A 68,879-nucleotide genomic window follows, 5' to 3' on the forward strand; every position below is an offset into this window, starting at 1 on the left:
CAGGGTTGCCATTGGCATGGCCCTCTCTGGTGATCCCCCACTTCTCTGCCCTGAAGTCCTCCCCGTCACAGTGCCAGGCACTGCTCATAGGAAAGACACAGGCAGCAGAGGCTGGGGTTGCTGAGACAGAGAAGAAAGTGGGAAATCTTCTTTTCCGTTTCCCCCTCCTCTATCTCTGAGTCCTCATCAAACTTTTCCCATGGGGCTGGACTCTTACCTGCTGCAAATCTGGCTGGAGGAGGGCTGTGCCAATCCACACTGCCTGGATCCAGACCCCTTTCTGCTGCTCAGCCCCTGCACTGCCACATCTATATATTTAATCCTGCCTCATAAACCCTATAGTGCTTTTGCAGACAACACAATTCTGAAGGGCTGAGTGCTACAACCCCTTGAAAAGAGGTTTGTTCATTTTCCAGAGAAAAGGCTGAGAGGTGCTTAAGCTTGAATTTGGGATAAACAGTTGCCTGTAAGACCAATTTTGTGCTGTTCATGTTGGGAGCAGTGAGGGGGGGGAGCTGGGGGGTGGGGGGTGGGAGGGAGGGCAGTGGGCCAGTGGGCAAAGGATTGTACTTTGCTCTTTGGGTAGGGCCACAGAGACCCCTGGGGCTCTTCTGTCAGCACTCCTGCTCGGGGCCTGGGGGCTGGGATGCTGCTGCCCATGCTGCTCCTTGGTCTGTCCTTCGGAGTCAGCTTGGAGCTTTGCCTTTGCCCTGGAGCCAGGAGAACTTGCAGCACCAGGAGGGACAGAAGCGTCAGGTGGGCACGGGTTTGTGGTGGGCTTTAAGCAGTCTGCTCCAGCTCCCCTCCAGCAGGCTTGGGGGGCTCCGGAGGGGGTTTGATAGCAGCTCAGAGACAGCTCCTATTTCTGGGGCGTTTTGCATGCTCTGCATCTCGCAGCCGCAGCCCCAGATCCAGTGAGGGGCTGGCCCATGGGCCACCCTCATGCCAAAGACAGGATGAAGACTCCTTGATTAATCGGGGCAGAGGGAGATGCTCTAGGAGACTGCTTATTTTAATTAGAGAGCACCACACAGCAGGCACTGTCTCCCAATTCCCTCCTGCCTTCCTTCTCCTCTCCCAAGACTCCCAGCCAAGCCAACTTGCTCTGGACATCCTCCTCTCTCTTTTGCCCTAGGACTGGGATTTTTTTTTCAGAAAGCAAGGTGTAAACCAGAGCTCTCGGCGTAGTGCAGAGAGCTCTGCCAGCCAGCTGGCACGCAAGCACTGCTGTGTGCTTCTGCTCTGTACCAACTGCTTAAATGCTTAGTAGGAGCTGGTGAGCAAAGCGCTCCTTGTGAAAGATTCAAGGATCTGTGCCTTCGGTAGGTTGGCAGCTCCCCTTTCCAGTTTTTAATCCTCCGACCAGTGAAAGCAAGGGAAAGCAGACACAGTCTAATCACTGTTTCTAAGGAAAACAGCAAAACAAATAGGAAAACCCTGCCTGCCTGCCTTCGGGGAGAGGCCAGCCCCTCCGCCCCAGGGTGGGTATGGTGGCAGGCTCCCCTGAAGCAAACATTTTGAGGTGTCTAACTGTGCGTGAAATAAGTGCCAGGGAAAACTCATTCTCGAGGGTGGCTGGGCACTGCTGCCAGCCTGCAGCTCTGCCTGGCCACCCAGCGTGTGCCCAGCTTGGGCGTTTAATCCCATTTAATGGCACATTTGTCTGGTTCTGCAGTGTCGTGCTGGTCCCTGTCTTTCTCTGGAGAAGCTGTATAACGGGCTGCGGATGCTTTCCTTTCTCAGCAGGAGCAAGAATCATCTCAGGGGAATAAATGCACGGTTAAGGGATGAATAACTGCAGTGGTGCTTTGGTGGGGAGAGTAGGGTCCCAGTGGCACAAGAGCACAGGCAGAGAGCCCAAACGCTCACCACACCTCAGCAGGGCAAGCAGGCACAGGGTTCGAGGGTAGCCACCGGTGGGATGGGGCTGGACGTCCCTCCAGTGGCCTGGGAAGGTCATGGGGTGCCGGGGGAATATGAGGCTGCTCCTAGGGGAAGGTGGCACCATGGCATGGGAGGAGGGGACAGGATGGCAGTGGTGCTGGGGAGTCCAGTGGGTGCTTGGTGCTCATGTGGGGCTGCCGGCAGGACCCAGTGCCTCACCAAGCTGGGCAGAGTGACCTGGAAGAGATTGCAAGGTGAACCGAGACATTGGTCCCAACTCCAGCTAATGTTGCTCTATGATTTTGTGGCGCTTTTCCAAGCTAAAAATACCCATGCTGTTGGTATGGTGTGGAGTGGGCGCTGCGTGTGGTGACTGTGGAGGGATGCTCCGTGCTGTGGGACCGACCAAGGACAAACAGCGCAGAGGTCAACTCTTCCCTCCTTCTGCTCCAAGGTGACCTGGCACCTCTCTCCAGGGCTGTGCCAGATGCAGCCACTCAGCCAGCAGTCCTCAAAATACTGTATGGGGAGAGAGCATGTGAGCTGTGTTTCAGCCCAGCGCTGCATCCTTTACTGATCCCGGAGGGTCACACTGGCACATTGGGGTGCTCCACTGCTGGGGAGCTGTGGTTAGGGCATACAGGCTCCTCTGGGTCCTCCTTGGGGTGTGTCTGGCTCATGTGGGGATCAGCCTGGGGGTGGGATACTGCAACTGGGCTCATTTCCACAACGAGGGGCAAGGCCTGAGGAGCTCAGCCCATCACTGTGGCTGTGGGGCTGTTTCATGTGCTAAGGAGATGTGTTCCCGATCCCTCCATACAGCCAGAGGTGAGGGTGTCAGGCTGAGGAACCTCACCTGTCCCTGTGTGTCCAAGCTGCTGGAGAGCTGAGTTTGGGACACATGAGTGGGTGGCCAGAAGGGACAGGGTTGTCAAGCCTCTCCCAGGCTTGGAGGCAGTCTCAGCATGGCAGGACCTGGCTAGGCCAGCCCCATCCACCTTCACTACCCTCCTCACCATGGAGAGCAGCTCAGCCCTGCGCCGCTCTGCTGCTGCAAGCAGATCACTCAGAGCGGGGCAATGAGAAATGCAGGATCTGGCCCTGGGCCCATGTCTACATTCATGATGAGACTTTTCAGGGTGACCCATAGGGATTTGGTCCCCTGTGCCATCATGCAGCCTTGGGATAGGTCATGCCATCCTGGGGACTGCTGTGACAGAGGCCACGTGGGCACAGTGCGGCTGCCAACGGGGCCGGATGCTGTTCTGGATGGGAGCTGGCTGGGCAGCCAAGGAAGGGCTGGGGCATGCTCAGCAGCCATGTGCCGATGGCTGTGCAGCTCAGCCCTGCCTTGGGGAGCTCTTCTGTACTCTGTCAAGTTGGTTGTCCCTTGCACAAAGGCTGCCTGAGCCCTGCCCAGCATCCTGGAGCCCTTGGGCATCCTTCATGCAGGCTGGGGAGTATTTTGGATGTTGCTCTCCTGAAAGCTATTAAAGAACAGACAGTCCAACACCTGTTCTTCAAAACCAACACCTCATCTAACAGGCTCTTATCCACATGTGTCTAATATATTTCTGATATGTTATGGCAAGTTCTCCAGGAAATATTTCGTGTATGTCCCCCCCATCATGTAGAAGCAGAGGACTCCCTCCCTGGCCTGCACACATGGACTAGATGGTCCTTTTCCCATCTGTGCGCTGCAGACCTTGTGCCTCCTGGCACCAATGGTGCTCTGCTTTGGATAAACTATGTGGATCGCATTTGCAGATAGAGCAAGTGTGGAGGGAACTGCAGACAGAGGGAAGGCTGGAGCAATGGTACCAGCTGATCCTGTGACCTTGGCAAGCGGGGAGATTTAATTTAGATAAGTGTAGAGTGAGACTCTTGGGGCCCGCAGCAAAGCCTGGCACAGATTCCAAAACCCTCAGTGGGTGCCTTGCTCCCTCAGGGTGACCTGGCCCTTTTCCATCTTCATGTCCCTTCTCTTTTCCTATGGGTCACCCCTTTGCTGTCTGCCTTGTCTCCAAATCACCTTGCAGTGTGGGCTGGTTCCCTCTCGAGCCTGGGGATGCAGGAGGGGAATTACAGGGAGGAAGCTTGGACTGGAGCAGAGATTGCTCTTGGCTGAGGATGCTCCCATCTCTGCTCCCAGAAATGGCTCTGCTTGGCAAGGATGGTGATCGGATGGAGTTGGGGTCTGCTGACTGGCTGCAGGGAGCAGTGCTGGGGGAGACCATACTGGCCTGACCCCTGTTCCAGTTGCCTCCAGCATTTCCAGTTACACTGGGGAAAATCTACTGGATTTTGACACTGCAAGATCCCCTGGCCTCCTCTAGCCCTGCTGCCCTGCAGCATTTTGTCCTGCCTGAGTCTGGGAAGGAGAGCAGTTGCTGTGTAAAATCTATGCCTCAGCCAGTGCTGGGCTAAAGGGTGTTGTATCAGCAAAGGCAGGTGGGGGATGTGGGACAGGGTCTGCGTGGTCCCTCAATCCCCTCCCCACTTTGGGGTACCTGGCTCTGTGCATCCTTGGCCATTGTTGCCATGGCGATGTGCATTCCTTGCTACCGCAGGAGCACTTGTGGGGTTTGATGAGCTCTGTTCACTGTTCTTGCCTCTGCGGCTCTCCTGCCCTTGGCCCCAGTGGTCTCCAAGCGCGAAAGGGGAAGGAGATCACCAGGAGCAAAACACGCGATAGCGTTGCGTGGCATTAACCACAGGCTGCCTGTCTCAGCCTAATGGGACGGGATTTTTTTTTCACTGGAGACTCACAGGAGGGACAACTTTGGAAAATTAAGTGTTGCACATCTGCAGCATCAGGCAGCAAGCAGTGGGGAGGAAGGAATAAGAACCCAGCCCTGTGCCGCCCCACCACTTCCTCCCTGGCATGGCTGCTGCAGTGGAGATGAAGGATTTGTTTAATTAGACAGCAAATCCTCCCGCTGCTGCACAGATGCAAACAGCAGCAGCTCAGGCAGCAGCTGCTTCCTGGGGGAGTCTGGGCTGCGAGAGTCAGAGTGCAGGGCCACCGTGATGGCACCTGTACCCCACAGAGCTGGTGGGTGTCACAGTGCCAATGAAGCTGTGACTGAGGAGGGGACAGCATGCTGGATGCCCCTTGAGAGTGGTGGTCATGTGGCTGCAGAGGATGGTGCCGTGAGGAGCCTGGTGTGACCCCAGGTTCACTCTCCCACTCTGTCTTCTGCCTCCCACAGTGGTACGGGCTCTAGGGTGGCTGTCCTGGGGTCCTTGCTGCATGTGGTACCCTGGCAAAGGCATCTCATCCATCCCCATGTCTCATCACCTTGCCGTCCCCAGGAAGTGAGGTCAGTTCTCACTGTGCAGCTTGCTGGCACAGAGGGGCTATGCAGTGGCATCACCTAAGTGAATGTAACAACTAGAGCAGCAAATGAATCCGTCATCCCCAGAGCCACCCTGGGAGAGGAGCCTGCGTGGTGTTTGTGGGTTGTTTCAGCCTGGCTCAGCTGCTGGGAGGATGCAAGAGGGTTGTGCGGCCACTGCTCTCCAGCTCACTCTCCAAGAGCCTCCTGAGTCTGTAACTCTGGAGTGAGGCATTGTGTGTCAGGTAGGAAATGCCTGCATCTCTCACACCAATCTTTTGGTCCTACCATTGGGTTTGCTCTCCAGGAAATGCCACAGCATGCTTTCTGTTCCTTGGGCGTGTGGTGCTGTGACAGTAATGCCACCCCAGGGGCTCTCACTGCTGTCTTTTTGCTGTGCAGACCGGCCACACCTCCCCAGCGCGCACTTGCTCGTCCCTCCGGAGAGTCCTGCCGCGCCTGGCACCTGCTGGCCATTGGAAAGGTCCTGCCAGCCCCGGGACAGGGCTCAGGGCAGCCGAGTCAGACTCTGTCCCCTAGTCTCTGGGTGAGGCATCACCCCTGGCACATGTGGGCAAGCTGGGGCTGGGGCAGACAGGAGGAGAAGCATCTTCCCAGGCTCTGGAGGGAAATACAGAGAAAAGCTCCCTCTCCGGGTAGAAATCCAAGACAGAACTCCGCAGGCACAACTTCCGTCTCTCAAGGACTGTCCTGGCTAACGCAGGACCTCCTTTAGCATCGCTCCTCTGGGCTCAGGGGAAGTGTGGGACAAGTTAGCACCTCAGCTGTTTGGAGGCACACGAATTCACCCAAGTCTTTCAAAATGGGTCCCATGGGCAGCAAGAAATAAATGAAGGTGCCCCAGAGCAGAGCCTGGCCCCTGTGCTGCCTGTACTCACCCTTTACAGAGCCCACTGCAGCTTCACAGGGACAAGCAGAAACAGAGTGATTCTGGGCTGTATTTGCTCTTCTCAGACACCATCAGCTGCAAGGAGGCAGAACGACATTTGTCTTCCCCTTCCAGGATTTTCTGAGAGGTATATGAGAACAGTTCAAGAATATGACACCATGACCAGCAGAGCGAGAGAGTAATGAACAGCCCAGGGAACATCAGGGTGAGGCATCTGTTTACTCTCCTTTAGGAAGAAAATCAAGGAGAAAGGCAGTAGACGTGAAAGGCAAATCTGCTGGAAAATCAGCCAGGGAAAAAAAAAATCACCCACTCCTCAAACCTGTAATTAACCCAAGGGACTTGCTGCATTGGGCGAGGAGCTTGGTGAGAATTTGAGGGGGAGATTAGAAACTAGGATAGAAAGCAGTTTGGACCAGCATATTATCACCAATTTCTGCAGTAAATAACAGGGCTATTCTGTGGGTAAATGAGCAGGGAGCAGCCAGCAGCCTGGGCTGCCTCTCACATCAGCTGGGCCCCGGGTTGTGCTGCCAGCAGCAGTCTGCACCCCTGATACCCCCCCAGGCATGGGCAGTTATGCCCACATGACTGTGCCATGTGGCCCTTCCACCCTGGACTTCACAGCCCGCAAAAGATGTGAGTACAGCAGAGTGGCAGCAGGGCTCCTGCATGCATCATCTTTGGGATGTCAGAAGCATGGCTGGGGGGCTGGCAGCCCCCTCTGCCCCCTAGGCTCACGACTCCTCCTACACCAGCAAGCCCAGGCACAGTGTACAGGCTGGATGAGCAAACCTTCCAAATTTTAAAACTCAGTATTTTAAAATAATCAGGCTCCTGCAGGGGAAAACGTCAACCGGGCACCCCAAAAAAGGAGGTGTCGGCATCTGCTCATCTTCTCTAAAGGATGACTAGGGAGGTGAGCTCAGCTGGGGTGTAATCTCAGCTGCCTGGCACCTCTGTGGCTGCCACTGTGGTCTCAGATAAAGTCCGGCAGCTGATGCAGGCCAGAGATAGGCACTGGTGCCAGGGGAGAGGGCTATGCCCTGGGTTGTCCGGCAGGGCTTTGGTACACTGCCTGCAGCCTTGCCTGCCGGGGGATCCAAGAGCCTTGGAGCATCCCTGGGGGACTTAGGGTACAGGGTCCCAGGGCTGCCCACCCCCACGCCCAAGGCTGGCACCCACTGCCCAGTGCTCGGCTGAGCCCTGTGAGGGTTTTAGCTCACTCCTCTCCCGAACAGCCCCTGCCCTTCCTCTGTCATCCCGCAACACTGACCTATCCATCTGTCCTTCGCTGTGCCTCCCCTGTCCTCTGACAGCCTCTGACAGCATTTTTTTTGTTTAATTTAGCATGTTTTGCAGCCTTGCAGCAACCCAGGAATACATCCAGGACAGCGAGCGCAGCCAAGCCTGGGCAGCGGCGAGCGGGGCCAGCTCTGTGGGCGTCCTTGGCACTGCTGGGAGGAGGCAGCTGGACAGAAGCTGCCGGTACCACTGCGACCTTCCTGCGGTTGTCATCTCCTCCTCTCCACTTGGATGAGGCTGCCTGGGAGGGCGGGAGATTTTGCAGGGCAGTAAAATCTCTGGGCATTCCTGGCTGCTGTGGGGAGCTGCCTGGCTCTCCCTGGCTGCGGAGCTGCCCTGGGACACTCGATAGCAGGACATGTCTCAGGCTCCCCGGCCAGGGTGTTTTTGCCTTGCTAGTGGGTGAACCGAGGCAGCAAGGCAGGTGAAGGACAGTTAAAAGCAGCAGCAGATGATGAGAAATTCAGTCCGGCCAGGGAAGTGGCTGCCTAAAAATAGCAGCAAGGTTCTCAGCTGTGACAAGATACACCGGGATTTCTCCTGCTGCCCCATCTATAATGGATAAGGGCACTGCACGCACCGTTGTTGGTACACTGTTGGGTGTACTGGGGCTGTGCTTGTATTCTGGGGGTGCAGGGTGGAGAGGCTTTCTCTGTTTTGCAGGGTCAACACCCACCGAGTGTGTGATTTTGGTCACCGTGTGCCTTTGAAAACCTGGCCCCGTGCCCAGGGCAGTGCAGAAAATGAGCCCGTGGGGATGTAAGCAAAGAAGTCATGGGCGGGAGGGGGAAATCCTCCCTGAAACTGCTAGGGCTCTGGCAGCCAGGAGTGAGCAGGAAACCTTCTTCTCCCAGCTGGCCCCTGCTGTGAGTGGCCTCCCCACTGCCTCCCACCTTGCTCTGGGGACGACTGCCCATGTGCCCAGTGTGCCTGGTGTGTGCTGGGGGGCCAGGGCAAGCAGGCAGCTGTCCCATGCCATCAGCGTGATGGGGGCAGGTGTGACAGGCTGTCTGCAGCATTATGGGTGAGGTGGCTGCACATGGGGATGGGGACAGGGAGAATGCTTTGGTCTTCTGTCCTGTATGCTCCTGCTTGCTTTCCCATCTTGCTTCTTTGCCCTCATGTGGTGGAGCAGTGCAGATTGGCAGTGCCCGTGTGGCTCTCCCTTTGTCATTGCTGTCACCTGGTTGTCCCTCCAGCCCCAAACTTGCCTTCCCCATGGCCCAGAGAAAGACTGAGTATGAGCTGCAGCTGTAAAGTACGGAGGAAGAGAAAAACCCACAAACATCCCAGAGAGGCCTTACCATACAGGGGGGTGTATTAGAGGCACACATGTGTGTTTTCCTCCATATACATCATTTTGGTGCTGCAGCCCACTCCAGTATCTTAGTGCAGAACGTGGGTGGCTGGGGAAGGAAAGCCTTCTCCATGTCTAGCCCTGGCATGCCTTGCAAGGGGCAGCATGACAGTCGCAGGCTCTATCCATGACTGCAAGTAGCTAAGCCCTTAATTGCCCTGTGGGGTGGTTTTGGACATAATTGGCCACTGTCCCAGGGTCAGAGAAAACTGCAAGGTGATCCAGATTGATTTATAAGTGTGTTTATTTTTACCAACCTGGCATGGCCCTCTCCCAGCTGGCAAACAGGGATGTGTCTCCCCTTCCCTGTCTGAGAAATAGTAGCATTTGTTCTGGCAGGGATGAGCCAACAAGTAAACTTTTATGCAGGCTGGCACACTCCCTGCAGCTGCACACTGCCCTTTGGGCCTCATCCACGAATTTTAAGCCACTTTGTGCAGAAATCCCTCTTAGTTGCCCACCTTCTCCCCGATGGGGTAAACCTGCCAGTTCCTTCTCGGAGTGTTCAGAAACTGCAGAGTCAGCAAGACTGGAATTTCACACAGTCATAGAATTGTTTAGGTTGGAAAAGACCTCCAAGATCATTGAGTCCAACCATTAACCTAGCACTGCCAAGTCCACCACTAAACCACATGCCTAAGTGCCACATCTACACATCTTCTACATACCTCCAGGGATGGCGACTCAACTGCTTTCCTGGGCAGCCTGTTCCAATGCTTGACAACTCTTTCTGTGAAAACATTTTCCCTAATATCCAATCTAAAACTCCCTGGAAAGAAAAAGAAAGGCTTATATTTTTTCCCCAATGTTATATACTTTTTTTTATGTTATGTTATATCATATGTGTTATATTTATGGGGTTCTTTTTACATCATGTTTTTTCTTCCTGGTGGCCAGAGATGCAGGCTGGGCACTGGTGGTTTCCAGTGGCTGTAGGGGTCACAGATTATTTCCAAAGGGATGTCGCAAGGCTGTCACCCTCCCATGGCCACTACAAGGTGATTGTGGCCATGTGACATCTCTGCCTGGGTGCCACCTGGAGGGCTAAGGGATACGCCCAAGGACATGGCCCACAGCAGTGGCAGAGGGTCTCCCTGCTCTGTTGTCCCTCTCCAGCCCTTCCCATCCCACATCTGGCTGCAGACATCAGGCAGTCCTCTGCCACCCTGCTTCATAGTGGTAAACTGAGGCAGAGAGTGGTGCTGGGGGCCAGGAGCTGGGTGCCACCAATGCAGGGTGCAGCTGGCCACCAGGAAGCCCTGGCAGCATTTGCACAGCTGCCCAAGTGGTGTTTCGCCCCACCCAATCTGTGGGGAAGCCAAGGGGAGGATGTTTGTGTAGGCAAGGAAGGGGCCGGGGTCCCCCCAAGGTGGCCCATCCTGCTCCTGGCCTGCCACAGCCCAGGGACCACCCAAGCCCACCAGCATCCCCAGACCCAGGGACAGCCAGGCCCTGCTACCTTGCTGCCTGGCACAAAGCGAGGCATTGAGGGACACAGCAGGGCTTTGTCCACCCTGTGCCCGCCGGGAAGGGGTCGGTTGCCCTCTTCAGGCTTCCTGTGCTGGCTCTGCAGCCGCAGCACCCAGGGAGCTGAGGGCACCCATGGGAGCTGTGGCACCCATGGGACACGGGGCACCCAAGAGAGCTAGCTCCATCTGCTGCGGCCCTGGAGCCATACCCATCACTTGTATGGCTGTGCCCACCCGAGCGCCATTCTCCCACGGGCATCAAGGGGCTGGGGAAAGCGGCTGCAGGATTCCCACGAAAGGGTGAAAACTCCTAGTTTGGAGCCCTCCATGCTGAAAGCAGGTCACTGGGACCACTGCTGGTGGGTGCTGGGGGATCAAAGAGGTGACAAAGAGGCATTACTGCTGCCCTGTGGGGCCGGTCTCCCACACTGCCACAGCAGGCACGCCGGGGCAAACCCAGCCTGGCCAGGCCCGGGGGGGCTCCTCAGAGCCGCCGATGAGGGGACACCCCATGAACCTCCCCCCTGCCCCCCAAGCTGCTCTCTTTCCTTTGCAGAAGCCTTTTCCCAAAAAAAGCCCTGCACAGGGCCGTGGGGCGGCTGTGCCCACGCAGCCGCCGGGCACCCAGGAGCTGGCAGCCAAGGGGTGCCGAGGGGGCCGGGGGGAGGGGCGGGGTCCTGTCCCTTTAAGGGGGGTGGCTGTCACTCAGAGAGCCCTTTTCTTTGCTGGAGAGCGGGAGGGGCACCCAGAGCGGGAGGCAGAGGGCGAGGGACCGCCAGGCCGGCGAGCGCTTCCGCAGACAGCATCGCAGCAGCCGAACGGGCGGTCGGGGCACTTGACCAAGTCCAGCGCCATGGGTGAGTATGGGGTGCGGGTGGCAGACGCTCGCAGAGCTGTCGCTGGGGACTTGTTCCCACAGCAGAGCCCCCTGAAACTTTCCTCTGGCACCAGTCAGGTCCCGCTGGCCGTGGTGTGGCCATGCCAGCCGTGGGAGCTGCTGGGGGAGGATGCCTTGGCACGGTGGGGATGGCATGTTTTTTCCCAAAGCGGTTTTCTGTCCCTATATGCTCATGTGCTGTCTGTGGGGACAGATGCCATTCCCACAGCCAGTCCCACCCAAGCCCTCGCCACACAGGCTGGAGAGATGAGAGCTCCTGACCCTGGGCTGGCGGGAGCTGGGAGGTCCAGGCAGGGCATGAGACCTGTCACAGCTTGTGCTGCTTGTATGCCAGCAGCCTTGGGAAAATAAGGCAGTCCTCGTGCCTTAGTTTCCCTGTCGATACAGCAGAGCTAATACTTACCGGCATACTGCCCAGGGCATCGGGGTGCTCTGTTCCCAGGGGTGCCCATGGGTGCCGGCATCCTGCCTCCTCCTGTCTGCAGTGTATTGTTTGTCTCCAGCAGCAGCTGAGTCCGGGTACAAGGCCTGGGATTGTGCGGCACAAGGGCTCTTTCTCTCCTCCCTTCCCCTCCCCAGGCTTCCCCAGCACAGCTTCCCAAAGCCCAATGGGCCAGACCTGTGGCAGGGAGCCTGCCAGGTCCTGCCATGTACTGGGACCCACAGCCCCCTGGAGACAGAATCATTCACTGTGCCCCAGCCCCAGGTACCTGCCACACCCCTTCCCAAGTGACCAAAAATGAAAATAAAATAAGCATGTTTGGCCCAGCACCCCGCTGGGTGTGCAGGGCCGTCCCCATGGGTCCCAGAAAGGTTCAGGGAGCAGTGCTGGCCAGGAGGAGTGGGACCTCCCCTGGACCTGCTGCATCCAAGGCAAACAAGCAAGAGGGGTCCCAGTGATCCCCATAGTGCTGCCTTTGTTCCCTGTTTGCTCTCAGTATGGGCAGCCGCCAGCGTGGCAGTGCCAGGACAATCCCTCATTGTCCTTGGTGCCACTTCGCGACCTTGCTCCCAGCAGCGAGGGGAGGGCACTGCTGGCCAGGACCCCACAGCTTTCTTGTCCTTTGAGGGAGGAGATAAGCACTGTGGGACCTGTGGAGGGAGCGTGGGTTTGGGAACGCTTCCCACGGGTGCCTTTTTGGCATTCAAGGCACAGATGTTATGCCCAGACAGGATGTGCCCATGCCCCGGACAGTGGGGTGCCAGAGCCCGTGGCTTGGGGAAGGGGAGCAGCTTTCTTGCACAGAGGAGGATGCTGGTGGGTGCAAACCCACCTGGCTGCTTGCCCCCAAACCAGGCATGAGAGTGGCTGGCTGAGCCCCTCCAAACCCAGCCCATCGGGAACCTGAGCTAAGGATCCTGCATGTTAGAGCCCAGGCATGCAGAAGGAGCAGGTGCCCATAGCTTCACTGCTGAAAAAATCCAGCATTTAGGCAATCCAAGCAGCATGCTGGCACACGCCCTCGCTTTCCCTACCCACACAGGTACACATGCTCTCTTGACAAATAGCTGTCCTGGAGGACTAATTAATTACACAAGCGCTGATGTTTGGGGAACTAACGTGGCTCCTCTCCATAAACACATCTGCCTGTGTGATGGGGCTGCTGCAGCCCGAGCTGCCCACAGGGTGCCAGGAGAGGAGACAAGTGCATCTCAGCATGCCACCTGGAAGCTCAGGGTGCTTGGAGTGCATCCCAGCTCCTCCCATGCTCTTCCAAGGCCAGGCCATGTTGCTGGGTCTCCACTGGGGTTTGTCTCAATGGAAGTGCTGGGTTCCCCTCCATCTTCGATGGTTAAAGAAAAATGCAGGCAGCTGGCATCACTGTTGCCTGCAGCTGGGCTGTGCCAGCAGCAGGGAGCCCATTAGCAGCTTGTTGGCCAGGTCCCACTGGCATTACGCTACATCACCTTTTGTTTCCGTCTTGTTTTGCAAGGGTCTGGCACGGCTGGCTCGCCTTGTCTGCCCCTCCGTCTCATACCCAGGGGCTGCCTTGTGGCCCTGGTCCCCCACACTGCTGTCATCCCCTGTCCGTGGGCACGCTTGGATGTGAAATTGCCTGGCTGCTTAGAGAGCTCTCAGGGAAGCCGCTCTCCAGCACCACAATGAATCATTTCTGGGTTTTCCTTCAACCTGCTTCCCTCTTCCCATCAGGCACCTTGCTCACCCTGTGCTTGCCTGCTGCTGAGCTGCAGGCTCCAAGCACTCCCCATCCTGGCAGTTCCGTCCCACTTCACTTCTCTTCTCCCTAGGTTTGCTCGAGTGCTGTGCCAGATGTCTTATTGGGGCACCTTTTGCTTCGCTGGTTGCCACTGGCTTGTGCTTCTTTGGAGTAGCGCTGTTTTGTGGCTGTGGGCACGAAGCCCTCACAGGCACTGAGCAGCTCATTGAGACCTACTTCTCCAAAAACTACCAGGACTATGAGTATCTCATTGACGTGTAAGTACCCTGCTGCGGTGCATTGCCCTCGCGCTAGGGCCCCTTGTGTCTCCATCTTGCTCTGTGCTGGGAGGAGGTGTCCAGCCAGGCTGGCCAAGGCAATGCTGTCACCCGGGCACCACGGAGACCCCAGGCTGCATTTGCCATGTGCCAGTGCCGTGGCTACATGGCAGGGTCCAATGGCCACTTGCTTCCGTTTCATGCCTGTTTTTATCTGACCCTTGCTAGGTGCCCTCGCTAGTGCTGGACCTCTGCACAGGGTAGGTATGGAGGGCATGGGGGAGCTGGCAGTGGCCCACAGCGTTGCTTGCCATGGCTTTGCCCTGGCTTGTTCCTCTCGTGGCTTCACCCTCTGTTTCGGTTCCCCTGGGGTGGTGTGGGGTGGGCAAGTCATGGCTGCCCTGGCCATGCCGCACGCAGGGCTGAGCTCCGCGGCACTGCCCCAGCACCTGAACATCCCTGCCCACTCCTCTCCCTGGCAGCATCCACGCTTTTCAGTACGTCATCTATGGCACGGCCTCCTTCTTCTTCCTCTACGGAGCCCTGCTGCTGGCCGAAGGCTTCTACACCACTGGCGCCGTCCGGCAAATCTTCGGGGACTACCGGACCACCATCTGTGGCAAGGGCCTCAGCGCAACGGTAACCGGGGGCCCGAAAGGGAGGGGAGCGCGAGGCCCCCAGCGAGCTCACTCATTGCAGCGGGTGTGTCAGTGTTTGGGAAAGTGGCTAGGACATCCTGACAAGGTGATCTTAACTGGGGTTTGACACTCCTTCGCGCGCCTGCAGCGGGTTCGCCACGCTCGGCGTGGCCAAAGGGCAGGAGACTGCGGCCGTCCGGGTTTCGGGGTATTCCGAAGGGAAGCGCAGCCCAGCTGCCCTCCCCCAGGCCTGCCGTGGCTCCCGGGGACCAAAGCAGCCCAAATGGCCACACGTTTAACGAAACTGCTTCATGTTTAAGCGTTGGTGGGGAGAGCCATGAGCATCTCCGTGGTGCCGGCAGCCTGAGGCTCTCCAGCACACAGTGCCCCCAGGGTTGTCCTCTCTGCTGTGCTTGGGGACCACAACAAAGTGCTGGCAAGGGGAGACCATGGCCTGGGGAAGCAGAGGGGGATGGCTGCGGTTCCCTTGGGAGTCGGTCGGGGTGGCACCGCAGAGGGAGGGCAGGAGAGCTGCACGTGCATGCCGAGGCGGGTTTTGCAGCTGCCCTCTCGCAGAGGCCAAACCCTGCTCGGCCGTGGCTGCGGTTCCTCCCCTCCCCACCACAGGACGTGACAGCCATTCTGCTGCCGCTGCTGGTCACCCCACGCACGTGTAGGTGACCACGAACTTGGGGCTGGCACTGGCCCTGTGAGCCACTGGGACACCCAGCTTGGGCTGCTGCTCTGTGCTGGCTACTTGGGGATATGCTGGGTTTGGTGGGCGGTGTGGAACCAAATGCAGGCAGCATCTCCGTTTCCTGCCTGTCCTATGCCATCTCCTGCCTGGAGACCCTTGCGCTCCCCTGTCCCTGGCCCCTCGGTAACCATGGCTCTGCCTGGCTTGTCCTGCCCCTTGCAGTTTGTGGGCATTACCTATGTCCTGACCATCATCTGGCTCCTGGTCTTTGCCTGCTCCGCGGTGCCTGTCTACATATACTTTAACACTTGGACCACCTGCCAGTCCATCGCCAACCCCAGCAAGACCTCAGCCAGCATTGGCACCCTGTGTGTGGATGCCAGGATGTACGGTGAGTGCTGGCATCATCACCCAAAAGCCAGGGCTCAGGGCGGAGGAGAGGGGATGGAGGAGAGGGCCCAGGCAGATAAGGCTGGGATAAAGCAGGGGCAAGTGCTGAACACCCCCAAAACACTGGTTGTACGTGACACATGTGGCTGTAGGAGGCTGAGCAAGGCAGCCAGCTGGTGGCCATGCCCTGCTCACCTGGTTCTCTGCATCTCACAGGTGTCCTGCCCTGGAATGCTTTCCCTGGAAAGGTGTGCGGCTCCAACCTGCTCTCCATCTGCAAGACCAGCGAGGTGAGCACCTCCTGTCACTCCACATGCACTCCCCTCAGTGGGTGGCCTTGGCACTGGCCTCCCCATCTGGCACACAGGACCCTAGGAGCTCACCCCACCTCTTCCCTCACAGTTCCAGATGACTTTTCACCTCTTCATCGCGGCCTTCGTGGGGGCGGCTGCCACACTAGTCTCACTGGTGAGTCGATGCTCCCCCTGCCTGGCCATTCTCCTCCACCCAGTGAGGATGTGGGGGCAGAGGACAGCGGAGGTGGTGGGCATGGACATGACAGAGCCTGTGCTCGTCATTTTCTGGCACGTAAGTGCAGATGGCAAACTCAGGCCATAAGAAGGTAGAGGTGGCTGCTGGAGGGGATCTGAAGAGGCTTTAGGAGACCACTGGGGAGAGGTCCTGCTGCCAGTGCACTGTTCCTTGCCTTTCCCCGGCTCTCCTCTTGGTTTACACCTGTGGTGAGACACTGTGGTGTCCCACCAGTGCAGTGAGGCCATGGAGCTCCATGGGACAACTGCCCTATTGGGGTGCTGGGCTGAGGGATGCCACCTCAGGCACACCCCAGCGAGGAGTCCCACTCCGCTTGCCCTCCTCGCCCACAGGATCTTTGTTTCTCCTTCTCCCTTGCTCACTCTCTTCCTACCCACAGCTCACCTTCATCATCGCCGCCACCTACAACTTTGCCGTCCTCAAGCTGATGGGCCGAGGCACCAAGTTCTAGCCCGTGTGGTAGAGCCCAGCCAGACCCAATGCCCTTCTTTTCTCTAACCCCAAGGCTTTAACACTGCAGCCACCCGACACCAGGTCTCCTGCGTTAACTGCCTTCGCTGCTGACTCTCCTCCTCTTCTTCCCTCACATCCATTGTGCTGAGCATGACCAGGAAGGAGAGCTTCCCACCAATGGACACCTCTTCATGCACTTTTCTCTCTCTGCTCATCCATAACTGGCTCACTGTAGGGCCAAGTCCATCAAAACCAGCCAGAGAAGAGGAGGGACTTACTCCAGTGTCCCAATGTTGCCTAGGGATGAGCAAAGGCCTTCATGCTCCAGGGAGGAGAAAAATCCGTGTAGGTTGCTCCATGAGTAGCAAGAGTCTACCTAGAGAGAAAAGGAAGTTGGCCCACTCCTCGTACCATTGCTAGAGACTCTCCTGGAGCTGTCTGCTGTCACCACCCATGGATGGAGTATAAGAGAAGGATTTTTTTTTCCCTTAGTAAAGAAAGATGAATTTACCCCAAATTGACTGCTGCAGCTAAGGCAAAGGGAGTTCAGGGCAAGGATCTTCCCACTGCAGAGAAGAGAGTGCTGACCCCGATGCTGATAAAGCCCTAACCCAGCTGCCTCTATTAAAGCCCAAAGAAGTTTGGTGTCTGTAGACAAGGCGGACTCTTGGCTTTACCCTTCAGGCAGCAGAGAGGCAGCAGATAGGTTCGACTGAGAGGAGACATCTCTGCATTGTGCCCCAGGAGTGTAAAGCCAGAGCCATCCCTCCGTGGGCAAGGGATGACCCTCTGGACTGCGCGCCTTCGCCCGCCGTGCCCTGCAAGTGCCGCACTTGCCGCACGCTCTTGTCCTTCACAATGGTGCTCTTCTCTGGGGTGATGTCTGCTTCTCTAACCTCCGCTGTGTCGGAGAGCTTCATTTGTTTCTCATCCATGTCAAACGTAACTTTCTCTCATTCTGTCTCCCTCTTCCCCTCACTTTTTTCCCCACGTTTCCTGCAAGTCAGGACAACTGGCAGCACCTTGCTTCCAGCCAAAACCCATGAACGTCGTGAGGAGGGAAGGAAAGGCGGTGGTTTGGGGGTCACTGGGCAGAAACACAGCTGGTCCCTGCAAACCAGGTCCTTTCCGGTGTCAGTTCAGTCTTTTCCCATGGAGGGGGGCAGCGGGGCAAGGGGTTTGGTGGAGATGACCTCTCCCCTATGATCAGTCTCCATGGCAGCTGGAGGAAAGCCCTCTGGCTGGGTAGCATGGGTCCAGCCAGACCTGCCAAAATGTTGTTTCCAGCCCTCCCTGCCAACTGGTATTTTATTTTGCTCTTCCCTGCCTCTCCTTAATGCTAATCTTAGTGTTTATTTATTGGAGAAACTACTTTCAGTGGCAGACTATAGCTCCATCTTGCATGGATTTTTTTTTCTCTGTATTTTTTTTCTTTTTTAAGTGCCAGTTTCAGCAGAGGCAAGGATAAAGGAGCAGATCTGCTGAGCAGAGCATTCGAAGGATCCTTGCTGCCAGGAATGCTGAAATAGGTTGGCCAGGCTACCAACGCACACAGGCTGGGGAGGGGGGAGATGCCAGAAGGGATGGCAGGGTGGGGAGAAACCAGTCAAGATCTGGAAATTCACATCAAGGTTATCTCTCTTGGGGGTTTGCTGGGGTTTTTTTGGTATCCATTTAACAAAAAAATAACTAGATCCTCCTTCCCACCCTTGTCCCCAGACCCCAAATACACACACGTATGCACACATGTGCACACACACGCAAAAAGAGAGTTAATCAACTGAAAGTGTTTCCTTCATTTCTGATCTAGAATTTCAACTTGTTAACAAGCAATAAAAACGAGCAAGTTTTTAGAGACTTATCTTACAAGATGTATTTTATAAAAATTAAAGAAAATAAATTAAAATTAAGAACATTCTGAACAAGATATATGTCTGTCCATCCATTTGTTGCACTGTCTTTCTCACTCTCCTCTCGCCTCGGCTGAAAAAAAAAGTAGGGAAGGGGAGGCTGCAGAGGAGCAGCACTCGTCAGCCCCACATGTGGGCCAGCAGCCCCCGTGGGACTCTGCCCAGCCCTCCTTCCCACCCCAGCCATGAGGTTCACAACCCTGACTTCAAAATCTTTGTTCCTAGCTGGGGAGCCCGTAAAACTTCTGTTTCTCCTCCAGCCACCCAGAGGAAAGCTGGGGTCTTGTAGGAGCCACTTGCTCATATTTGGTGATGTGCTGCTGCCCTTTAATACTCAGGCTATGTGGTGACAGCCTCTGCCACATCTCCTAATGTAGCACCTACAGCGCAACCACCCCAAAACCAATTGGCACAGCTCAAGCGAAGCTCACCAGCTCGCATCAGGTAACGCACATGGCACGAGCACATCCATAGCCATGCAGGATGCATGATTCTCTTACTTGCCGAGAGCCCTGTGTGAAGTACAAGTCTTGTTTGGGCATGATGGTGACTCGACTATTGCAGGGCCCTGTATGTCCTGTCTGCGTGCTCCATGGGTGTCTGTGTGCTCCATATGGGTGTCCACGTCCTCCGTGGGTGTCTGCGTGCTCCATGGGTGTCCATGTTCTCTGTGGGTGTCTGCGTGCTCCGTGGGTGTCCGTGTGCTTCGTGGGTGTCCGTGTGCTCCGTGGGTGTCCACGTGCTCCAGGGGTGTCTGCATGCTCTATGGGTGTTTGCGTGCTCCATGGGTGTCTGCATGCTCCGTGGGTGTCTGCGTGCTCTGTGGGTGTTCGTGTGTTCTGTGGGTTTCTGTGTGCTCTGTGGGCGTCTGCGTGCTCTGTGGGCGTCTGCATGCTCTGTGGGCATCTGCGTGCTCCATGGGCGTCTTGTGTGCTCCGTGGGTGTCCGCGTGCTCCGTGGGTGTCTGCGTGCTCCATGGGCGTCTTGTGTGCTCCGTGGGTGTCCGCGTGCTCCGTGGGTGTCTGCGTGCTCCATGGGTGTCCATGTTCTCTGTGGGTGTCTGCGTGCTCCATGGGTGTCTGTGTGCTTCGTGGGTGTCCGTGTGCTCCGTGGGTGTCCGTGTGCTCCATGGGTGTCTGCATGCTCCATGGGTGTCTGCGTGCTCTGTGGGCATCTGCATGCTCCATGGGCGTCTTGTGTGCTCCATGGGCATCTGTGTGCTCCGTGGGCATCTGTGTGCTCTGTGGGTGTCTGTGTGCCATTTGCCACAGGGTCGTTAACAGTTTGCGCAGGGCTGGTGCATGCAGACGTCATCGGCTGGTGTCTTTGTGCCCCTGAGCAGAGGAATGCTACCCTTAGATGCATATTTCCACAGCAGCTATTCAAAAATGTGGCTTCTCTTGGAAATTCCACGAGGAACTGTGCTCAGGAACCTCTGGGGAACAAGACCATGGAGGGATGCTCCTAGCCCCATGTTCAAATCCTGGCACCACTCCCGTTTGCAGCGGATCTGCCCGAGAGATAGATTTCAGCAATGACTAGGTTCCCATGAGCAGCAGGGTGGGCTGAGAGCCAGCAGGCTGCTACTTACCCACGGCCAGGACCCTTGCTGCTCTTCCTAAACAGCTCTCTAGCCCAAAACCCACCCTCTCCTCTCTCCCCTGGCTTCACCCCATCCAGGCAGGCAGCAAGGCTTCCCATGCAGCCTGGCCAGAGGAGGTTTAGCTCATGCATTGCTGCTGCCCCAGCTCAGTGCACATCTGTGCCTGCACACTGGCCGTGCTACAGCTCACAGAAACCCATGGGGTTGCAGCCAGCATCAATGAGGCCCTTTGTTCCCTGCATTCCCAGATGCCATCACCCTCCTCTCCCCATGCTGAAAGGGCCCTGTGTGTGTACGACCAGCCGCTGGGCAGGAGCAATCCAGGGAACAAAACATCATCTCTTTCTCTTGGCAGAGACTGGTGCCCCCTGGCTGGGGTGAGGGTTGGGGACAGCAGTGCGAGGTAGAGTGTGAAAGTGGCCAGCATGACCAGGACACTGGGCAAGTCTGAGGGCCAAAGGACACATGTAGCCTCTTGTTGAGCATGCCCTTGGCTGTGTCTTGCTGCCACTCCACCTGCGGATATGGGACCTGCCCTCACAGCTCCCTCCCTAGGCACCCAATGCCCTCCAGGAATCAGCTGAGAAAAGACAGGGAATAAACATCTTTGTAAGTGGCCCATCATTAGAGCTCCAAGGAGGGAAGCCAGTGCAATAAAACACTTTCCCTCTGTCTAGTGGCTGAAATGTGGCTGCAGTTTGATCCCACAAAAGCTGGACCAGAGGAAGGGACCCTGGAGCAGGTCCCATGGACTCCCACCCTTTCATCCCATGCCATGCCGAACTGAGATACAGCCCTGTGCTGCTGCTAGCTAGGGACACTGAGCAAGCGAGGCCCTGGCACAGTGAACACAGAAACCTCCCCTGCAGGGAAAGGTGAGGGGGGGCGGATGGCGGCACCCAAGGGTGTTCGTGTAGGGACGGCCATGGGTCCCCAGCCCGCCGCTGACACGGCTTCCAGCGGCAAAGCCCCACCAGGCTCATGCTCCCCCTGGCCGTCTCCCTCGTCCGGGGCGGGATCGACTCTCCCGGTCTGCCGGCTCCTGAATCTCCGGTCCTCCGGCTCCTCCCCGCGGCCGCCGGCCGCAGCAGCAGCTGCCCGGGCCGGCGCTGCCGGGGCGCAGCGAGGCGAGGGGGCGTCGTGCCCCGGTTCTCCCCCCGGCCCTGCCTCCCGTGCGCTGCGTGCCCCCCGCCGGGGCACTGCCCTGCTTCCCTGAGGAAGCCCTCCCTGCCAAGGCACGTCTCTTGCTGAGGGTGCCCTGGGAGCCTTCAAAACACAGTCAGCCCACAGGCCATGCATCAGAAAAAATAACTACCGTTTCCCTCTAGTGCCTTCATTTATACTGGGCTGTCCTGCACGGTCCAGCAAACAAAAGCCACCCGAAACACCCAGCTGCTGCCGTTCAAAGCACAAGCAATTCCCTAACTACACGGCATATCCCTCTGAAGCCATGCAGGCAGGCGCGCTCCCCTGCCTTGCTCTCCTGAGGAAAGACTGCGCAGGACGAGCAGGAAGGCTCAGGGAGAGGAGGCAGTGCCAGAGGCAAAACCAACAGCCACCTGCTGCCCTGGCTCAGCCCTCCATCCCTCCACCATCACTCGGCAGAGCAGGCAGCGGGCACACCAGCCATGGCAGGGCACGCTCATGCTGCTCCTCACCGGCAGCTTGCCCAGCCCTGTCCTGGCTTCAGCTCGGGCAGGGAAAGGGCTGCGAGGGGCGAGCCACGCACTGGCACAGGCAGAAGCTGGTGACCAGCCCTGCCTGCCAGGGCAACGGCATGGTACTGCTGCCCATCTGCCCTAGAGGAAGGTCTCACCTGCTGCCTTCTCAGGTACCCAGTTAGTTTTTCTCCATTTCTATGCACAGTTTGGCTCTGCTAGGGAGATGCCTGGGGGCGAGGAGGGAACAGCAAGCAGGAAGTCACACAGAATCACAGAATGTTAGGGACTGGAAGAGACCTCAAAGGATCATCTAGTCCAATTCCCCTGCCGGAGCAGGACCACCTACATCAGATCACATAAGAACGCGTCCAGGCAGGTTTGGAACATCTCCAGAGAAGGAGACTCCACAACCTCTCTGGGCAGCCTGTTCCAGTGTTCTGGTACCCTTACTGGGAAGTTCTTCCTCATGTTTAAGCGGAACCTCCTATGTTCCAGCTTATATCCATTTCCCCTTGTCCTATCACTGGATGCCACTGAGAAGAGCCTGGCTCCATCCTCATGACAGTCACCCTTTACATATTTATAAACATTAATGAGGTCCCCCTTCAGTCTCCTCTTCTCCAAGCTAAAGAGACTCAGCTCCCTCAGCCTTTCCTCATAAGGGAGATGCTCCACTCCCTTCATCATCTTTGTGGCCCTGCGCTGGACTCTCTCAAGCAGTTCCTTGTCCTTCTTGAACTGAGGGGCCCAGAACTGGACACAATATTCCAGATGCGGCCTCACCAGGGCAGAGTAGAGGGGGAGGAGACCCTCTCTTGACCTACTAACCACGCCCCTTCTAATACACCCCAGGATGCCATTGGCCTTCTTGGCCACAAGGGCACATTGCTGGGTCATGGTCATCCTGCTGTCCACCAGGACCCCCAGGTCCCGTTCCTCTGTGCTGCTCCCCAACAGTTCAGTCCCCAACTTGTACTGGTACATGGGGTTGTTCTTACCCAGATGCAAGACTCTATACTTGCCCTTGTTGTAAGGACTGACAATAGCACAGGCAGACTCTACTTGGCTGCTCATGAAGACAGGAATCCTGTGTCTGCACACGGCCACATGCAACCTAAGGACCTAAAGGACCCCTTGAAGCCACCAGGAAAGAGCTACTCCACCAGCCATGCAAGCACTGGGATCAAGGGGTATCTCTGCCCACCCCCAATTGCTTTTGCCAGAGCAATTGCCTCAGCAGGTAACCCACCATTTCACTGACTGTCCCAGGCCTGGGTCTCCCAGATGAGGGACTCTGACTCAGCTGAGGCCTTCAGGCAACCACTGTCAGAGCTGCCATCACCTCCCACCTTGGCAGAGCAGGGAGTGCTCCTTACTCCACAGCAGAGCACGTCAGTGCCCCGGCACCGGAGCTGCAAAACTCTCTGTTAAGAACTGGAGCCTGAGTGGGGTTCAGAGGCTCCTGAAAGGCATTTTTCAAATGTTTCGAATGCAGGGGTCTTTTTCGAAAAGTTTTCTAGCCGGGACCAGATCTGCCACTGTTGGGGGCGGTGTAGGCGTAGGCGGGTTGCTGCGAGAGCCGGGGCGGTGCCAGCACACCCGCGGCTCACTGGGTTATAAATAGCCTCAGGGAGGGCAACGACCGGTAGTTGCCCGCCGAGTACAAGGCAAGCAAGCCTATTGTTCCTGCCTAACGGAAGGGGGGCAACTGCTGCTGCTTACAGTTCGTTGGACAGGATTTGAAGTGCTTCACCTTATCAGGGAGTCATGGTGGCTTCCCGGAGGAGGAGAATTGTGCTTTCTGCATCCACTCGAAGAGATATTGGTGTTCAGGTCACAGGCTGTGAGGAATGTCATAGCTTTTCCCTGGTAGCTGGGAGCCATCCTGAGGATGGCTGTGTGAGGTGTGAGCAGGTTGATGACCTGCTAAACCGGGTGGCGCAGCTCCAGGATGAAGTGTTGGAGCTCAGGGAGGAGGTAAATTAAGAAAAATTAGGGAAAGCGAGAGGGAAATTGACAACTTCCATAATCTGGTTGTGGCAGAGCTGAAAGAAGAAGTGAAGAGGTTAGAGGGGATCAGGGAATGTGAGGAATTAGGGGACGGGGGCAATGGCACAAGGTCCCTGCTCGGAGTGGCAAGTGTAACCCCCGCCCCCCTAGGTGTCCTTGCATAACAGGTACGGTGCTCTGCAAGGGGAACTGGATAACACTGAGGATGATGGTTCTCCCTGCTTGGAGGCGTCACCAAAGCCTAGTCAGACTGCCGTCGGCATTAAAACCTCATCAGTAAGGAATAAAAGATGGGTCATTGTCATTGGTGACTCACTACTTAAGGGAACAGAAGGCCCAATATGCAGACTGGACCCACTGCACAGGGAGGTCTGTTGCCTCCCAGGGGTCAGAGTTAAAGATGTCAGGAAGAAGCTTCCTTCCCTAGTATGGCCCTCAGATTATTACCCCCTTTTGTTGTTTCAGGTAGGCAGTGAGGAATTAGTAAGAACCACTCCAAGGACAATGAAGAAGGACTTCAGAGCCTTGGGGCACCTGGTCAAGGGATCAGGAGCACAGGTCGTGTTCTCCTCTATCCCTCCAGCTGTGGGCAATGATGAGGGATTAGGCAGGAAGTACCAGCAGATTAATACCTGGCTCCGAGCCTGGTGTGTCCAGCAGGGGTTTGGGTTTTTTTGACAGTGGCTGGATCTGCAGGAGGCCAGGTCTGTTAGAAAGGCATGGTAATAGCCTGTCCCACAGAGGGAGAAGAGTTTTGGGAAGGGAGCTGGCAGGGCTCATAGACAGAGCTTTAAACTAGGTATGAAAGGGGGTGGGGGTGAAATCAGGATCACTGGAAGGGAGCCGGAATGCAGTATGCCAGTGCTTGTGGGGGAGGAATGCACTAGCACGATCGCGCAGTCTTGTGAATTAGCAAGGGATCAAGGTGTCATGCCGGGTTGCAGACAGAGCACAGGGGTTGTTGAGGGGTTGGTTACTGTGGAAACATCTGAGCATCTTCAGGGGGCTCCAGGTACCTCATCAGGGACCCAACTCAAATGCCTCTATATGAATGCCCACAGCTTGGGCAATAAACAAGAGGAGCTGGAGATGCTTGTGAGCCTGCAGCGCTATGACCTGATCGGCATCACAGAGACATGGTGGAATGACTCCTGCGATTGGTGTGTTGGACTAGAGGGGTATAAACTGTTCAGGAAGGACAGGCAGGGGAGACGAGGAGGGGGTGTTGCCCTATATGTCAACGAACAGCTAGAATGCATGGAGCTCCACCTGGCAAGTGATGATGATAGAACCGAGTGCCTGTGGGCCAGGGTGAAAGGAAGGGTAGGAGACTTTACAGTGGGAGTCTGCTACAGACCACCCAACCAGGAGGACCAAGTGGATGAGACCCTACATAGGCAGATAGGAGTTGCTGCTCGTTCACAAGCCCTGGTCCTCATGGGGGATTTTAACCACCCTGATATCAGTTGGAAAAACAACATGGCAGGGAACGAGCAATCCAGGGGATTCCTGGAATGCATTAATGATAACTTCCTTATCCAAGTGATAGAGGAACCAATGAGGAGAGGTGCCATGTTAGACCTCGTTTTTGTCAATAGGGAAGGGCTGGTAGGTAATGTTGAACTCGTGGGTAGCCTTGGATGCAGTGACCATGAGATGGTGGAGTTTGAGATCCTAAGGGCAGCTAAGAGGGGGAAGGTCAGCAAGCTTGAAACCCTCGATTTCAGAAGAGCTGACTTTCGCCACTTCAGGAACCTCCTTGGTAGTGTGCCATGGGATAAAGCCCTGGAAGGACTGGGAGCCCAAGATTGCTGGTTGACTTTCAAGGATCATCTCCTCCAAGTTCAAAGGCATTGCATCCCTAAAAGGATGAAATCAGGCAAAAACACCAGGAGACCTATATGGATAAAGAAAGAACTCCTGGCTAAAATCAAATACAAAAGGGGAATACACAAAGTATGGAAGCAGGGACTGGTAACCTGGGATGAGTACAAGGAGGTTGCTCGTGCACTCAGAGACCAGGTTGGAAAAGCTAAGGCCCTGACAGAGTCAAATCTGGCCAGCAATATTAGAAATAACAGAAAAGAATTTTATAGGTATGTGAGAGAAAAAAGAAAAACGAGAGAGAATGTGGGGCCTCTCCAGAAGGATACAGGTGACCTGGTTACTGAGTACATGGAGAAGGCTGAAATATTCAACAACTTTTTTGCCTCAGTCTTCACTGGCAACCACTCAAACCACACCACCCAAATCACAGAGGATGCTGGCTGGGTCTGGGATAGTGAAGAACCACCTGGGGTAGGAGTAGATCAGGTCCGGGAACACCTAGAGAACCTGAAGGTGCACAAGTCCATGGGACCTGATGAGATACATCCACGGGTCCTGAAGGAACTGGCGGCTGAAGTTGCTAGGCCACTAGCCATCATATTTGAGAGGTCCTGGCAGTCTGGTGAGGTTCCTACAGATTGGAAAAGGGCAAACGTAACCCCTATCTTTAAAAAAGGGACCAAGGACAACCCGGGAAACTACAGACCAGTCAGCCTTACCTCTGTGCCAGGTAAAATCATGGAACAGATTCTCCTGGTGGCTGTACTAAGGCACATAAAAAATAACCAAGTGGTTGGTGACAGCCAACATGGCTTCACTAGGGGCAAGTCATGCCTGACTAATTTAGTGGCTTTCTATGACAAAGCTACAGCGCTGGTTGACGTGGGTAAAGCAACGGATGTAATTTTCCTGAACTCGTGCAAGGCGTTTGACACTGTCCCACATGACATCCTTGTCTCTAAAATGGAGAGACATGGATTTGACAGATGGACCACTCAGTGGATAAAGAACTGGCTGGATGGTCGCACTCAAAGAGTTGTGGTCAATGGTGCGATGTCTACATGGACACCAGTGTCAAGCGGTGTCCCTCAGGGGTCTGTTCTGCGTCCAGTGCTGTTCAACATCTTTGTCAGCGACATGGATGACGGCATTGAGTGCACTCTCAGTAAGTTTGCTGATGACACCAAGTTGTATGGTGCTGTGGACTCACTTGAGGGAAGAGATGCCATCCAGGGGGACCTTGATAGGCTTGAGAATTGGGCCAGTGCAAACTGCATGAGCTTCAACAAGTCAAAATGCAAGGTCCTTCACCTGGGTCGGGCCAATCCTAGGCACAAATACAAACTGGGCACAGAGTGGGTTGAGAGTAGCCCTGAAGAGAAGGATTTGGGGGTATTTATAGATGAGAAGCTTAACATGAGCCAGCAGTGTGCTCATGCGGCCCAGAAGGCCAACCGCATCCTGGGATGTATCAAGAGAGCGTGGTCAGCAGGTCAAAAGAGGTGATTCTCCCCCTTTACTCTGCTCTTGTAAGACCCCACCTCGAATACTGTGTCCAGTTCTGGTGTCCCCACCATAAGAGAGACATAGGTCTGTTGGAGCATGTTCAGAGGAGGGTCACAGAGATGATCCGGGGGCTGGACCACCCCTGCTACAAGGACAGGTTGCAGGAGCTGGGATTGTTCAGCCTTGAAAAGAGAAGACTTCGGGGGACCTAATAGCTGCCTTCCAATACCTGAAGGGAACCTACAGGAAGGCTGGGGAGGGACTTTTTACAAGAGTGTCCACTGATAGGACAAGGGGAAATGGGTTTAAGTTGAAGGAGAACAGATTTAGATTAGATCTTAGGAAGAAATTCTTCAGTATGAGGGTGGTAAGACTTTGAAATAAATTGCCCAGAGAAGTTGTGGATGCTCCCTCCCTGGAGGTGTTCAAGGCCAGGTTGGACAGAGCCTTGAGTAGCCTGGTCTAGTTGAGAGGCATCCCTGCCCATGACAGGGAGGTTGGATTAGATGATCTCTAAGGTCCCTTACAGCCTATGCCATTCTAGGATTCTATGATTTTTTGACTCTTTACATTTTTTTGCTCATCGTCAAATGCATGCAAGAACATGCAGTCCCCAAAGACTGTGTTCCCATAAACCTCCTTACAGCTGTACTGCTGGGGAGTCAGGCTCTGGAGCTAGGGAGTAGCTGCACTCAGGAAACACAACGTGTGAGCAGCCTCAGGCACCCAGAGAGCAACCTCAGGGCATTTGCAGCCACGTGGAGCTACTTGGCTAGCAGTTCTAGAGAAGATTTCAGTTTCCTCAGCCCACCAAGCAGCTGCACAGCCTTACTGCTGCAATACCTGGTCCAGAGTAGCAAAATCCTCAAGAGGGCTGTGGGAGAGGGATGGATGGGACCAGAGGTCTCCCCATCACTCCTCCTCCTCTGCAAGCACACAGGCATATGCTACAGTACTGGTTCCACATAGAAGCAGCTTACTGCTTTCCTTTGGAGACATTCCTTTGCCCTCCAGGGATCCATCCTTTCTCCAACCCATGACAAAACCCACTGGGCCCTCCACTATTGCTTGTGGTGGCAAAGCAGGGAATGAGCGAACAGCCTCACTATTGCTTCTGCCTCTGCTCTGCATTTCCTCACAAACTTCTCACATCAGGGGAGTCAGTAGTTCTGATCGTTTTAGACCGTCACTGACGTGTGACAGCCTCACCCAAACCCTGCGACTCCTCCAAGGCTGGGACCATCACTCCTCAGGTTACATTGGCTATGTTTTCAGCTGTGTTTTGAAACAGCTGAACTGGGGTGCTGGAGGCCTCCAGATACTCCAGCCCACATTTAAAAAGCAGGATTCTCAAGGACTTGAATGTTGCTCACCAGCCTGGACTGCGGCACCAAGGACACTGTTGCATCTTCCACAGCCAGGAGGAAATGGCCTGCCTCTTGTAGGCAGGATCTGTACCTTGAGTTAATTGGTTAATTAGTTAACTCAGTCCAGCTGGGTAATAATGATCAGATGCCATACTTGAAACCCTACACTGCCTCTGGAAGCACCGATAGGCAGGCAGACATTGGAGAAAAATAAACTAAAAGGTTCTGCCAACAGAAACAGCAGGCAGGGACTCTGCAAACACAGAGAAAGTCTCGCAAAATAAGAGACCATCCTGGCAGGACAGCGGAAAAGAACAGTCTCCATATGCTGATTTCTAACTCAGCATCCTAAGGAAATCATGCTTGATTACAACCCCCTGGAGTCTAAGGGACTGGTTCCAAGTTTGCAGGAAGAAATCAAAGGGAAGTACCTGGCTTGCTGCTGAGAGCCCAGGCTGACAATTACAATGTAGAGAGAGGGGGAAGCAACATGGAATACTTCTTTTATGAAAGTGTTTTCTGACACAGTCTTGAAAAGACAAAATGGGGCCCTGGATTCAGCTGGTAAATAAGTTATATCCCTCCTGGTCTAGCTAGGTACATTCAGGAATAACCATCCCCTTGGATCTCTTAGTGACTTCTCTCTGCTAGATGCTATAACCAGCCCAGTTCCACATCTCTCAGAACAGCTGACTTGAACTTCAACAAACCAAGAAAGCAGCCACTTACCGAGTTCACTTGAATACATCCATGTTTTATTTGCTTAAATAAAGGCGGAATCTCAATTTTACAATTCCAGTTCTGCAGTAATAGCAACAACCGCAGCAGTATGAGTGGATACAGGGAGAGGATGGCTGTTGTTACAGAACTTTGCAACAGAGAGTTCAAAATCCTGGCTCCTTTGGAAATCATTTAAAACAAATTCAACAATTTAAATATATTACACTGTACTTTTTAAATGGATTTTTAAAACACATAAGCCTAATAAAATAGCCTGTTAGGAATAAAAGATGCTGTGTAACACCCTCTGGCAATATGTACCACCTGCACAGTCTGTGCACAATGAGGCTCTTGAGCTTCAGCTATCAGGATCAACACGCACCCAGGGTACTGCACCCATGCCTCCTGCACTGTGGCTTGTTCAGGCTCTGCCCTCTCCTACAGGAGGTGCCAGTGGGATTCCACGAGAACTGTGCTGGGGAAGCAGCAGTTTCACCTGCAGGGAGATCCCTCAGCAGCCTCTCTCGCAGAGCCGGGAGCACACAAGTTCCCTGTTCTGACGCTGGGACCCTGTGCAAAGCAGCTCTGGGGGAACACATCTGTTCAGAGGATACCTCGAAGGGACCTGGTTTTCTGGAGCCCACAAGCACTCCCTATCTATCCCTGCGAACATCAGCGTCCAGCCCTGTTTAGAAAGATCCTTCGGAAGAACTTTGCATTAAAACTTCAGTCCCTTCCACACACGGCTGCTCTGCAGAGAAGGGCAGGATCACTCTGAGTTCCCCTACAGAAGACTCCTTGCATGCTCAGGGACTGCACGTGGGCAGTGATTGCCTGCTCTAAAGCACAGAGCGAGGCTGCTCGATTTGAGCTACAAAATTTACCATCCAGTCGTTCATCACAGTGGGAACTGTATTCAGCAGCTAGCGGATACACACTCAGGGGAAGCTCTCCCCACGGCAGGCTCCTGTGTTCAAAACTGTGACTTTGCCCATAAGCACAAACTCTCACGCGGGAAGTTGCAGGACATGAGGTTATAATGGTGAAGACAGCAGTCAGCAAGCACTTGTCTCTTTGCTTACAGATAGCTCGGGACTAACACCTAGCAGGGGGCAGGAGCTGGGATCAGCAAAGCCTGGTGTCCTTTTCTAGGGGGTTTCCTGCCTCCCCCCAACACCATTTTTTCTGCCTTGAACAGAGGTAGAACCAGTGCAGCTCTCTCCCCAGCGGGCTGAACACAGCAGCCATTAACAAAGGCGAGTTAACTGAGAGGATATCTTCTACCAATAAAATCTGTCATATGAAGTAGATAAAACATCCCAGATTCCTCGTTAGGCAGCAAGCGCCAGGACAATGGCAGGAGTTACCTGTGCTCAGCAGCACTGCATCTGACACAGCAGGTAACAAAGCGAACGGTTCTACGTTGCAGCACCCAGACGGGAACATCCGTGCTGCAGCAACTGAAGGCGCAATCCACCCACTAACACAGCACCGCAGTCCCAGCCCCGCACACCGAGTGATTTAACAGCTGACCATGCCTGACTCCCCCGGCCACCTGCACATCTGGAAGACATCCCACGCATCTACCATCCGGTCTGCTAGAGCATACACTGGATGCTGGACACAGCAATTACTTGGGACAGAAACTAGCTGAAGTTTCACACTCCTGAACTCCTGAGCTAACTCTAAACCCTTTGACATGACCTGGTAAGCATCCACATCAGTATTTTTCACCCAGGGCTGCAAGGTATGAGAAGTGAGATCCAGTGTTGAGCCTCCAGAAGACAGGAAACATATATTAAACAAGAAGCAGACAGTCTCTCCACAAAATAACACCCTCACAAGACAAAGGTAAGGAAAACCAGACCAGAAATAAGCAGCGACGAAGAATTGATGCTGCCACATTCAAACACAGGTCCATCTCTCCTTCAGATGTTGCTTCAGATCAGAGCTCTTAACAATTCTCAGCACAATTCAGTCTCAGGACACAATATACTTATCCCAAACAGATACACACATCTCAGCCACTCCAGTATTCAGCATTCTCACAGTCGCATGGGCTAGAGTCTCTACGGCAGGTTTAGTTCAGGACGCTAAGCAGACTTTCCTTTGACAGTAAGGTCATTAGTTTAGTGTGTCTAGTATTTTTTTTTTTTTTTTAGTTCAGGAGTAAAATACTTCAGAGAGCGTCTAGAGTGCTCTCAGCTTTGTTCTGCAGGCAGTTCTTGGTACAGATCATATCACTACTGTCTTTAGTGGATTTAAAGGACGCTAACCCAGTCCTTTAAACCTGCTAAAATAGGCAGAGATGGAAGCAGGACTATGCTGACATGCTCTTTTAACAACTCCCTCCTGCAGATACATACTCCGTGCCCGAAAACTCCAGCCAGAATTCCAGTGGTGAGGCTGCAACTCCCCAGTGAGCAAACCACCTACTGTCCTTGTGGTTATTCTCCTCAGAGTGCCCCAGAGCTGCCCATGCTTATTCCAATCCAGCCACTGGCTTGAGCAACATTCCCAAAGCAGCAGCCACTGTTAACAACAAGAAGACCCTGATTTTGAGCTGGAGTGCAGGTCGATGGTGTGGCCCAGCATGCAGTGCTCTAGCTGCTCCTCCACCGCCAGCACTTGTCGCACAGCCTCCTCAAAGGCCACTGCCACATTGGTGTCATCCTTGGCACTAGTCTCCAGGTATGGATAGTTACCGTTTTCCATGCACCAGGCCTGGGCCTCCTCTGTGCTCACTTGTCTCTCGAGTTTGTCTATCTTGTTGCCCAGGACAACGAATGGGAAGTGTTCAGGGTCCTTCACATCAGCATAATAGACAAACTCCTTCTGCCAGTTACTGAGGTTCTCAAAGCTCTGCCGGTCATCCACACTGAAAGTCAGCAGGCAGCAGTCTGCTCCCCTGTAAAAGGGGGTTCGCAGGCTCTTGAATCTCTCCTGTCCTGCAGTGTCCCAAATCTGCAGGGTCACAAAACGTCCATCCACCTCCAGGTCCCGGTTTAAGAACTCCACACCAATCGTGTGGAAAGCCTGCGAGTCGAACTTGTTGGTGACGTACCGGTTCATGAGGGAACTTTTCCCAACTCCACCATCCCCAAGGAGAATGACCTTTAAGAGCAAGGACTTCCCACTCATTGCAGCAGGACGGAAAGGAGCAGTACCAAGGCAATCTGCAGGGTTCAGAAACAGTAAAAAATAGCTATATGACTTGTGGATTCTGCAAAAAGTCGCACATGGAAGAACAAAATATGGTATTTCCATCCTCATTTTGGAATAAGCTTTGTATATAGGAGGTAAACTCTCTGGTAAGATAAGCTCTGATAAGATGGGAATAGGACAAGCTTTCAGACACACAAGTCCTCCCTCAGATCCAAAATGGAAGCAGCAGGTCACCACTGCAAGTGCAAGGTGAGAACAACTGTTGAGAGTTTAGTATCAATTATACCACTTTTGGTGAAAACTCGGTATCTGAAAGCTTGACTAGTTTTTCCAAACATACCATCACTAGTTAAACATCTCTTCTGGCCTGTGTCCTCAGGCTATCACAGAAACAGCAAAATCACCAGGGATCATCATCACCAGGCCTTCCTTTCCACTGTACAGTCACTAGCTAAATAATTTCTCCTATCTGACTCGCTCTGCTGGAAGGATGTGAAAGATGTACAGGCCTAACTCAATACAAACCAGTTGTTAATCACCCCAGGGACACTGACCTTACAAGTGGAGCTGCACTTGCTTCCTGCACGTGATCTCTATGGCTCAGAAGGGGTTTCCCAGGCACAGAGACCCAGCTTCTCTGCTGCTCTTTTCTGGCAAAGCTTTTCACAGGCCAGCTTGCTAGGGCACGGGTGCAAGTTCACATTGCAACAACTGCAACACCACAGGTTCCTTAGTCAGAAGTCACAAGAGAAAGGCCAAGTGCCAACCAGTCCTCTCCCTCTCAGGGACATTCTGCAAGCAAAGGTAAAGGCCTGGCATGGAATAAGAGATTTGTTTGGCTGCTGTCTGCACTGCACCTGGTCCAGAAATACAGCGTTTCTGCCTCCAGGCCTCTCCAGGGAATGTCTTCCTCCAGCATAACAGTCGCTAAAAACCAAATATCAGTCAATGAGGTTGCCAGAGCTGTGCTTGGCGCACTGCCTTTCAATTTGTAATGTTGACCCAGACTGGAAGAACAACAGGAGAGCTCTAGGAAGCAGAAAGTGCGGTACTGATGGCTGGAGTACAACAGGCAAGAACAAGGCACTAAGAACAGTTTCCCTTGCCCTAAGTAAAATGGAACACAGCCCATTTCTGACCAGGACAGAACCAGTACATTATGGATGCTAAACCCAAAGTAAGAAAAACATAAATTGAAAGAGCTCTGGCGTGAGTGCACAGGCTGTGTAACCCATGTCTCCCCTCAATCCAGGGGATGTGAATAGCGTTGATCTGCTTAGCCTGCCTATCCACACACTGGATCACTCTGGAATCTGATCTGAGGATTGAACATACACCTGAATCTGCTAACCAGAAAAGTGAGCTAGCTGGCAGGAGCCTGGCACAACAAGAGAGAGGATTTGGCTTGCTTACACCTGCTACCAACATTCCTGGGAAGGGTGTGGACACTTAGTGCTGCTTAGTGATGACACCACCACACCAGCCTCCAAACAAATGAAACAGGAGCACTGAGCACTGCTCAGATCAGCACTCCTATTTCCTCCAGGCCAAAACCCACTCTCTGTATTAATTGCAGGGGGCCCTGTTCAGCTTTGTTTGTTCTTTTTGCAGCTCTTTCAACCAGTGCTTACCACAAAGCCAAGATCAGAAACTTCTGTTTCAAGTTAGTTTTTGCGGAAAGTGCAGAATCTAACTAAAGCCTCACCAATTTCACTTCCCCTGCCCAGCAACACCCCAAATCAAGCATGTCTGAACTAACTTGATGGGACATTTGAGAAGCATCTGTGCAACCCAGTGGTTCTGAAGTAAAGAACAAAATGCCAATGTCATGAGACAAAGAGGAATTGCAGCATAGCTCCCTGGGGCTGATGGCTTTGGAAAATTCTGCCCTGCGCAGGCAAGCTTTTCAAAACCCATGCTCTTCCTTTTCCAAACCCTTGCTGAGAGGGTTTAAGATGGTCCCTGTCCTCTGTCCCAAAGCCCTTCCTGACACACACCATCAGCCCTGACAAGAGTTTCTGTTTAGAAACGGTTTGTCAGCGAGTGACTAGCAGGCTTTTTAAAAACGACTAACAGGTATGCCAGGCTACTGCAGAGCCTGGCAGGTCAGCAGATTGCTGACAGTCACGACACAGCCATGACACCGATGGGCACACTGCCATCCATGACATAGACAGTAGCCACGCTGTTTGCAATTCGGGTTCACTGACCAGCCCTTGGCAAGCTGCTTCGGAAGCTAACCTGCAGCAGGACGGACACCCCTCACACAAGGCGGCAGCACCTGTTTGCAGACAAAACCAGCTGCGCGCTGGGCCGTGCCCCCCGCTGCTGCCCAGGCCCCAGCTCCCAGCTCGGCGGGAGGCGAGACCCTCGGGCGGACCCTTACCTGGCCGGCCGGCCCTCGCCCGACCCACAGCGGACTCCTGGGGCGGAACGGCCGAGCACAGGCGCAGGAAGAGGGGCCGCGGCTGAGGAGCTGCGCTCCGCGAGGGGGATGCCAGCCCCCCCCCTCAGCCTCGGAGCGGGTGTCGGGGCCCCTCGGAAGGGGCCGGGGCGAAGGGGCGGCCCGCCAGCTCCGAGAGGTGTCTGGGGCCGGGGTAAGCGGTGCCGAGCCCGCCCGCCCGCCCTTACCTCCCTCCGCGCCGCCGCCACCGCCCACCGGACCCGCCGGGCGCAGTTGCCGGCTGCCCCCGCGCCTGCGCTGCGCACGCGCCCTGGCGGCAGCGGCCGCGCGCGGCAGCGAGGCGGGGCCGGCGTGAGGCGTCACCGCAGCCGTTCCCGCCGCTGGCGCGCGCGTCGCCTCCCGCCCCGCCGTGGTGCTGCGCTGCGGCGCGCCGGGCCGTGCTGCCCGGGCCCCTACTCCGCCCACTGCCGCCCGCCCCAGTCCTCGCCTGTGCCCTCGAGCTCCCTGCCGGACCCCTCGCTGCTCCCCTCGCAGTGCCCTCTTGTTGCCCTTTGTCTCTTCGCTCCCCGCTCCCGCCGCTCCCACGCTATCCGCCTGAGATGCTCCCTCATCACAAACGCCCCTTGCCTGCCCGCAGGACGCAGCCTCTTCCCCAGTGGCCCCGCTGGGCTGCGGTGGGGCCGTGTCCAAACTCGCGCACCCCCGCACCTGTTCCTGGGGGCCTGTCCCTCTCTCTGCCAGCGGGAGCCCAGCTGCTGCGCGAGGGGAATGCACAGAAATAAATGAACAAACACCGCAAACGTCTCCTCCCTGACTCCCCGTTCGGCACTGAGGCAGGCAAATGGCTGGCAGCTGCCTTGAAGGAGCGCGGCTCCCCCCACCCTCACCGTTACCTGTGGCGCCAGGAGGGAGAGTGTCTCGAAGGAGGAGGTTTCTGGGGAAAAGCAGCAAATACAAACATTTCAGATAGTTGAAAGGAAAAATAGTAGCAAGGTCACCCCAGCCTGGGGCAGACAGTGAGGGGAGAGGGGAGACCAGACACCCCGTGGCTGCAGGGGGTTTTGGGGAGCAGCAGCTGCCCACCCCCCCTGGCATTGTCAGCCCTTCTTCCTACCAGTGCCTGCTGCCCCCAGACACAGCTCCCGGACTGGGGACACCTCTTGCCAAGGGCTGCAACACAACCCAGGGGGCAAGAGCAGGGGCCCCCCCCGTGGACATCCCAGACTTTCCGACCCCCCACACTCAACGTCAGCTCCAGGGCTGAGTGGGTGCCACAAAAGTGCGTCAATTCCCTCTGCCACCCTGGAAAAACATGAGATGGCAGGAGGCTTTAAATTAAGACAGGGATTATAGTAATACCAGCCTCAGCAATATGTTGGCAGAGATGGGGAACAAGAGCAGCATAGCGGGGTGAGGAGGGGATGGCAGGGTGAGGGCACAAGGGCACAGGGTGTTGACAGTCTGGGACCAGGGGAGCTTGGGGAATACGGAGGTGCTTCTTGGGTGCATATTTGGGGCACCAATGTATGCGCCAGGGCCAAAAGCACAGGATGCTGCTGGTGCAGTTGTCAGACCCAGCCCACACTGCTGGCTGGGGCTCACTCTGAACCAGTCCAGACTCCTGCACCGCTGGAGTGAGCCTCCAAGCACAGCACACCTCCCTCTGCCAGCTCCCTTTGCCTGGCTGCCGTTTAATTCCATCATTTGTCATTACTTATTTATTAGACATCCAATTTAGCATGTAAGAATACGGAGGCCAGGAGGGGAGAGACACTTTCTGAGTGACGTAGAGCTGCCAGGACATCCTGCTAAGGCAAGAGGGGCGTGGTGCTCTGCATAAGCACCATGCTGTGCCCTAACGTCCCGGACCACTCCAGGCAGGGCTGGAAAACACCAAAGCTTCAGGGGATGCTATTTGCAGAGTTTAGGGAGGGCAGCATGTCCCTGCAGTGCGGCCAAGGACATGACAGGGCCAGTGGCCCCAGCTGACTGTCCCAGTGTTCAAGGAGCCTCCATGTTCTCCTGGGCTCAGCCGAAGGTGCTGGGAGCCGTTGGAGAGTCACCTGCCTGCCTGAGCAGGGATGTGCCTGGGCAGGTTTGGCTCCGAGTGGCCATGCAGCTTGGCAGCCTTGCTGAGATGGGCAGCAACCTGTTTGGCATCTGTAGTGGGTTGACCTTGGCTAGCCACCAGGTGGCCACCAAGCCGTTCTACCACTCCTCTCATCAGCAGGACAGGGGGGAGAAAACGAGATGGACAAGAACTTGTGGGTCAAGATAAAGGCAGTTTAATAAAGCAAAAGCAAAAGCTGCGCACGGAGGAAAGAAAAACAAAATATTTTTTCTCTACTTCCCATCAGCAGATGATATCCAGCCACTTCCCAGGAAGCACAGCTTCAGTATGCGTAGCGATTGCTCCGGAAGACAAATGTTTGGAGCTAAGAAGGCACTCTTTCAACAGCAGATATCCATACCCAGGCAAAACATCATTATTGAGCTGTTAGCATGTGACGCTGCAGCACTTTGAATCACTTTCCTCCACATGGCCTGTGTGCACAGGACATCCTCTGCATCTTTGGAGACCTCACCATTGTCTAGATCACTGTAGATGACTTTCAGCACCGCTAATTCTCTCAGGTACTGAATGCTTTTGTCTGTGGTAGTCCTCTTTCCTGAGTAGTCCACAAGCTCTTCCTTGAATGGATATCTTACCATCACACTTGAGAGGAGCTGTCTCCAGAGACTGCGAATTTCTGACTCTTTTCCAATTCCTCTCTCAGTTCCTGATTCCTAGCAAGGGATCCCAGCTGTTGGCTTTCCCTGCCTTCCAATTTCTGACTGTTGGCCCTGTTATCTCAGCATCGTGGCAGCAAGGCAGCAATCCACTCACTTGGCTGGTGGCTGTAATCTTTCTGAATGTCTCAAAGTTCTGATGAGGTCAGAAACCAGGTAGTTTCCATTTCTTGTCTGAATTCCCTCACTCCTTCCTCCAATTTATTTGCTGAAGGACCAGCTTATTAATCAAACCCTCTTCTTTCTCCTCCCTCACTAATCGATGATATGGACCCATTGACCTCCTTGTCCACTGTTTCTTTTTCACTACTGGGACAATTATTGTAGTCATTGTTGTTTGGGTCCCTATCTCAACCGTGGTGACCTCAGTTGCAGTTTGGGTCCCTATCTCCACTATCATGTAGTTTGCACCCTGGTCTCAGTCAAGAGTGGTTTGGATCCCTACCTTAACCACAATCCTCTAACAGTACTGAACTGTGGCTCGGTAGGCACAGATGGAGCCCAAGTATCATAGAATCATATAATGGTTTGGGTTGGAAGGGACCTTAAAGATCATCCAGTTCCAAGCCACCTGCCATGGGCAGGGACATCTTCCACTAGGTCATGTTGCTCAAAGCCCCATCAGCCTGGCCTTGAACACTTCCAGGGATGGGGCATCCACAGCTTCTCTGGGCAACCTGTTCCAGTGCCTCACCACCCTCAGAGTGAAGAATTTCTTCCTTAGATCTGATCTAAATCTGCCCTCTTTCAGTTTAAAGCCATTGCCCCTTGTCCTGTCACTACATGCCCTTGTAAAAAGTCCCTCTCCAACTTTCCTGTAGGCCCCTTTTAGGTACTGAAAGGCTGCCAGAAGGTCTCCCTAGAGCCTTCTCTTCTCCAGGCTGAACAGCCCCAACTCGCTCAACCTGTCTTCATAGCAGAGGTGCTCCAGCCCTCAGATCATCTTCGTGGCTCTTCTCTGGACTCGCTCCAACAGCTTCATGTCCTTCTTATGTTGGGGACTCCAGAGCTGAACACAGTATTCCAGGTGGGGTCTCACAGAGCAGAGTAGAGGGGCAGAATAACCTCCCTCAACCTGCTGGCCACACTTCTTTTGATGCGGCCCAGGATATGGTTGGCTTTCTGGGCTGCCAGCGCACATTGCCGGCTCATGCTGAGCTTCTCATCAATCAACACTCCCAAGTCCTTTTCCTCAGGGCTGTTCTCAATCCATTCTCCGCCCAGCCTGCATGTGTGCTTGGGATTGCCCGGACCCATGTGCAAGACCTTGCACTTGGCCTTGTTGAACTTCATGAGGCTCACCTCTCCAGCCTGTCAAGGTCCCTCTGGATGGCATCCCTTCCCTCCAGTGTGTCAACCACACCACACAGCTTGGTGTTGTTGGGAAACTTGCTGAGGGTGCACTCGATCCCACTGTCCATGTTGCCGACAAAGATGTTGAATAGTGTCAGTCTCAATACTGACCCCTGAGGAACACCACTCATCACTGCTCTCTGCTTGGACATTGAGCACAACACTTTGAGTGTGACCATCCAGCCAATTCCTTATCCCACGAGTGGTCCACATCTCTCCAATTTAGAGACAAGGATGTGTTCAGGACAGTGTCAAATGCTTTGCACAAGTCCAGGTAGATGACATCAGTTGCTCTTCCCTTATCCACAAATGCTGTAACCCCGTTGTAGAAGGCCACCAAATTATTAGGCATGATTTGCCCTTAGTGAAAGCCATGTTGGCCGTCACCAATCACCTCCTTGTTTTCTGTGTGCCTTAGCATAGTTTCCAGGAGGATCTGCTCCATGATCTCACCGGCTCAGAGGTGAGACTGACTGGCCTGTAGTTCCCTGGGTCTTTCTTTTTTCCCTTTTTAAAAATGGGGGCTATGTTTCCCCTTTTCCAGTCGGTGGAAACTTCACTGGATTGTCACGACTTCTCAAGTATGATGGATAGTGGCTTAGCAACTTCATCTGCCAGTTCCCTTAGGACCCGTGGATGCATCTCATCAAGTCCCACAGACTTGTGTACCTTGAGTTTCCTTTAGGTGGTCTTGAACCCAATCTTCACCTGCAGTGGGTGGTTCTCCATTCTTCCCGTCCCTGCCTTTGCCTCCTGTGACTTGGACACTGCAGCCAGAGCACTTGCCAGTGAAGACGGAGGCAAAAAAAGTCCTTGAGTACCTGAGGCTTCTCCATATCCTGGGTAACCAGGTCTCCCGTTTCCTTCCGGAGAGGGCCCACATTTTCCCTAGTTCTCCTTTTATCACTGACATACCTGTAGAAGCTTTTCTTGTTGTCCCTGGCCAGATTTAATTCTATCAGCAGGGCTTCACTTTCCTAACCTGATCCCTGGCTGCTCAGATAATTTCTCTGTATTCCTCCCAGGCTACCTGTACTTGCTTCTACCCTCTGGAGGCTTCCCTTTTGTGCTTAAGTTTGTTCAGGAGCTCCTTGCTCATCCATGCAGGCCTCTCTGGTTTTGCCCAACTTCCTCTTTGTTGGGATGCACTGCTCCTGAGCTTGGAAGAGGTGATCCTTGAATATTAACCATCTTGGGCCCCTCTTCCCTCCAGGGCTTTATCCCATGGTACTCTACCAAGCACATCCCTGTAGAGGCCAAAAGCTGCTCTCTTGAAGACCAGGGTAATGAGCTTGCTGAATGCCCTTCTTGCCTCCCTAAGAATCTTGAACTCCACCATTTCATGATCACTACAGCCAAGGCTGCCCTTGAGCTTCACATTCCTCACCAGCCCCTCCTTGTTGGTGAGAACAAGGTCCAGCACAGCACCTTGCATCGTGCTGGATTTACGTGGTGGGGTTTTGGTAGCGTGAGGGGCCATAGGGGTAGTCCCTGTAAGGAACTGCTAGAAGTTTCCCAGGCTCCAAAACCAGTTGGACCTGCCTCTGGCTAGGGCTGAGCCACTCAGTGAATAAACATATTTAAGAAGGGGACAAAGGAACTGCACTATGCAGTACTTGCAGTGAAGAGAAGAGGGAGGCAGGGGGCTGTCTCCCCCCAGCTTCCTGCACAGGTGGTGGCTGCCTGTGCTGGGCCACCACCACTCAACTGGAGGTGGCCATGGTGGTGCATCTTGGAGAGCTCCAAAGCACCCGGCTCCCAGGGCACCTGCTGCGTGGAGTTCGTTCCTGCCAGGACTGCTGGGGTTCGTCAGGCTGGTCAGGCCCAGCACAGCTACAGTGGAGGGAGGACTGAGATCTGAGAGAAACGGCTACGCAGACACCAGGTCAGTGAAGATGGAGTGGGAGGAGGTGTGCTGGAGCTGAGATTCCCCTGCAGCCTGTAGTGAAATGGCAGCAGCCCCTCTGCTGCCCATGAGAGAAACAGTGGGGCAGAGACCCACCTGCAGCCCACGGAGGACCCTATGCTGGAGCAGAGATGCCTGTGCCCAAAGGTGTTCATAGAGGACAGTCTCCCTAGGAAAGGACTCCATGCCGCTGAGAGAAACAGTCGCGCGGAGATACATGTACAGTCCATGGGGGGCTCCGTGCTGGGGGAGGTAGCTGCACCTTCAGAAGCTCTGACTCCATGCAAAAAGCCTGTGCTGGAACAGTCTGATGGGTAAGAACTGGATTCTGTGGGAACGACTCATGTTGGAGAAGTTTGTGGAGGACTGTCTCCCATGAGAAGGGACTCCACGTTGGAGCAGGGGAAGAATGTGAGGAGTCCTCCCCCTTGAGGAAGGAGCAGCAGAAACAACGTGTGATGAACTGACCTGCAGCCCCCATTCCCCATCCGCCTGTGCCACTGGGGGAGGAGGTAGAGCGGGAAGAAGGAAGGGGTGGGGGGAAGGTGTTTTAAAGATCCAACTTCATGTCTCATGAACTGGTAACAAATTAAATTGATTTGTGCCCAAGCTCAATCTGTTTTGCCCTTGGCCACCCTCAAGCCTTTTGTTACATTTTTCTCCTCTCCACCCCTCCGGGTGTGTGTAGGGGTGTGTGTGGAGTGACTAGGCGGAGGGGGAGGGGGGCTGCAGCTCCAAGGATGTCCTTGCATCTCTTGCAGCCAGGAGGAAATGGCTCACCTTTTGTAGGCAGGATCTAAACCTTAATTAGGAAATTCAATCAATTCAACCCAGCTGGGCAATAGCCACAGTTGCAATAGCCATAATTACCCCTTTTTGCTTTACCAGTTTTTGTTTTTAAAGGAAGGTGAAGGCTTTACAGTGAACAGAGACCCAGTCCATTCATTCCAACTCCAGCACGCTTCCCTCCTTTGGGCTTGCAGCTTTACCGAAGGGCTCTCACTCCAGCCCCGGCTAAGGCTACTCTGGCTTCGGCGAGGGAGTCACGGTCTTCAGGGTCTCTCAGACATATCATGTCAGGGAGTCACAGTCTCCAGAGTCTCTCAGATGTATCACACCAGGGTCACCAGTTGTTGCTCACCAGCCTAGGCTGCAGCTCCAAGAACATCATTGCATCTCCCACAACCAGGGGGAAATGGCCCACCTTTTGTAGGCAGGGTCTAAACCTTAATTAGGAAATTCAATCAATTCAACCCAGCTGGGCAATCTGGGCAATAGCCACAGTTGCCAATAGCGATAGGGGGGTTGTGAACGAGTGTCTGCATGGTGCTTAGCTGCTGCCAGGGGCTAAACCATGACACTCTGTCACTTGGAGAAGGAAGTTATCACCAACGCATTCTAAGAACCTCCTGGATTGCCTATGCCCTGCTGTGTTGTCCCTCCAACAGGTATCAGGGTGGTTGAAGTCCCCCATGAGGACCAGGGCTCGTGAACGTGAGGCTGCTCCTATCCGTTTGTAGAGGGTCTCATCCACTCGGTCTTCCTGGTCAGGTGGCCTGTAGCAGACCCCCTCTACTATGTCCCCTGTTTCTGTCTTCCCTTTGATCCTGACCTGTAAGCTCTCAGTCAGCTCCTAATCCATCCCCAGGCAGAGCTCCATGTACTCCAGCTGGTCATTAACACCTTTTCCTTGTCTTCCCTGCCTGTCCTTCCTAAAGAGCCTGTGTCCTTCCATTCCCACTGTCCAGTCATAGGAGCCATCCCATCTCTAGCACAGTGCTGGAAGCTGCTGGTTTCCATCCGGGTAGGCAAGGCACTCTTCTGTCAGGTGGCACATGAGTTTGCCAGGGTTACTGCCTATTTAGGTGTAAAGTCCCAAGCGATGGGAGGTGATGATGCCCTAGGCACCTGCCAAACCCTTCCACACACCTTGCTACCCAGAGACTGGATTCCTCAGGGTGCGTTTCAGTATTGCCTCACCCAAAAGCTGTCTTCTCTTAAATCCAGAGGACAGCGGATTCCACAAACCCCAGAATACGTTACACTAATGTAACGGTGTTAATTAGTAGCATTAAACAGCTCAGGTAAGGGTGAGCAAGGACCTCGGGGGCCGCACAATAAAAACACCCACATCAGTCCTGGGTAGGAAGAGGGAGGTGTATCCTCTCCTCCTCTCCACAAGACAGCTCCCCCGGCACAGCAAGGCTCGTCATTCCGGGCAGGGCAAAGCACACAGCCATTGCTTGTACTAACACGTTCCCAAGCTCTGCAAAACAAGCAGTGCAGCCAACAAACTCTATGAGCCCCGGGGAAACCTGCTACTTAATAACTACTATAGCTATAGCACTCAGTACCAAACTGCTGTTGTCTCCTGCCCCACCTTGGGCACCAACAATGGCTGTAGTGGGTTGACCTTGGCATCCTACCAAGCCACTTTACCACTCCCTTCCTCGGTAGGACAAGGAGGGAGAAAATAAGACGGAAAAGAACTCATGGGTCAAGATAAAGGCAGTTTAATAAAGCAAAAGCAAAGTCCACGTATGGAATCAAAGGAAAATAAAAGACATTCTCTACTTCCCTTCAGCAGGAGATAGCCAACCACTGCCTGGGAAGGAGGGCTTCAGTACATGTAGCAATTGCTCCGGAAGACAAATTTAATAACAAATGCTCCCCTCCCCACCTCCTCCTTTCTCAGCTTTTGTTGCTGAGCAGACATCACATGTTATGGAATATCCCTTCAGTCCATTTGGGTCAGCTGTCCTGGCTACGTGCCCTCCCAAGATCTCGCCCACCCCCAGCCTACTGGCCTTTGAGGGTAAGAGGGCAAATGTTGGAGAGACAGCCTTGGTGCTGTGGGAGCACTGCTCAGCAGCAGCCAAAACGTGTGTTATCAACACCTTTCTAGCTACCCATACAAAGCACAGCACTATGAGGGCTGCTAGGGGGAAAATTAACTCCATCTTGGCCAGACCCAGTACAGCATCTTGGGGAAAAATATATTTTATAAATGAAAGAAGACCTCCGAGGAGACTAACCATGGCTCGATGGGTTGCCAACAGCGTCCCTGGTGCACTGACACAGCCTGGCAGCACAACCCAGCACGGCTTGCTTGGCTGTATAGCGAGGAGGAGGGCCTGGACCCTGTCCTGAGGAGGTCTCGCAGGGACAAGGGAGAATTAAATAGGAGGTGAATTGCAGAAGTGGGGCTCCCTGCTGAGCCCCCAGAAGAGAAGAGTGGGAGGGAGGCAGTGGGGAGCTGCTGGGAGGGCTGGTGCTTCCCACAGTGCCTGGGAACCCGAGCCCTGGGCTCAAGGGCGAAGAAGGAATGGGGCTTATCTAGGCATGACCTTGTGCTTCTGGGAAGCCTGCTGAGAGCCAGCATCACCCCAGTGCTGCAGTCAGGGCAGAACCTTGCCGGCAGGCCCTGGGAACAGTCACCAGCTGCTGCAGGGAAATTTGTCTGGAGATGGGGATGTTGCCCAGGAGCCATATGCTGGGCGAGGAGTGCCAGGGCAGTGGGGACAGCAGCAGGGCAGGGACTTGCAGGGCACTGGGCTCCTGGAGCATGAGAGGTTTTACTCCCCTGGGCTTGGCTGCATCCTTAACCAGAGAGGCTGCGACACATGCACCGACTGCCTGGCTCTCACTCCTGGCTCTGGATGTTACGGCAAACATGGGGAAGCCGCTGCCAAGGTAAGGAGCCCTGATACAGCCTCATCCCTGCTGCCAGCCTGTGGCTATGCAAAGCGCTGCCAGCTCATGCCCGGATGAACTCATCACACGTCCTGTGCTGCAGCTGGAGCTTGGGCCTCTTCCTTTGTTCCAGCCCCAGTGCCTCGGTCTGCAGCTGCTTCTCCAAGGCCTGAAGCCGGCAGCAGCTCCAGCCCACAGAACTGCTCTGAAACACCCTTCAGCACATGTTCCCCGCCCCAAACAGCCCTGTCACCCCTAGCCTTGTCCACCACAATTTCCCTCAAGCCCACGGCTTTGAGCAGTGGCTGCCAGGCACTTTGGCACCTGTTTCCCCCTCCAGGACCACCACAGCTGGAGCAAAGCTGGGGAAAGACCCCCATGCACCCCCCCCCTCCACCCTACACAGTTCAAGATGCGGCGAAGAAGTGCCCCGTGTGGTTTTCGTGAGATGGGCTAAGGCCTTGCAAGCTCAACACTCACCAGCTGCTGCACAGGCAGCAGTAGCTCAGGGATGTAGCAGTGTCCCTGAACAGTGTCATCCACAGCAGCCAGACCACGAATCTGACTGGAGACGGAGCAGCTGCCAACACTGCAGGGGAATTGGGACTGTGGCAGCAGGGATGGGATGCATGCTGCCTCCTCAGCACCTCCTCCCCACCATGGCACTGGGATGCTGGAGGTGCTGTTGGAGCCTTCCCTGTGTAAACTGCAGCCCCGTGAGGTTCCCTCCTGCTTAGCTGGGAGTGGCGAGGGAGAGGCAGCAGGGAGAGGAACACGCCCGAGCTGCTGAGCTGCCTCTCCAAGACACAACACTGCAAGCAGGGGCTTGTTCCAGCTCCATTACAGTCCTGGGGCTGCCAGTGGCTGAGCTGCGTGCCACTGCTGCAGCATTTGCCCTCACCTCGTTGCCCGTCCCCAGCTCGCCCCCGTGGTCAGTTATCAGGGACATGTTGGGTGATGGGATGGCAGAGCAGGTAGCACCATAGGAGGAAGCACAAGACATGATTTTAACCTGATGTAGGCTTTGGGAGGCAGCACAAGGCATCTATTGCAACACGCTTATCTGCTGCCCGTCACTTCTGCACTGGTTCCTGGAAAGCTGCGGAGGCGGCTGGCAGGTGCTGGCTTGCAGCCTCGCAGCAGGGAGGGCTCTGCTTGAAGACTCACAGCAAAGGCACTCAGTGGCAGGGTGGGCTTTGTGATGGCAGGGACAGAGGAGGGGGACAGAGGAGCACACGGCGTCCTGGCTGCCTCTCCGCGAGGGAAACTGCCTGGGCAGAGAGCTGGAGGAAGCTGCTTCTGCCACTGCTTCCAGGGTGCCTCCTCCCTACCCACAGGTGATTAGGGGTGAAGAGGCAAAGGGCTGTAGTCCCATGCTGCACCAGACTCTTGGTGCCCATCTAGTAACCTGCGCTGTGCTCTGTGCACCTAGCCTGGCCCCAGTTCCCTGTGGGCAGCGGGACATTCCCCCACAGGCTCATCCAGGCGGGTTTGGAGCTGTGACACCACGTGGTGCCACCAGCACTGGAGTGGGGTACCTGGGCTTGGGGACAGTAGTGTCTCTGGGAAGGGGACACTGACCTCTGCCTTGTGTGGACAAAGCGAGGTAACACCGCTGCACAGGTGACACCCACCACGGAAAGGCTTTGATGTTGTTTTTCCACCTCTTGAGGTTTCCTCACATCATGCAGGTGCTCACAGTCGATAGCGACCTCGAGCACCCCCAGCAAACTCCAGTGGCCGTGCAGCAGCTTGGGCACTGCATGCACCCCTGCTGCCACCACTGCTGCAGGTCTGAGCCCCCACCTCATCTGCCCCTAGCCCCTGGGGGTGCTGTGCCACAGCTACTGCCTGCAGAGAGAAACGAATCACAGAGTGGGGGCTATGCATTGGGAGCAGGGGAACAAAATGGCTTTTCATGCCATAATCCTTTGTAATAAAGCACCAGAGGGGAAAAAGACGATAAACAATGTCTCCTGTGTAAGCCAGCTGCTTCCTAAAATAAAGCACTCCTCTCGGCCGTCAGCTGCCCTGGCGCGGACACAAGTGCAGGCACTGCTGCGTGACATCGGAGCCGCATCCCCTGTGGGAGCACATGCTCCTGCAGCTCCCAGTGCGGCCCCACGAGAATCTGCAGAATGCAACTGGAGGGGCCAGAAACGAGCAATTAATTCTGGCCACTCTTGGGAGCGCTCTGTGAGCCACCAAAGGGCTTGGCACCCTCAGGCACCAGCAACATGTGTGCCACATGGCAAAGGCATGTGGCAAAGCTGCTCCCACCTGCGCCCCACACCAGCAACAACCGGAGCAAATGTGGGGAGTGCAGCAGGGTGCAGGGTGGCTCAGTGCCTAATTCCCCAGCTTTATCTAGACCTGGCTGCAAGCACGAGTCCGATCCTCACCAGGGCTCTGGAGACAAGGGCAGGAGCGCTCCTGGTTCATCATTACTTGGGCTGAGCCCTCGCTGGCAGGGGATGAGTAACTGCTGCTGGTAAACTTGACCTCCCAGGCATTATTTCGAGAGCAGCAATAATTTCTCTGCTGCTGGGGAAGGTGTCAGGGTGTGCTGAGTGTGGCAGCCCCGCTCTGCCAGCCACCAACACAGCCTGCAGCTGAGTTACTAGTGTGGGTGTCCGGAGGCACCCAGCTCACTGTGCTGGTGTCTTTGCGCCCACTGATCAGAGCTGGTGGCTTTGCTGCCACGTGGGCTCTTGCTCCCTGCTGCAGGATGGAGACAGCTTGTCTCTTAATCCTCTCCCTGTGTCACTGAGTGTCCCCAAGCTATGGTCTGACCTACAGTGCCACATTGCACACACTCTCTCACCCCGTGGTGGCCTCCCATCAGCTCCATTCCCAAAGGACTATGGTCACCAGCTCACACATCACTTCCATTACCCTGTTACTGCTCAGTCTCTTCTGCTTTCCGCTTTTACAGCCAAACATAGTCCCCATACGCATACGCATGCACATATCCTCCCTGACTCCCAGCAGACATTTTCCCTGGCAGCTCATGCTTGTTGCCCCCTCGCCTCGCCTCCCCTCCCCTCTCCACCACTGCCACCATGGGTTTGGGCTCTGCACTTGGCGATGTGTTCACTTGGGCAGAGGAGACCTGAAAAGGGGAAATTCTGACCCAAGTGACACGTTTTCCCCGGGGATGCAGGGAGTGGTGGGTGGAGAGGACCTGCAGCATCTGCCCAGCCATGCATCCTGGCTTTGCTTTATTCTTTTCACTCTGGTGATAAACCTTCCGAGCGTGTGTTTGCTTGGACCGACTGTGCTGTGAGCTGGGGCTGGCGATTTGCTGCTGTCCAAACTGGGGAAGTGCCTCAGGCCCTGGTCACTGCCACCTCTCAGCACTTTCTGCCACAGCTCCGAGGGCTGTCAGATGGAGAGTGGCCAAGGGAAAACGCCAGCTACTGGCATGCAAAAGCAGCCCAAACCCAGCTGCATCAGCGCCTCTGTCTTCACACCTCAGCTCTCTGGGATGCAGCAAGGTGGTCCCATGGGCCGGTTCCATGAGAACGCTGGAGTGTTGCTGGCTCCTGGCACCGGCAACTCTGCCATTTGGGGCAACTGCTGGGGAGCTGCAGCCCTTGCCCCGGCTGGTGAACTGGTCAGCCCCCTAAGAAGGGGGTGCATGGTCAGTGGGCACTTGGTGCCCTGCACCCCTGGACAAAGTCTCTGCTGCCCATGTGTGGTTTTGTGGGCACAGCGGTGCCAGGGATGGGACACTCCTGCCGTGACCTTGTAGAGGTCTGAGTGACTCAGGGAGAGATAAGTCGACTGGTGGTTTTCCATGCCTGCAGAGTGGCCCATTGCAGCATGACTAAGAGCATGCAGAAGGGAGAGGCACTGGGGTGGTGTTGGGAGCAACCAGGGTGCTGAGACCTCCCTAACCCCAAAAGCCTCACTAAGGAGAAAGGATCAGCTTTGCCACCTTGTGTTTCCCACAAGCATCCCAAAAGCTTCATTTGAGTCAGCTCATGCTCTGGCTTTCAGGGTCAGGGAAAGGGCTCAGCCTGGCTTTACCTCTGGATTTGACGCAACTCCCTTTCTGCAGGAGAGGGAAGTGCTGAAGCAGTGAGAAGGTGCTTAACCTTTAGTGCTCTGCAAGCCCTGCCTGCTGCTCCCAGGCCCAGCTCTTGCTGACATGACCTTTTCTACCTTCTGCTTTCACAGAATGATCTGAAGAGGCTCTCTGCCCCCTCCCCAGCACAGGGCTGAGCCTGCCCCTGCCCAGTGAGAGAAACCACCCCCAAGAACGGACAAGCCCTGCCAGGGCAATGAGTGGCTGCTGCCACCCTAGCAGCCCACCCCAGCTGTCAGCACTAGAAAAAGGACTCCCACATCCACGATAGGGTGGTGTCCTGGGGAAATCAGGGTGCTGAGGGGGCACAGCCGCTCTGGCATGTGCTGAGCTTCCCAGTGCTCAGCCAGCGTAGCAGCAGCTGGGCCTCAGCATCGCTTCCCACCACCCTTACCCCATGGAAAACCCCACACGCTGCCCTCAGAGCACACAAACATCTTACCTTCAGCTCTTTCAATTCTGCTTTTTAAGAGGTGAAGGCCGTTGCAGCCACATAAGCAGTGTTATTTGCAGTCCTTGTCAGGCAGTGTGGGTGGAGGTGACAGGCAGATAGGCACTGTGTCCAGACAGGCACAACAGCCCTGTGATTGTCTCCAGCTGACCAGGCTCACTAGCCAAAACTGTTAGTTGACATTTGTCTCCAGCTGACCAGGCTCACTAGCCAAAACTGTTAGTTGACAAGTCTGCCTCCATATCTTCCACAAGCAGCTGGTTCAGTGGCACTCCAGGCCACATAGAGGTGAAGAAATCCTGGCAGCACCCAGGAAGCCTCAGCATAGACCCAGAGGCACTATCAGCTCAGCTTTCCCTTGCCCACACTGGACTGGAGGCTGATTGCATGACATAAGGATCTCTGATCCTGCAAGGCAGGGCTGGCATCAGCATAGAGGGTATCAAAGGGGTCTACTGCATTAATCCATCCTTATAAGGCTGTAAAAACCTTCTTCAACCAAGGGCAGGGGAAGAGGTTGGCTCAAGGTGAAGGGCTATAGCAGGCAGCAAGGGGAGAACTCTGTTCAAAGAAGCGGGTGGACAGAGTCAGCCTGGCCACAGCACCAGCAGGAGCCAGGCAAGTATCCACATTGTCAGAACAGGCACCTCCAGCCATGCAGGTGAGCAGTCAGCCCAGCTCCACAAGTGATGTTTGGGCAGTGGATACGAACCTCTTTGAAGCAGGAGGCTCAACCTTCAGGTGGGCAGGAAGGCCTAGGTTAGCCCCTACTTGAAGATGCACCAGGAAACCACTATGGTGGTGAGATTGATGGTGGAACACAGTGACCTCAGTGGGTTGAGCCCCCAGCACCACACCAGCAATGATCCTCACGCTGGTCTCCCCTCAGACCACCAGGAACTGAGCCCTACACAAAGCTGGACTTTCCCAGCAGGGAACCATCCTATATGGCCCTTTGAGCAACACCAAACTACCAGCAGTGCTGCTGCACCTGGCAGAGACCTTCCCATCCCACTGGGCAAGCTGGGCTGCAGCCTGAACCTTTACCAGAGGAAAAGCCACAAGCCATATGTAGGTCATTACATTTTTTATTTTATAATAAACTTCTCGTTTTTCTCCCAAGGAAGACAAAAAACTGTGAGTGAGGCTACAGAACACCATCAGTGAAGAGTATGTGAGACAGACCCAGGCCAGAAAGGATTCCCACTCCCCCAGGCAGAAGGGGTCCATCCCCAGGAGCCTCCATAGCCCTTGCTCACCTCCCCACTGCATTAGAGCAAGATCAGTGGTGTCAACAGGAGTCAGCAGCAGAGATGGGGTTGGGTCAGACTACTGATGGACTGAGAGGGCCACACTTTGTTCCCCTACCCATCGAAGCTGCCAGCAAGGTGGACAGTGGGTTAGGTGATGCAGCTGCTTTCTATACATGTACGTGATGCAAATTTTAAAAAAACACATGATTTAACTCAAAGCAAAAAAAATCAAGTGGTAGTTCTTCCTGCCAGGCCATCTCATTCTAGGAAGACTTCACACATTCCTTCTCCTGCTCAATAGCTGCAAGAGAAGAGAGATCCGTTAGTCTTTAGCACTTTTTTGTGGTAACACTCAGTGGAGAAGGATCACTCAGGCCATGGCACCCAGTTACATGGTTTGACCCCAAGTGGGGTAGACAAACACTTCAAGTCAGAATGATGAGACGCACACGGTGACAGCAAGCTGGGCACCTGCCTTCGGCACTCCTCAGGGAAGTCATGCCCTGACACAACAGCCCCCCGCACACTATCATGCCTACAGCACCCAAAGGGTACACCCCGAGCGCTCTCACCTCTCCACCACTGGCTTTCTCCAGGGCAGAGCCCAAGTGCCCCAAACCACCTCCCTCCACTGGATGCCTCGGCAGCGAGATCAGCACCCGAGGACACCCACTGCACCGGCCGTGGCCAACACGTGCCTCCAGCACAAGCACCGGGGCACCACCCTGGCCTCCGCCGGCCCCTCCGGCCCCCGCGCCCGGTGCTGTACTCACTCTCCTTGGAAGGCAGCGTGTTCTTCTCCTCCGTGTTGGTTTTCTTCAGCTTCTTCTTGTCGAATTTCTCCACCTCCGAGAGGTCTGGCTTGTCGCACATTTTGCCTGCGAGACCCCCTCCCGCCGTCAGCCGAGCTCCCCGGGGATGGGGATCGGCAGACAAAGGCGGCCCGCCTCGGGGCACCGCCCGCCCCGGACAATAGCGCAGGGCGGGGCGGGCCACCGCCCCGGCTCCGGGCGGCCCCGCCCCGGCTGCGCGACCACCTGGGATGCCCCCCCCCCCCCCAGTGTCCGCATCCATTGCGGGAGACCTCCCCGCCCTCGCCAGCCGCGGTCCTCGCTGCCGCAGCCCGTCCCGCTCGGGACTTCCCCCGCGCCCGCAGCCCTCGCCCAGGGCAGCCCCTCCTAGCACCAGCGCCGCGTGCAGCTCTCCCCGGCACAGCCCGCACCGCCGGCGCGGGCAGCCCCGCGGCGAGAGAGCCGCGCCGTACCGGTGTACCGTACCGGTGCGCCGCACCGCTCCGCCGCGCCGACCTGACCTGACCTGACCGGACCCGTCCCGCTCCGCTCCTAGGTGCGGCTACAGCGCGCACCGCCGGACGACCCCTTATATAGCCCGGCCCCGCCCCGTCGGCGCGCCCATTGCCTGCCGCCGCCCGCGGAGCCTGCTGGGAAGCGCAGTCCGCCCGCCGGCTGCCGCGGCCGCCGGAAGAACTGCCGGTCCCGCGCTGCCCCGCGGCGGGGGCGCGCCGCTGCGCGGGATCGCGCACGTCGGGGAGCGGGGATCTGCGCGGCGCGTGACTGAGTGTGAGGCGGTGTGTCACCCGGTGTGTCACCCGTTGTAGGGCGCCGCGGACACGGCTCCCGCTGCGCCCCGCGCGCTCACACTCCGCCGTGCAGCCTTCGCATACGGCCGCCCCTGCGCGCGCCAGCCGCCGCCCGCGTGCTCCCGAATCGCACCGTGCCTTGCACGCACCGCGGCACGCGCACTGCATGGGCACACAGAGTACGCACTGCACAGCACGTGTGCGCGCGTGCCCGGCCCCGTCCTCCCCGCCCCGGCGACAGCCGAGGGGCGGCAGCGCGGTCCTCAAGGCGCTGGGTGTCCCCGGGGCCCCTGTCCCGGCCCCAAGCCCCCCCAGAAGCAGGTGCCCCGGGGCAGCCACGCTGCACACACGTGCCCAGGGATGCACTACCCGCTCACCCTGCTGAAGCACAACTCTTCCTTGGCATAAAACCAGCACCGTATTCTCACAGCTGTGGGAGATGCCTCAGCTCGACCCACAGCTGCTCTGGCTCCAGCCACAGCACTTCCTGGCAGATCTGGGCACTGAAGCAGTAGTGCAGGTGGGCAAGGAGCAGATGACACTTGTGGGCAAAGGCTCTCACTTAGCTGTAGCAAGACAATAGGGTGTAGAAAGCCTGGAGCGCACATGATAAAAAATACTTTTTTTGGGAAAAAGGCCGAGTGTAAGTGCAGGCAGCCTATGTGTTCCCAGCTGGGCTGGGGACCCGGGAGGGTAGCAGCAGACCAGGGGGCACCTACACACCAGCTACCAGATAGGGAGTGACTGGAAGGCCAGGATGCCTGGCAGGCCCTGCAGTAGAGTCCTGTAGGTGCTGAAGGGAATGAGGAGGAAAAAAACCCCACCCTGACCCCCATGGCAGGCTTGCCAAAACTCTTCTGCAGACTATAGTGTCACAGCGAGCAGGAATCCGCTGTAGAGCACCAGGGGCAGCAGTTGAACTGGAGCAACTCTCACACTAGCCTCCACCTCCTCCCGGCCTGCCAGCCTTTGGGTTTCTCTCCAGGTTTATTGGAGATTTTGCAGAAAAAATCTCCACCAAGCCTGAGGAAACATTTGTTTTGTGTTTTTTAGCTAGAAGACTGTTGTCTTGGGAGAGGGGCTTGGTGCTCCCCAGTGACAGCAGGTCTTGGCTGGTGGTGGCCCTTTGCAGCGAGCCCTGAGGATACAGGCACCTTCCAGCTCCAGCCGGCAAGCAGGCTCTGAACTAAAGAAATGCCAATGGTTGGTGTACGCAGAAAAGACAATGGCCAACATCTAAGGCCAGGACCTAAGATGTGGTCACTGCTCTGAGAGAAGTCTGGATGGCAAACAGCCATCCCCCAGGGGGGAGAGGAAGAGGCTGCAGGCGAAGACCTAGGCCAGGCTGCTCCCAGAGCAGCTTTGATGTGGTGCTGCAGCCCCCTCAGCAGGGCCAAGTTTGGAGGGTGCCACACAGCCAGGGGCAGCAAGCCCAGGGTGGGCTGCCCTCACAAGCATCCTTCAAACTCACCCTCCTGCAGAACCTGCATCACAAAGCCCACTCCGAGCTGAGAAAGGGCTCACTTTTCCTGCACAGCTAAAAGGAAACAAAAACCCCAGTCGGTCTCGAAACAAAAGCAGGAAATCTTTTTTGCCTTCATGCGAAGAGTCAGACGAGTGTTTTACCATGTGTTTACACTCCAGCTGCGCCCACCTTCCCCCCCAGCTTCCCCCTCTTTCCCTGCCTGTTCTCCACGCACTTCTTTGCAGATGCTGCACTGTCTGCTGTAGCTTTTGTCCCCAGCAGGCAATGAGTGCGAGAGGACCTGGTCCCCGTTCTCCAGCATCAGCTGCACCCAGCCCAGCCAAGGTGCAGCCCCAGTGCGATGTGTTGCATCTCCTTGATGCTGCAGCGCTTTGCAAACCCCAGGGTCCACCTAGGCACAAAGGCCCCATGGTGGATGCACAGGCAGGGGAGCTCCCCCTTCCCCGAGTCAGCCTTGGCCATGCGGGCACTGCCACACTTCTCAAAACCACAGCCAGAGCAGCTTTAAAGCCAACCCTCTGCACTTCCAGCTGCAAGGTGAGGGGCTGCTGCTGGGGAGCTTTTGAAAGCCATCTTGCACAAAGAAGAAGCAGCTTATATCCCAGCAAGAGCTTTTTCACCTGACAAATTTGCAAAGCCTCCTGTAACTGCACAACCCGCTTCTTTCTCATGTTTTGGTATTTCTGCTTTCAATAATTTATAACAAAAGAACTGAGACATCAATAGATAGTGGGAAAGCAAAAACAGCCCTGACCTGAAATAGAAGAGAACAACTGCCAGCCATTTTAGATGGGTTTTAAATCTCCCACAGAACAAGGCTGTCAGGGCACAGATACAGCCTCGCTGATGGCCATTTCCAGGAATGCTTTATTCTCTTCTACAGGAAGAAGGAGGCAGCAGGTTTTCCGCATCTGATCGGAGAGGTTTTTTCAGCCTCCTGCCTACTCACCCTTCTGCCTGCAGGGACTGGCAGGGAACCACCGCAGCCAGCCATAACCTGAGCCCCCTTCAGCCACCACTGCCTGGCTGTGAGCTGGACCTCCTATTCTGCAGGGCCACAGTTCACTTTTTCCTGCTCATTTTTAACCCCAGCCTCCTGCCACGACCAATTCCTTCCACCGGGGTGGGAGCAGAGCCGCAGGAAGGCAGCCAGCACACTCAGGCTGTTGGGTCTTACACATTCCTCCCGTGGATTTTGCTGCTCCTTGTAGTTTAGAGAAGGGCTTTCTGTTAGTTAACCCTTACTACTTTCCCACTGCCCAAAACCAGCTGCTGCTTTCTCTAGATCCCAGAAACACTGATTCCAGGAGATGAGAAATCATCTGTACACTAGCAAAGCACAGGGAGAAGCAGTGACAGCAATTTGAGATGTGTCTTGTCTTGCTCCAAACAGTGGACAAGTCCTGCATATTGGGAGACAGTTGAGGTTCGACCTGGAGAAGAGAAGGTTCTGGGGAGACCTTATAGCAGTCTAAAGGGGGCCTACAAGAAGCTTTTATAAGGGCGTGTAGTGAAAGGACAAGGGGCAATGAATTTAAACTGAAAGAGGGCAGATTTAGATTAGATCTAAGGAAGAAATTTTTTACAATGAGGGTGGTGAGGCACTGGAACAGGTTGCTCAGAAGAGTTGTGGATGCCCCATCCCTAGAAGTGTTCAAGGCCAGGTTGGATGAGGCTTTGGGCAACCTGGTATAGTGGAAGGTGTCCCTGCCCATAGCAGGCAGTTTGGAACTGGATGATCTTTAAGGTCCCTTCCAACCCAAACCATTCTATGATTTTATGTGTTCCCTTCTGATGCTGCTTTTACAGCAGGCAGCAGACTGAAGACAGCTACTGACACCAATATCAGCATCTGCACACCTGCAGCCATGCTCAAGCTGTGTCTGTGGCACAGCAAGCTGCTGTAGCTCTGTCCTGCTCTTCCAGCTCTCCAACTACAAAAGCACAGCAAATTACTCTTGGGATTTTCTCCTGGGGAAGTAATGACTTGCTTTCTGTGGCATTTCTTCAGCGACTGTGAAGAAAGCCTGGAAAGACACCACACAATTCACCTCAAAAGCACCCTGCATGCTCTGTAGTCACGCCAGCAGCTCTCCAGGATAATCACCTCCACTACAGCAAGTAGCTTAAGACAGTACAAGTGCTTCACAGCATAGTTGATGCTGCTGGAGCTGAACTTGTCTGGGCTAAGGGATGAGCATCCCAGCATCACTCCTGAACTTGGAGGAACTTGGCTTTCTGCCTTTCACATCTCAGGGGCTGGTTCCCTCCCAGGCTACACTGCAGTGAAGGGAGACCCTTCCCACAGCTGCCTGTACTACATCCATGACTGTCCTCAACAGGGAAAAGAGTGTTTTAATTATACTACATGCACATGCTAAAGGCAGCCATACTCACTCTAACAGCACAACAGTCACTCTACTCAGTCAGTCACAACCCACCTACAAATGGGTTTAGTAATTATAAAGTTTGTTTTGTGGTTTGTTTTTTTTTAATTTAGGGAAGGAACTTTGGTAACGTGTTCAGCCCTTCTGATCTGAAGGTTTCCAGAGCAGAGGAGCTTTACCTCCTTGGGATAGTTCTCATACCCTGTGTATCACCCACCCTTTTAAGACCTACCGTGCTGTCATACAGCATTTTAAGTTTGTGCCCTCCCCCACTCCAACCCCCAAGGTTTTACGGAAGTAACTAAGACGACAGTATATACACACCAATAGCAATGGTGACCTTTGTACAAATTTTTGACTGTTAAGCTTGTGTTGTTTCTCCTCTAAGGAAGGTGAAGTCTGCTACATCATGCCCCTGCTATTGGAAGGAAAAAAAAGGTAGAGCTCACTTATTCATTGACCAGTACTGAAAAATGTTTTAACAGATGAATGACAGTAGCGATCCTCAGCAGAAGTCTACCTTAGGCCATGGTTGTGTTCCCTGAAGCAATATTCAGTCTAGGCCTTGAATTCTATTGTAAGGCCAAAGACCTTTCTTTAGACCTGCCATCTCATCCTTCTGACTTCATTTATCCTTTCACAGTTGACAACACACAAGGAAGAAAGATCATGGTTTAGTTAGAACAAGCGCTTCTCGGGACATAATCCTGCTGCCTCTGATCATTAGCTTTATGCAAGACACTTAGCAATTCTTCGTTTGTACTTGCTAAAGTATTCAGGTTTTCCCCTACCTGAACATTATGTGAACAGATCTGCTCAGACACGTAACTGAACAGTACAAGAGAAACTGCATTACCACCTCTAACAAGTCTAGGAAATCAGGTCCAGACAAAAGCCACTATCTACTAAGAGAAGTAGCTTGGTCCCAAGCTTTTTCTTCCATGCAATGTCAACACAGCCAAGCTGAACCTCACAGTCAGCACTGCTGCAAGAGGGTAAAACTAGATAACCTTCCAAGGTCCCTTCCAAGTAACATTACTCCATTATCTACCTTGCAAATGACCTAAGTCAGAAGATGTGCATCGCCTTTGTAAGGTTTTTAGAAGCATTTATAGGCACAGGCCATGGTTTTTAAATAAAAGTTTAATTCCTTCATCAGGTCTTAAGTTTAAACAGAAATGCTGCTGAAAATCCTCACACGCTGCTCTGATGTCCTGGCTCTTGGCTTTCAGGGCACTGGCAGTGCAGCAGCAGAGGCTCCGACACAGGAGGCAGGAATCGGGCTCTCAGTAGAGCTCAGTGCAGGATGCAAAGCAAAGAAGCAAGAGAGACACTTTCCAGACAAGCATCAATTCTTATACAAAAAGAAAAACCCTACACTAATAGAATTGTTAACATTGCCACAGGACAGGAGTTCTAGGAAGGGAGAGAAGTCTTCAGTAAAAGGCACAACTAAAGAAGTACTTCCCTATATCTTAACCAAGTTTTTCAGTTATTTCCACTTACATCCCCAGCCCCTAGCCTCTCAAAGCCATGCTGGTTACTCTAGTAGAGTAATTTCAAGTTCCTTCTTTTCCCTTTTTCCCTTCCTCCAGCTCAAAAACAAATAATAGAGGAGTGCTTATAGAAACCAGAGCATAAACCAGCTTGGTCTATAACGCCGTAAGAGTCCAGGAGAGACTTAAGAGTTTACCTTATGATTGTCTGGTACAGTTACTAAGTATTCAAGTTTCAGATGACACTTATTACATCCAGGAGCCTCAGTCAGCTCTAGTTTTGGTATTTTTCTTTCAGGCACTTTGCTGCCTGTCAGGTTGGTCTTACATATACAGTTTTTCCAGTACTACGTATCACCAGCCTCTTTAACCCATTGCCATAAGCACTCATTAGCAGCATCAAACCCACTCCAATGACTTCTTCAGGTTTTGTAGTCCTGTAACCTCCTGTGCTCCTTGGTTTAAGATCTTTTGCAAGGAGCAACACTTTCAAGGCAAAGCAGACAGCGACCACGACAAGCAATCAGAATGTGTTAGTAACTTACAGGACAACAGGATTGCAGGCAATGAGAGGTTAAGACAGCTGGACACAAAGCTGTTGCATATTAAGTCACCCCAGCATCCGAACAGGCACTTACTAGATGCAACAACCAAGCTACTATGGGATAAAGAGGCTCAGTTTACTAGTGTACTAGCAAAAAAAGGATCATGGATTTGTACAGCAAGTCAAGGTGCAGCTATAGTACATGACAGCAGACCTCTAACTGCTATCAAGGCTAACAGTAAGCTGTGAAATTGAGAAACTGGTTTTAGCCCTACCCTAGAAACTAAAGCATTTATACCCACCATGAGTCCTCTACACAAGAGGGAGAGGAATGCTTGTCTAGGATGCACCTTCACCACCAAGTGAACACAGCAAGGCAGTACTGCACAGACTATGCTCTCACCTTCACTTTGCTGTGTAGCATGCTAAAGGGCATTTAATTTCATTAAGATGAATTCAAGTTTGCAAGCTACGCTGATCTCCTTTCATGGGAAGAAGCTGTAGCAGACCCACCTCCCAAGTGTCCCCCAGGTCAAGCTTGGGCAAGATATAAGCCTTCCCCATCACTCTTCAGGGGCTTGTCAGGTATGCACTGGTAAGACAGCCAGCAGTCTCTCAGGCTCTTGCTGTAGATCCATATCAACATGACCTAGGGAGCTCTACTTCCCAAACAATTTAGGATGTGCATGCCAGATCACCTAACCCTGCCCACAGAAAAATCCTCTCCCTCCCCACCCCCTTAAAATAATTGTGGCAATTAGCCATGTGTCAGTCCTGCTCTCCACAGATCTGCAGAATTGAGTCAATACTACTGATGAGTCCCAATAAACAGGGCTGCTGGTGGAGCTGGAGTGTGACAGATGAGCTGCCCCTCCCCAGCCTCCCAGTGTTGGGATCAGAGGCAGGAAGCCTGCCTTAAGCAGGAGGAGCTGTGGAGAACTGCACTGGAACAAGCAGAGTCTTCTACTGAACTTTACAACACGCTGAACAACTTTTGGTTTTAAAAAAAGCCATACAAGCAGCAGCTGGCATCTGTTGTTATAAAGGGACATGGCTGAATAGGTAGGAGACAGATTCCCCATTATGAGTCCTCCTGATGGCCTCCGCAAGGATCATTGAGATGTCAATCACCTGGAGGGGAAGAAAGATGCATCAGCATCACTGAGAAAAGACATCAAGCCTGGAAGAACAGCTGGTTAAGTTAGAAAGAACTTAAGTAAACTCATCACCCAAATTTATAACATGTAAGATGCAGACAAATGACTTCTGAACAGGACTGGGATTTAATTATGTATAATTCTGAAGAAATTCTACATATAGCACTACAAGAACTATTTCACTGTCGATATTTGTCAGGATGACAGTCTAGTCACCTTTCTTTGCTGAGACTCCCTAAGCTCAGTCTGTTTACCTTAGGACTATTTTTCTTACTTTGTGTAAGTTGCAGAGAAGTTAGGGGAGTCTAAATCAAGATCACATTCCTTCCCTTGAGTCATGAGGCCTTACCATCACTGCCAGCAGGCTAAGAAAGATGAAACTACTGTGCTGCAACTTAGCTCCCAGTCACCGAGCCGGCTCCCCCTGGCGGGGTAATCCAGCTAACAGGAGGGAAAATTAAATCTTTATAATCTCTCGCTCTGAACCTCAGCAGCCAAAGCACTTCAATATATGCAGTCTCAGTAAGATGCACCATGTTCATGCTGTGTTAAGGAAACTAAGTGAAACGCATGTTTAACATTTTCTTTCTTCCATATAGTTTGTCTTCTAAGGAAGGAAAGAAAAAACTTCAGAGCTGCAGAGCAGACAGAACATGAGATTTATTACAAATGCTTTAGTTCCGTATTTCTCAACACTGAACATCAGATGTTAGTGTAAAAGAGTGAGGTGTTAAGTGAGAGCCTGAAAAACTACTCCACTGCAATCTTTGGCTACTATTTACATACTGATTACCAGTTTAACATTTTGCCTACATTAACTATAGCGTGGAGCTTGGAAAGAAGTTGAAGCATCAGACATCTTTTAGATGTGCTCAGCTGCAGGGATACAATCCAGCAGTTAGTGTCAAGAAAATGCAACCCAATGGCAGTCTGCAATCAGCTTATAACTCACTTCCAACAGCAGCTTAAGATTCACTGCAGCTTCAACCAGTTGAGCTTCCTTTTCACCAAAGCCCCAGTACTGGGGAATCTGCTACACTTACAACAGTACTAGCAGAGTTTTAGCAGCACCATTCACTTTTCAGAACTTCTCCAAATACCTGTCCCCACATGTCTATGCTGTGAAGTTAGTATTTCAGATGTCCTTGGCTGTGTATATGCTATAGCAATATCTGAAGTTTCTGATGGACCTATTATGCTTGAATGCTCAGGTAAAGCTGCAACTTCCAGCTTTTCATCAACACAGGAAATTCTCAAGTTCTGCCTAGCTCAAGTTGAACAGCCAATTTTTTTCTTCCAGGAAAGTCAGTCTCAGCTTGGGCAACAAAATACCACAGTACTTTCCCTAAATGGAAAACCCGAGACAGACTGAGCATCAAGAGACCAGCTTTTAGCTTTCATACGGATGGCAAAGTGTTTTTGTTTATCTTTGGCAAGTATCTGAACATTGTACTGTGGAGCTGTGCCAAGTGCTCTTAGTCAAACCAGCAAGACACATCTGTGGGATAAGACTGCACTCCTCCTCCAGCTCACCTGCACTGCTGCTATGACCAGACATGAAGCATTCACCTTCCCCAGGCAAGGCCTACTTTGCTTCACAAAAGGAAGGGACACTCTGCTTAAAGGGCTGGGCATTAGGTGATAGATACACAACTGAAGCTGGCATTAGCAACTTCTATGAAGTACCTATCTGCTTCTGCATCAGTATTACATGTCATCAGCATATCACTCCTCCAAAGCATACAGATAAAACTGCTTGCTTACATCGTGGCTCCATTAGATCAGTGATCTGATCTAGGTAAAACCCCTGAAAAAAATTTCCTTAAATGAACCATTTAAGATAAGATGGATTAGAAGCTGCATTTTATCAGTGTAACAGGTTTGTTATCCTACAGCAATAGGAACAAGAGAACTCGTCAACATCACCACTGATTCCAGTACCAATGAAACTGCTGGAAGCACTAGACAGTACTATGGAGTTTTCCCACCAACAGAAGGACAGACAAGTGCTACTGCCCCTCAGGAGAGACAGGAGAGAAAGTGGATGCTCACCTGGATCTTAGGGCACTGCTTCATCTTGTCCTCCTGGGGTATTGTGTTTGTGACTACAACTGCCTCAAAACAGGCATTGTTGATCCGAGAAATTGCTGGCCCAGAAAAGATCCCATGAGTTAAGATGGCATAAACTTTGGTGGCTCCAGCTGACACAAGCCTACAAGGCAAGGAAAAAGGAGAAGGATGAGAAATTCTTAGCAAGTATCAAACTGACATTTTTGCAGTGCACATGGTAAGCATGAAAGGAGACAATGCTGTATGCTTAGCGGACGGGCTACCTTTGATTCTCCCCTCCAGCCCACTATTGATTTGGGGGAAGAAAACAGTTTAACAAGTACCATAAAATACACCACAGCAAAGTATACATTGAAAAAAATATTGTTCTTAGCCCTGGGACATTTGGACTAGACCATACAAATCACCTTGCATGATTTTTGCTAACACAAGTTAGCAGATATTTAATACTGAGTGTTGCATACACTGGTGTTTCTAGTGTAGGCAGCTTGAAAAGCTTACTCCTTGCAGAAAGTCAGATGTATGACCTTAAGGTGATGGACCAGACAGCTCTTAGTTCTACCTAGCATAGTCAGTGATGGAAGACATACTTCCAACATGTGCGTTTTTCAAATGAAAAAAGACATACTATGGTCTTCTAGCTATTCCCACTGTGAGAACTTTAGGTTTTTTACTTAGTCGGTATGACATGAGATAGAAAAATCAAGAAACTGTATGTTACTTTGTGAAACTTGAAACACAAAGAATCTGATTAACTCATTACACAGTGCTCACTAACAATAGGTTTCTGATTTAGGAAAGAATCAGTCAGCCCTACTCACTTGTCCGCAGCGTGACAGATGGTACCACACGTGTCTGCCATATCATCTACCAGAATGGCCACTCTGTCCTTCACATCACCCACCAGCACCATACGATCCACCTCATTGGCCTTCTTGCGCTCCTTGTGAATGAGGGCAAAGTCCACATTCAATCGATCTGCAATGGAGGTGACTCTGAAGAGAGAAGTTTCCAAACAACACTTAACTCCACACATCAGCTTCAAATGACTCTCTTTTAAAACTATTAAGCACAAACTGCCACTGCAACAAGAGAAGCTGTCAACCACACATTACTGCTCCCAAGCAATTAACAGAAGACACTCTGCCACCTTAGTTTCCCTTCAAGCAGTTAAACTGCAATCTCCAATCTAATCTCTCCTGATGACAGCAACTAAATTAAGATAAAACAGCCTTTAATCCCAACCGCTGTAAATTAATTTGCATATAAAGCTCAAAACAAACTTTAACCAGCAAGTTTAGCAAATCTGAAGTCATTAGAATGCTTGGAAAGTTGTCATCTTTATCACACTACACTGGAAAGGCTTAAGTTGAGCTACGACAAGGGTCTACTTGCACTCATATAAGCATTCATTAGCATACAAGTGCTGGCACAAGGACACTGACAGGAGTACACATCCAAGAAATGCAAGTCCACCACTCCACATTTACTTTGGTTAAAGTCACCACAGAACAACCTTACTAAAGGGACCTAAACTTTATGTATTGATACCGATGAACAGTAAAGAGCTTAAAAGCATAAACAGCGAGAAGGAAAAATACACATGCCCCTAAGAAATTCTACACTTGAGATGAGTAAACTCCTAGCCCCAGTAGACCAGACTCATCACCCTGGGAGTCCTACACAAGATTGTTACACTGAACTGTACTAAATTCTACTAAAGTATTTAGTCCTGCAGTATCTCCATAAAATATTGCACCAGCTAGGATCAACACATTTTAGTTTAAGTGGCTTTTGAAAAGTTTTTTTCAGGACTCAGATGACTGAGCTGGCTGACTTAGCATTTCATATACTGCATTATGCAACAAGCTACAGAAGTAGCTGAATAGACAAAAGGTCTTGTCCAATACACAGGCCACAACAAAGCTACTGAAGACCTACAGTGGTACTATCTCTTGGCAGTTTGTAGCTTAAAACACTCTGAAGTACGTGAATCAGGTCAGCACACACCAACATTTTGGCATGACAATCCTGGATTATGAATACATCTGCATCCCTTTGCGTTCACATGTGGCCCTTACAAAGACTCAAGGAACAGCCTAGTTTCTCCTTACAAGCACCTGAGAACATTCTGAACTGCCCACAAGCTAGCATGTTTATCTGCAGAAAGATGGGAGATTTTAGAGTCTAAGAAAGACTACTTAGAGTCAGACTATCTAAGTAGAAACGTGCTATAACTTATGCTGCTTTTTGGAAAGGGACCATCTATATTCCTTGCTCTCAGGGAAGAGGAAGAGTAGCAGCAAGTTTAAGTCTCAGCTAGATATTCAAATCAAGAGTAAAGTAAGAAAATGCCTCAGTAGACTAAGCTTAATACTGCAAAGAAAACAGCCTGGATAAAAACATATCATTAACCAGTAGCAGTCACCTTGTCATGAGCTACATGATTCCCTCCTTCAACCTGAACAATTAACCTTCTTAAAAAAATTGTTTTAGTCCAAGTGATGCAGTAATTGTGCAATTCCTACCTATGCAGCTGTGATTCTAGAAGCTATTTAATTCTCCATGTAGCCCAAGAAACCCTCTAAACATTTCCTATGAAGAACACCTGACCACTTTTCACTAGTTGCCACAGACTGTCTTACCTTCAGAAGGTAGGCCGGCAGAGGGAATATGTCTTAAGAATAAGGTCACAAGCATTCTCAGGAATTCAAGCAGATATGGAAGCAGCACCTCAAGTTCACTGTCTGACAGCTTACCTCTTGGCTCCACCAGCATCTGGTGAAACAATGGTGCAGTTCTTCCACTCTGCAATATTCTCTTTGATCCATTTCAGTACAGCAGGCTCGGCATATAAGTTATCAACAGGGATATCAAAAAAACCCTGCAAGGAAGATGACAGGAACAAATGTAGCTGAAGGTCACATTTCAAACAGCTGGAAGGAGCCTTCTATATGATCAGGCATGCAGCCACTGCCTTTCCACAGCTTTCCCTTCCACTTCCCTTAATGCAAGGGCAGTAGCCTTTGGGATACACAGAACAGTAATGTAAGAAGTCTTCAGAGCCAGAAATAGTTTAGCAGCATAAATAACACTTTACATCTGACACCTTCACAACATGGAACTAGTTCTATACTAAGGGGGTGCAGAAAACCAAACACACTCATTTTCCGAGCAGCTACTGCCTGTTCACAAAGTCAATCTTTACAGCTCATTACCTACACTGTTTGCATCTACAGGAAACCTATGAAAAAGGCTTGAGTAACATTTGTTTTTAAACTAATACAGCTGGTTCCACAACTTCACACTGACCCAGCAGACTCCTCCAAGGTAAACCTCAAAGGTCACTAAAAGCCAGGAGTTAATACTGGACAGGGAATAATAGGCGGGGGGGGGGGGGGGGGGGGGGAGCAGCTACTCTAGAGGAATGCTCCAAGACAAAGGGGTAACAGATCCTTCTACCATCACTCCTCCTGTGCTCAGCAACTAGAAGAACCAGGCTGAAACAAGCCAGATGCTGAAAGCTTATATACAAAAACCAAATTATTCAACTGAATCTCACCATTGCTGCTGGTGAAAGGTCAACACTATGGCACACATCACAACTCCAAGCCTCTTATGGAAGAGGCATACCCCCTTGGGCTCTGTCCTTCTATTTCATGATCTTTCTGAAAGTCTTCTCAGCTGTGCCCCCATAGGTTTTTTCCACCTGGACAAAGTATTTCTGGGCAAATTATACTGGAAGAAATTATACTGAAGTGCGAATGGCTGCATTTTCAACTGTTAAAATGACAGCCAGCCCACCTGCTTCACCAGGCAGTAGATATCTTACCCTTCTGGATTCAGTGTTTGCAGCAATAAAATAGATATCCTCCCCTCTGCCACACCTCTCTCAGTTGCATTGAACTGGTTTCTTGGTCTCAGACCACTTGCTCAAGGTGGAAAGACACAAGACTGATAATTTAACAGCTTGCTGTCCCTCCTCTCCATGTTATATGCTCTTGCCACTTCTCTTACACAGCTCTGATCAAGATTTCAGCCAGTCCATCAGACTATTCTGTTCACTAAGACAGGAAAATCCATGAATAATGTTCAATTTACCAGCAGCTTGGGAGAGAACCACAGCCAGCTTATGTGGAAAGGTAGCACTGAATAGATACAAGTGGGATTTCCCATCTTGTCAGCAGCAAGCTGTCAGATCACTGTCCTGGTCAACTGAACCCTTGCAAGCAGCTGTGCCAGTACACCTGGAGGCAGAGCTAACCTCAGGGCAGCAGCACTACCAGCCACTATGTCAAACAGAGCACAGCTCACTTCTCCCTGAGAAGCTCTACTTAATATTTAAGAACACTCTTGATAAAGCCATCTTCCATCTCAAATTCCTCAAAGGACCATGGCAATAAAGTCGTATGGCCCAACACTCATTTACACAGGACTCATTATGCTTAGTCTGATCAAGAACAGCTATAATTTCATTTACAGATGAACCTGTTACCCATGTCCCCATCCTCTTCTGACTGATTCTACAATCCCTTCCAGTTCCAAATTCCCAAGTCCTGATCACTGCCATCAAAAAAGCACATCACTGGAAAGCCTGCAAGGCAGTAAAGAGGCTGAGACTGGAGCAAGTACTTCCCTGATTTTAGTTCCTACCTGAATCTGAGATGCATGCAGGTCCATGGTGATTATATGATCTGCACCTGCCACAGACAGCATGTTTGCAACCAGCTTGGCAGAGATCGGAGCTCGACTCTAGTATAGGAAAAAAACAGTATTTAAGACAAGTTCAACTCTTTCATCAAGATGTCAGTCTTCCATTTCTAGGCAATGATTCATAAGCAGTTACTAAAAGGAGTACTCATTAACACTGCATCTTTACATCAACTGGTGTATTTTCAAGAAGAACTAGATCTTTACGAAAAGATCAATTTGCAGTCCAATGCCCTGAGGTTTAAAAGAAATTAAAATAAGTTTTATCTCTTCCTGTACATACTCAACTTCATCCAATCTCTATCCAGCAGTCAGGACTTTCAAGGTGTGCATTCATCTTCCCAGCAGAAAGCTTCACCACATCCCTTACCTTGTCCTTTTTGTCCTGCCGAGCGTAAGGGAAGCAGGGTATGACAGCTGTGACTCTGCTGGCTGAGGCAATCTTACAGGCATTTATCATGATGAGGAGCTCCATCAGATTGTCGTTGATTTCACCACAGCCACTCTGGACAATGTAGACATCCTCCCCACGTACACTCTCGCCTATTTCCACACTGGGGATAGATGAGGAAAGGACAGTGTATCCAAATGCAAATTAAAACACAATCATTACATATGCCTGCAGAGCAACCAAGGAATTGCATTGCCAAGGGTCTGTGGGTGAGTGTCATATATTCAAGGGTGTTGAGCAGGAACGCTGTTGCTTATTTGCTCAGTAACTATTTTACTTTGCTCACTGATCAAATTTAATGGTTCAGTCAGTAAGGCTAAAAGCACTCAGCTTGTACTCTTGATCTCAACACAAGCTGAACATGTAAACACCCCAGACTAGGCCTCATTCCCCCGGAACCAGAAGTACCACCACCTCCACTAAAAGCAGCAGTGTACAAAGGAAGCAAGGATGATGGCCAGTCAGCAGAGAAAGCTGAGCCAAAATTCTATCAGAAGCTATGCTGCAAATGATTATTAGATTTAGTCATAACAGCTATTCACTGGCTTGAACAGAGAAGCCATCCAGCATTTCACTTTGGAAAGGCTTTTGGGGTTAATTTGCTACTGGATGTAATGCACACTAATCCCTGCTGATGAAGGGACTGAATACAAGCCAAAGGTCCTGTTTGCCAGCAGCAAACTGCCAGTTTCAGCATGTGTATCAAGACACCTGCACTAGAGGCAGAGTTGGAAAGAAAGCAGTAGCCCTTAGGTTTGAGGTTTCACACAAGGCAATGCTGCATAAGGCCTTTTGTAGGAATGGATTAACTGTTAAGTACTTCCAACATTTCAGTTTAGAGAACATCTGGAAGTAACCAGAAGTCACTCTACTGAGGACAAAGCTCTTCCATGGTTTTTTTTTCTTCTTGCACTGGAGATGCTCACCCATTCTCCAGACTGCTGCCACATCAAACTTCAAGAACAACTAGACAGACAATCACCCAACCCACTCCTAATGGCTTCATTAATAGAGCACCTTAGGGTAGATTTATAATTTTCATACTGCATTCTCTGATCTTCCTCCCCTCTTCTTCAACATGTTTTTGATCACTGCTAGGTATTTATAGTCTTACTGCTCAATAACCATGAGCAAACTGCTGTCATCTTTACTGCACGGTGACTTACAGCATACACCAACCTCTCATGAAGAATTCCAGCCAGCATGAGATCTTCCTGCTAGGTAAATGTCTGAATTAACATTAGCATACAAGTGTCATGTCCAGCTGCACTTACTAAATGTCTAATATTAAGCTGATTCAAGATATTTATTGTACAAAAGTATCAATGAACTATTCTGTTAAAATAATCTTACTTTTTCTGGGAAGCATCTGCTATTGGTTTATGAGAGTAAATACAACATCTAGTAGGTCTTAAAATCACATTACCTGCTGACACAAGAACCTGCTGGCTAGGCAGCTAATAAAGAGCTAGGAGAACGGTGCAATGGCAATGACTGTAAACCAAACAGACTCTTTTTACAACTATCCTCCACAGCTCTTTGTACTACCTTTGAAGTTTTCAGTTACAATCAATACCCATGCAATAGAAACATAACATTCTACATCATATGTACATCCTGGATTGTCCCAGAAAAAAATACTCTCTCCAGAAAAGAGAAGAGGATTCAAGCAATCATTCGAGGTTCTTCGTATTTTACTGTGCTTAGTGCATTTCTCTAAACCAAGCTTTAAGAGCTCTGAATAATTTTTAGCCTCTCCTTTCTTTTAGCTTCTTCAGGTAGGATGGCAGCAAGGCTTACAAAGCATAGACACAGAAAACAAGACAAATCTCAGGCTTCAGAGCTTGGGGCGAACACAGACTGCATGACTGCCACGGTGTCATGGACTGCAAGGTGGTGCCAGCCTGTGATCTTTCCTGAATAATTTTATCAATACCTTTAAGACTCTGACGGTCTTCAGAGTAGTTCTGAGGCACCAGCTACATTTTAAACAGAAAACTGTCGAGCCTCAAGTCATCGCAGTCTAGACTAATCATGGAAGAGGCTAATCAAACCCTGGGAGATGCATTCCTATCAGCTCTGAGTTTCTGGGGTGGTGGGAGCAAGGTCCGGCCGGGGACTTGTCCGCTCCAACCTCTGCCACAGCAGCCGGGTGACACGAACCCTTTCCTCCAGGTGCGGGAGCCCCGCGCCGCCCAGGGTTCGGCGTCGCGGGGCGGCCCGGTCCGCACAGGAGACAGCGGCGTCTCGGCGGAGGCCGCTAGAAGCATCGCCGGGGCTGTGCTGCCGGGCAGCACATGGCTCACCGCCAGGAGCTCCCCGGGGAGCACCACAGCCCGGCTTCTCCCGGTACGAATGCCCACCCGCCCGGGGCTCCACCGCTCCGGGGTGTCACGCTTCATTCGGCCGGTTGGTTCCGCTCGCTCTCACTCAGCACCCGCAGCCCAGCGCCGCGATCGCCGTGCTGCTCCCTGCCGCGCTCCGCAGAAACGTGCTCCGGGCGGGGAGCTGCTGAAGCGGGGCCAGCGGTGCTGCACGGCTGCTCCTTGGCCGAACGACGCCCACGGGAGCCCGGCCCCGGCCGCGGCCCTGCGCGGCTGCTGCCTGCACGGGAAAGGCAGGATGCGCTGGAGGCCCCCGGCCTAGCAAGGCCCAGTCAGGAGCGCCCCGCACTTCACGGAGGTCTCAGCGCGGCCGCCGTGCCCCCGGGGCCAGGCTGTCCGCCGTAAGCACCCACCGGCCCCTCCGCCACGCCGCGACCCCCCCCCTCCCCCCCGCGCCTCATACTACAAGTCCCAGCAGCCCCTGCGCGGCGGCTGCCCGGACCCCGGCGCGGCGGCGCCCCGCGGCTCGCCGGGAGCTGCAGTGCGGGCCCCGCCCCCGCCTCACCATGTCTCCTGGTTGCTGAACTTCTTCGTGACCACCTTGCCCAGCTCCAGGC

The 68,879-nt window shown here is 53.1% G+C and overlaps 4 protein-coding genes across 7 annotated transcripts in view; 1 reads left to right on the top strand and 3 right to left on the bottom strand.

Moving 5' to 3' along the window:
- The first annotated feature begins 11,116 nt into the window (after positions 1 to 11,116).
- PLP1 (proteolipid protein 1) lies at positions 11,117 to 16,326 on the top strand. The gene is made up of 8 exons (XM_086619904.1): positions 11,117 to 11,283; positions 11,931 to 11,950; positions 13,412 to 13,598; positions 14,081 to 14,237; positions 15,156 to 15,324; positions 15,540 to 15,613; positions 15,726 to 15,791; positions 16,255 to 16,326. The coding sequence occupies exons 1-8, from the start codon at positions 11,117 to 11,119 to the stop codon at positions 16,324 to 16,326; spliced, it is 912 nt and encodes a 303-aa protein (XP_086476030.1).
- Positions 16,327 to 29,937: 13,611 nt separating this feature from the next.
- Positions 29,938 to 34,753, bottom strand: RAB9B (RAB9B, member RAS oncogene family). Of its 2 annotated transcripts, none has more exons than XM_086619509.1 (2): positions 34,729 to 34,753; positions 29,938 to 32,108 (listed from the first exon to the last, which is right to left on the bottom strand). In XM_086619509.1, exon 2 carries the CDS (start codon positions 32,071 to 32,073, stop codon positions 31,468 to 31,470), a length of 606 nt encoding a protein of 201 aa, XP_086475635.1. In that variant the 5' UTR covers positions 32,074 to 32,108; positions 34,729 to 34,753; the 3' UTR covers positions 29,938 to 31,467. The 2 variants fall into 2 exon arrangements, with proteins under 2 accessions (XP_086475635.1, XP_086475636.1); XM_086619510.1 differs by lacking the exon at positions 34,729 to 34,753 and adding an exon at positions 32,652 to 33,154.
- Positions 34,754 to 49,864: 15,111 nt separating this feature from the next.
- On the bottom strand, positions 49,865 to 51,371 carry LOC147527919 (thymosin beta-15A homolog). The gene is made up of 3 exons (XM_086619634.1): positions 51,302 to 51,371; positions 50,811 to 50,915; positions 49,865 to 50,338 (listed from the first exon to the last, which is right to left on the bottom strand). Exons 2-3 carry the CDS (start codon positions 50,908 to 50,910, stop codon positions 50,301 to 50,303), a joined length of 138 nt encoding a protein of 45 aa, XP_086475760.1. The 5' UTR covers positions 50,911 to 50,915; positions 51,302 to 51,371; the 3' UTR covers positions 49,865 to 50,300.
- Positions 51,372 to 56,635: 5,264 nt separating this feature from the next.
- PRPS1 (phosphoribosyl pyrophosphate synthetase 1) overlaps positions 56,636 to 68,879 on the bottom strand; it is a 12,398-nt gene continuing 154 nt past the window's right edge. Inside the window, exons 1-7 of one of the 3 annotated variants that reach the window (XM_086619446.1) lie at positions 68,828 to 68,879; positions 65,858 to 66,041; positions 65,431 to 65,529; positions 63,537 to 63,661; positions 61,599 to 61,772; positions 60,760 to 60,919; positions 56,636 to 58,681 (exon numbers count right to left, since the gene is read on the bottom strand). The exon at positions 68,828 to 68,879 is cut by the window's right edge and continues 154 nt beyond it. In XM_086619446.1, coding sequence (XP_086475572.1) covers positions 58,589 to 58,681; positions 60,760 to 60,919; positions 61,599 to 61,772; positions 63,537 to 63,661; positions 65,431 to 65,529; positions 65,858 to 66,041; positions 68,828 to 68,879 — 887 coding nt within the window. In that variant the 3' untranslated portion in view covers positions 56,636 to 58,588. Of the gene's footprint in view, positions 58,682 to 60,759; positions 60,920 to 61,598; positions 61,773 to 63,536; positions 63,662 to 65,430; positions 65,530 to 65,845; positions 66,042 to 68,827 lie in introns of all 3 variants that reach the window. The other 2 variants (XM_086619445.1, XM_086619444.1) reach the window with 2 other exon arrangements.

This window comes from Tauraco erythrolophus, chromosome 13 (assembly GCF_009769465.1).
Source record: "Tauraco erythrolophus isolate bTauEry1 chromosome 13, bTauEry1.pri, whole genome shotgun sequence".
Taxonomy (NCBI): Eukaryota; Metazoa; Chordata; class Aves; order Musophagiformes; family Musophagidae; genus Tauraco; species Tauraco erythrolophus.

Coding starts and splice junctions, on each gene's coding strand:
- PLP1 (XM_086619904.1), top strand. CDS start 11,117: ATGGGTGAGTATGGGGTGCGGGTGGCAGACGCTCGCAGAGCTGTCGCT. Junction 11,951..13,411: donor CACCCCGCTGGGTGTGCAGG/GCCGTCCCCATG, acceptor TCTTCTCCCTAG/GTTTGCTCGAGTGCTGTGCC. Junction 15,325..15,539: donor TGTGGATGCCAGGATGTACG/GTGAGTGCTGGC, acceptor TGCATCTCACAG/GTGTCCTGCCCTGGAATGCT.
- LOC147527919 (XM_086619634.1), bottom strand. CDS start 50,910: ATGTGCGACAAGCCAGACCTCTCGGAGGTGGAGAAATTCGACAAGAAG. Junction 50,339..50,810: donor CACGCTGCCTTCCAAGGAGA/GTGAGTACAGCA, acceptor CTTCTCTTGCAG/CTATTGAGCAGGAGAAGGAA.
- RAB9B (XM_086619509.1), bottom strand. CDS start 32,073: ATGAGTGGGAAGTCCTTGCTCTTAAAGGTCATTCTCCTTGGGGATGGT.